The sequence below is a fragment of the Malania oleifera genome, chromosome 12 (genome assembly GCF_029873635.1).
Source record: "Malania oleifera isolate guangnan ecotype guangnan chromosome 12, ASM2987363v1, whole genome shotgun sequence".
Taxonomy (NCBI): Eukaryota; Viridiplantae; Streptophyta; class Magnoliopsida; order Santalales; family Ximeniaceae; genus Malania; species Malania oleifera.
The window spans coordinates 10456437-10528525 of NC_080428.1; the positions used below are offsets into that span (position 1 = coordinate 10456437).

Below are 72089 nucleotides of genomic sequence, written 5' to 3' on the forward strand. Positions count from 1 at the left end.
TTCCAAATAACTAAAAAAGGAATTAAGACAAAATTTGAAAACAAAGACATTTTTTTTAAAATTTGCTTATGTTCCAATACACAATTGCACATTCTGCGAACCAAATGTAACCTTAAGGTTTGTTTAGTTATGAAAAAAATAATATATTTTTTAATTTTAAAAAACTTACAAAAGTGAAGCATTCTCTTCCAATTTCAATATTTTATATGGGCAACTTGAAAAGTAATAAAAAAGGATTTTTTTTTCAAGTTTTCAATATATATATTTCTTTATTCCAATTAGTTTTAGTTTATTTTTATTTGAATACTATTCATTTTATTTGTTTAATTAATTTAATATAACATTAATTAATTTTAATTTTATTTTTTTTTGAAATCCCTACATCCTTTTATAATAATTATTTTTGGGGCGTTACAGCTTCTCTCTGGCATATATATATACACTGTTAAGTGGTGTGTGGGTAGGAAAAAATATACAGAGTGCAGAAGAATCGAGAGAGTTGAGCGTGAGACAGAGAGGTTTGAACTTGAGTTGAGTTAGGGTGTGTTCTCCTCATCCATTGTATTTTTCTTATTGATCATATAGAGAGACACCCTCTTTCCCGTGGACGTAGGCCAAGTTTGGCCGAACTACGTATTTCTTTTGTGTGTTTTTGTGTGATTGTGTTGTGTTTGTGTTCTCGGATCATCCTCTTTCCCCCTACAGAAAATTCATGGGAAAATGTTGTGGAATGATTTTTACATTTTTTTTTGAGATTTAAAAAGAAAATTATGGATGATATTATTGACTTTATTCTACGTTTTGATGACAATTTATTTATTTTCATTAAATTTTGTGTATAAAATGTTTTAATTTATGAAAGTGAATTATGATATGAACCATGGCTTAGCCACATGGTTTACCTCCTATCAATTCTCTGACAATTTTGTTGTGCCTTTGTGTTGTTGTGGTTATTCATCTCATATTTTTTCTTTTTAGAAAGAGCCGGTAACCACCCATATAGCGGTTCCATTCCAAATTTATTCATAAACCCTCACTTGTGGCGGAAGAATACTGTGGTTACAAGCAAAATCTCTCGGAGATTATAAATAAACACTAAAACCCTCCCAAAAACAAATTGCAAACAAAAATCAATAAAATAGAAAAACCAAAACTAAACTAGTCTAACCAAACAATCCAAATTAAACAGGTAAAAAACAAATAGTCAAAACAAACTACACAAGCCTAACCGAAAGAAGACGAAAAATAGAACATTAACATCTAATTTACTCATCTCATATACTTTGGGATGCTCGGTGAAATCAATGTCGTGATGAGGTGATGTTATGAACCTGTCTTTAGGAGGAGCTTGTGTTGATATTCTCTAAAAAAAATTAAAAAATGCAAATTTCAATATAGGCGATATAATAAATTAAAAATCATAAGATCTAATTTTATTATTATTATTACTATTATTAATTAATTTATTTTTAATATTGTCCATAAATAACTAAAATCAATAATCAAATTTGAAAGTCGACAAACTTCAAACAAATGCATTTGTTGTCTTTAAGTTTTTCACTATAACAAAAGTGAAAACAAAATGAAAAACAAAAGCATTGTGAAACAACGCTTAATATAAAATATATAATTATATGTGAAACCAAAGTTGAAGGTTGCTTGGGCTTGTAAATAATGTTAGAACAAGAGGATTAGTCATACAAGTGTCTGCTCGGGCGACGTGGTATTCCAAGACTACCTAATAATTTTTGGGCAAAAACGGGGAGTGAGACGAGGAGATTGCAGGCGCCGAGAGGGTGTGGTAGCCGGAGGGAAGGGAAGAGAGCCAGCGACACAGAGTTTGAAGTTCGGCAACGATACAGGATTCGTCGAAACGACGGCAAGGAGGCAACAAAATCGTCGGTACGCTTGTTCTGCTTCTTTCTCCTTCTCCTTCTCCTTCTTCTTCGTAGCTGTTTACTTTTTTGCAAGCTAAATTGCTAAAATAGTCTAGAAACCGGAGCCAGACATTCTTTCTCCACTTTTTGAAACTCAAAATTTGAAAATAATTTGGAAACTATTTTAGGGAACTATTTGTTTCTGGGGAACGAAAAACACCTCTTCGGGACGCTAATGAAGGGTAATTTCGGCTATATAACGAGGCTTGATAGCCGATGCGTCGTCCACAGAGGTTTAGGATGGGTTTGCCGTAAAAGCTTCTCTAAAGTGGGTGCTTACCAGTGTCTTGAAGTGAATGGATGAAATGAGATCGAGTTAGATTCGAGATTTGAGAAAAAATCGATATTGGTTTGAGGAAGTCAAGATTTTGGTGCTTGGTGATGTTGGGGTTTGTCTACTTTGAGTTTAAACCTGGTATTTTAGAAGATCTTTTCTGAGTTGGAAGTGTAGTTTTAAAGAACTTAGGGTTTACCCCTAACTTTTTTGTTTTTTGCATGGACATAGATTATTGACTGCAATAGATAAACAGATCCAGTATTTGACTCATTTATTTATCAGTTAATGTAGCTTTTAGCATGTTTGTCATAAATTGCAAAGTATTCCCTTTGATGCCGTTAAGGTAGTTTAATTACTTCCTGCATTTTTTCTTGAGGTGTTACTGAAATTTAATTCTTCCTTTCTGTGTCATGATTCTATGTTCTTGTTTCACCAAGTTTCCATTCATTAATTGGAAAATAGTACCAAACATTTGTCTGAACATCTGAGGTTCTGTTCAATTTTTTAGTTGTGTGTCTTGTGACACATGGAAAATTGAATTACCTGTAATTCAAGCCTGAGGTGGAATGTTGAATCTTCTTGTTATTGGTTGAGTTGAAGTTGGTTTTAACTTTGATTTGATGGTGATTTTTCCTAAGAGTTGCTGCACTTGATTTCATCTTTTTATTTTGTAAATCACTTTGTCGTCATACTATATTTTATTTATTTATTTATTTGTTAGTGAATAACATAAAATGAGGAGGGAAGTCTGTGAAATGTAGATAATTGGGCATCCCAATGGAGACAACATTTAGTGAAAAAGGCTTGCATGAAAGAAAAACATAAGCCAAATGTTGGTCAACTGCCCCATTAAAATATAGTAGTGGAAACATTTAAATTTTTTTTTGACAATAAAACAACTTCATGAAGTTACAAGAAGAGGATAAAATATCCTCCATAAAAGCAAAAATCAAAATTACAGCATTGATGCCTTCCAATACCTTTGGATGTAGATAGCTATGGTCCCCCCCAAAGCCCCAAAAGAATGTGAAAAAAAAAGAAGCAAAAAAAATAAAAAAAGTAACATTCTCCCAAAGCAAAGGCAAAGAGTTCTTATGATCTTTGAAGATCCTTGCATTCATTTCAGCCGAAGAACTCAAGAAATAGAAAACACAAGCAAATCCAGAAATTTATCCTTTTATTGCCCCCAAAGCCCCAAAATTCGACAAAATAATAAATCACACACATTCAGTTGAGCTACCCAACCCTCAGTAAAATAGGAGAACAAAGAGTTCCTGACAATTAAGAAAAAGATGAACATTACTCTTGTTTGCCTCGTGGCCTAACACACAAGACAAGAGCTTAATATGGTCTCCTTTTTGGCTACATTACCCATGTGAGTCCCTAGAAGTTTGTGTTTTAGTTGTTTGTCTTTTCTTTTCTCTCACTCGCTTTAAATTGGGTAATGGTAATAGAGTTTAGTTTTGGGAGAATATATGGGTAGGGGAGACTTTGTTGGAGTTGTTGGTGCTAAGTTTGTTTAGACTTTCTTCCATTCGTAATGCAACAATTTCAACTTTTGGTCTTTCTAAGGGGGCTCGTTTTGTTGGGAGTTCCATTTCTTTAGGAGTCTACATGATTTAGAGGTTGATGAACTTACCTCTTCATTGGGTGCGTGGGGTTCTTTTTATTTTGGGGAATCTTTTGGGCCTTTCTTCAGTCTTTTGTTAATCGTATTTTAAAATCTTCAAATGCCAGCTCATTCTCTTTGAACAAAACTATTTGGAAAGCAAAGGTTCCTTTCAAGGTCTGGGTTTTCATCTAGACTCTTGTTTTGAATAATATTGAAAAATTTTAAATTATATATTATATGAAAATATCAAAATGGCACTAACAAGATATGCCTGGCTACACTTCAATTATGCTTCATCCTTATCTTCCAATAAGTTGTGAAGATGCTCAATAGATGTTGTGGTTATCACCATAAAACATTGTAATCAACAATCACACTACCTAATTCAATAATATGGTAAAAGGCAATACAAGGTTCTATCAAGCTATATTTTAATGAAAATTATCCAAATAGAGGAATAGGAGTAAAGTTGATAGACGTTCCCATAATTTATTTTACATTAGATGGCCTAGTTCCATACTTAGGAACGTTGAGACAAATTCATGCTTTGACAATATTTAGTAGAAGACTAATTTGGAACCCATGTCTTGACCCAATGACAATGGTGGCTGCGTACATCATGCATTGCCGTAGAAGCCTTGTGCATTGGGCATTGTGTTAGCAATTGCTTTTAGACTGATTTGAAAACCATGAGTCATGGGGGAAAACATAGGGAGTAACTCAAAGAAAATCAAGCTTAGGTGTTTGCAGTTGACTTGGGAATATCTTAAATTTAAAAAGGGTTATGTTAATGAGTACTTGAGGGGGTGCTTGTTAAATTACCATTTTAAGAAATACTCTTCACTAATGCAGTGGGAATTACCACATTCAAGGTCAGGCATTGTATGAAATCGGAAGAAAATTTCTTAAATAGTAGCTTAATGAGTATATTGTTTGTGTTAGAAAATCCTTTTAAAAATATTTTGGTGGGGTGTCATGAGCAGAGTTTGGGGCAATTGTCTTGATCAACTTGTTAATGCTTTATGTTTGGAAGTATACTTACATTTCGTTCAGCGATTGACCTTGAATGTTGTGATTTCCACTTCATTGAATGAAAAATTTATGGTGACTTTCCCTGCATTGAATGAGAGCTATCACCTAAAATTCTAATATTAACAAGTGCCCATTACCCACTCATTAGCATGGTCTCTTTGTTAAAATATCTAAAACTAATAGTTAAATTGAATTCATTAGGTGATTACTTTCTTCCTGGACAAAGTAGTGTCAAAGGCTGTTTTCCCTTATAAGTTTTTCAACCTTTCATATGGACTTTCGCTCATAACAGTGTTAATACAAATGACTTGCTTCAGATTGGGAGGCCTTATAAACCTCTCAGTCCTGCTGTTTGTTGATCTGTGGCAAGGAGAGTGAGACTAATTGCCATTCATTTTTGCATTGTGAGGTGGTGAGAGTATTGTGGAATAGTTTGTTTTCCTGCATTGGTGAGTATTGGGTGGCTCCGAAGACTGTTTATGAATTCATATCAGTACAGTTCTGGGGCTTTGGAAGGAAGAGGAAAATTTGGATTTGGATTTGGGTTGTTTTTCTATATTGTGGACTCTTTGGCTTGAAAGGAATGCCAGGAATTTTAGAGACCAAAAGACCCCCACAAATTTGAGGGTAGAATTGATGTAAATTCCTTGTTTCTTTTGTCCATTTGCTTTTGTGAAGGAGGATTTCTTGTCCTCTTTTTTCTGCAACTATTTCATTCTTCTTGCTTTAATGAAGTTTTTGTTATCTAAAAAAATTATTAGATTTTTATTAGTGATTATTTTTTGGGCTTTGCATACTGGGTTTGAAATCCTGGAAGGAGCCTTTTCTTCCCTGATTGGGGAAATTGTCCAACCTAGTTAATGCTTGAAATTCTTGATGATTGCATTTTATAGGCTGTCCTGCAGTGGTCTCTTTTGATTGCAAATCAGTGCCAGTATTGACTCATAATTACTAGGAAATGCATTGAGAAATAAAAGATCTTCCTAAGCCGTCATATCAATGGGCTATTGGAGTGTAAAATTGTGGAAAGAGTGATGGATGTAGTGGTATATACTTATTTTTTTGGTGAGTGTGTGTTTGTTTGTTTGTTTTCCTAAAAAAGTTCTGAATTGGATGTGGAAGTTAAAGAGTTACAGAGGCAATCATGGACATGGTTTTATGGTGTATTCTTTATTCGTCTATGTTAGTCTATGATTTTTTTTGGGGAGAGTACCTGTTACTTTTTTCATATATATTCTCCTTACAAGTCCAAGGATAAGGAGAGAAATACATTGATAACATAATCATTACATCTGTTCACAGTAAGGACTTTACGCATCAATTTTAGATATTTGCTGGAAAGAGGTACACATGGCTGGTTTGTTGCCGGTTGATCCTTCTCATCATGCAATGCATGAAGGGGGGTTGCACAAGCTTTCTCAGGACAAACCAGAAGGAGCTGGCCGGTGGTATTTCTCTAGGAAAGAAATTGAAGAAAATTCTCCATCTAAACGAGATGGCATTGACTTGAAGAAAGAAACTTACTTGCGCAAATCGTATTGCACATTTCTTCAGGATTTGGGCATGAGGCTTAAAGTGTAAGTAGTGCTTGTTGCTGAGTACTATTTAAATTCTTTTGCTGCTGTTTTCTTTAGTTATCTCGTTACATGCAAAATTTGTGATTACGATGTTTTATTGTAGTGTTGATTTGACGAGAATGTTTAAATCTGTCTCTAGTGGCTTAGACTTTGGTGTCTAATTTATTTTGCATGATCCAAATGATTGTGCCTTCTGTATTTTTTTTTTCATTTAAAATTTTCCCCATTAGGTAGATTTGGAAGAAGTTATATTATATTTTTTAGAGCCGCCAATGACCACAAAAGCTGCAAATATTAGCACAGAAGTTGTCAATTTGTTTCTGTATTAGTTACTTCTAAACCATGAGTCAAAAAGTGTTTATGATGTTTTTTGATCATAAAAGAAGAATTATATTAAATAAAAATGTACAAAGAAGGAGAACAAGGAATCCTCCTAATAAAAGTGGGAAAAAATGAAAAAAGAAGAAGAAGAAGAAGAGAACTTTCAATACAGAACAACCAAAACCAATCACGCTGACTCAACACATTCCCTTGAAACAAGCTGCAACAACAACGAGTAAAAATGCCAAATATTGAATTTTATTCCAAATTAAAGCCAAGAAGTCTTCTTCCCCTAAAAAATGCTAGTGTTCCTTTCCATACTTCACAACAATGCATGCAACCCACAGTTCCACAAGGTTGACTTGTCTTTGCTCTTGCTTAATCCCATAAATGAAATGGCTACACATCCTCCACCATCTCTTGAATAAGCCCAATTTTTCCCAATATAACCAAAAAGTTTGTTCCATATCCTCCAAGAGAAAGAAACAATGCATATACAAATGAGAGGCAGATTCAGAACTATCAAAGCAAAGGGCATGCACATCCAGAGATCATGCCTTAGAAGGCCTCCTAATCTGCAACGCATTGTTAGTTCTAACTCTATTAAAAACAACCGACCAAATAAAATCCTTAATTTTAAAGGGAACCTTGGCCTTTCAATTACTATGATTGAGTGAAAAAGAAATGTTCTCCCAGTCCTGACCCAAAAATTTAGAGAAAGATTTGCAAGAAAAGTCTTTCGAGGAATCCAACACCCCACTTATTTACATTCTCCCTATTCGAAGGACAGAAACGCTCCGGCAAACTGTGTAGAGATGATAGCTCCTCCACCACCCTATCATTCAAAGACCCACTTAATGGAAATGCCACAAAAAATTCTCCCCACTAGAAAGCAAAAAAGAAGAAACAAACCTATTTATGCAATGGAGAAAGACAATACATATAAGGAAAAGACAAGAAGATCTGAATCTCCCACTCGTGGTTGTCTAGGAAATGAATGCAAAGCCCATTACCCACACCAAATTTGGTATTAGGAATAAAACATGGGTAAAGCTGTGATATACATCTCCAAGGACTCGAAAGAAGTTCTGAGACCCATGTTAGTATCCTACCTATCTTCTTGTAAGCCAAATTTACTTCTAATTACTTGTGCCTGTTAAGATTTGATTGAAAATGAATGACCTAACATGAAGATAGATCTCTCCCTCTATTTATAATACAAATTTAAATACATTCTAACACTAACACCCTTACTAATTCTCACTAATTAACATACTAACACACTCAAATAATAATACTAAAAGACATACATAACCTCGTAACACTCCCCTTCAAGCTGGAGCATAAGTGTCATAAGCTCCTAGCTTGTTAAAATGAATCTAACATGAGCACCCCCCAACGCTTGGTAAACAAATCAGCAAGCTGCATGTCCAACTTCACATAAGCTGTTGTAATGAGTTTCCACATAAGTTTCTCCTGAACAAAGTGGCAATCAACTTCAATGTGCTTTGACTAATCATGAAAGACTGCGTTGGAGGTAATATGAAGAGCAACTTGATTATCACATATCAACTTCATAAGCTGAGAATGTGGAAAACCCAATTCTTCCAACATGTTCTTCAATCAGACAAGTTCACAGGTAGTGTGAGCCATAGCTCTATATTTTGATACAACACTTGACCTTGCCACCACAGTTTGTTTTTCACTTTTCCAAGATATCAAATAACCACTAACCAAGATACAATACTCGGTGGTGGATCTCCGATCGAAAGGCGATCTAGCCCAATTTGCATCTGTATATTCATGGATATAAGTGTGATCTTGATCACGATATATAAGACCTCTCGCGGTTGCACCTTTGAGATATCTCAAGATGCGAATTACTCCGTCCCAATGACTTGTCCTCGGAGAATCTAGAGATTGACTCACAACACTTGTTGCAAAAGATATATTTGGCCTAGTAACTATGAGATAATTCAACTTTCCAACAAGTCTTTGGTATTGTCTAGGATTAGGTAGCAAATCACCCATATCCGGCATTAACTTGCTGTTAGGATCCATGGGTGTATCAACCGGTTTAGATCCCAATAAGTCAGTTTCATTTAACAGATCAAGAATATACTTCCTTTGTCACACAACGGTTCTGATACGAAATCTCGATACTTCTATGCCCAAGAAATATTTCAACGGTCCCAAATCTTTGGTTTGAAACTTAGTCTGTATAAAAATTTTGAGACTCTGACTACCTTTATCATCATCACTTGTAATAACAATATCATCCACATAGACAACAAGAAGGATCCTACCTGATGAAGTATGACGATAATACATGGAATGGCCCACAACACACCGTTGAAGACCAAATTCAAGTACTATAGCACTGAAACGACCAAACCATCCTCTAGGAGATTGTTTTAAACCATATAAAACCTTTTTGAGCCGACACACGAAGCTTGACTCCCCCTAAGCAACAAACCCAAGTGCTTGCTCCATATAAACTTCCTCCTCAAGGTCACTATGCAAGAAGACATATTTTAGCCCCTAGGGCATTGGCTTGGTGGATTTTAGCTGGCATATAAGAAGGAGAATTTGGGGTTCAAGCCACGATTGATGCATTGGTGGCATGAAAGTGTGATTATTCACAGTGGATACCGCCGCATGTGTCCCTTGGCTGGATTGGCCAAAATGTCCAACTAGCTGATTTGAACCTGTGACCGCATCCGATTAACCTGGCCGGTGAATTAGGGGGAAGGCCGCTGACCCGTGAGGTTGGTGCTGCATCGGGGGGTCCAAAGAGTGGCTTGTCGATGGCTGGTGTCCTCATGATAATAATAAAAAAAGAAGAAGAAGACATTTTTTTACATCTAACTGATGCAAAGGCTAGTGACAAGTAGTAGCCAAGGAGATCAACAGACGTACTGATGTAAGTTTGACAACCAGAGAAAAAGTATCAGAATAATCCAGACCATACACTTGAGTGTATCTATTAGCAACAAGATGAGCCTTTAAATGAGCCATAGAACCATCAGGGTTGACTTTCACAGTGTAAACCCAACGACAATCAACCACAGACTTGTTAGGAGGAAGAGGTACCAAGTCCCAAGCACCATTATCATGTAAAGCATTCGTCTCGTCAACCATAGTATCCCTCCATCTTAAATGGGCTAAGGCTTCCGAAATAAATTTAGGAAGGGTAGTAGATGGCAGAGCAGTGACAAAACAATAATAGGAGGGTGATAAGGAGTCATAAGAAACATAGTTGGAAATGGGGTATTGAGTACATGTGCATTTATCTTTCCAAACAGCAATAGGAGGATCAACATCATGGAAAGTATGATCATCAAACGAGGAAGCCAAATGCTTGGTATTAGAAGCTAGAGGGGACTCTCTTCCTTAGAGCCGCTGTCGTGAATACCCCTACAAATTTGGATGATCAAGGCGATGAGGAGTCGAACTACATGGAGACTCAGATGGTTGGTTGGGCAAAGACAGCAACGTAGAGTCTGGAAGATTAAGCGAATGAAAAGACTCATTGAGCTCAGAAGCGCTCAATGTTTGGGTGTAGTAAGATGTAGACTCAAAGAAGGTAACATTAGCTGAAATAAAGAAGCAATGCAGCATAGGACTATAACAACGATATCACTTTTGAGTATACGAGTAGCCCAGAGAGACACATTTTATAGCATGAGGATCCAACTTATCCACCCCAGGAGTTAGTTGATGAACAAAGGACTCACACCCAAATATATGAGGAAGAGAAAATGAAGTTGAATTAGGAAAGAGAATGGAGTAGGGAATTTTACCACTAAAAACAAAGGATGGCATTTTGTTGATTAGATAACAAGCACAAGTACAACATCACTCCAGAACAATTTTAAGTACATGCATTTGATAAAGTAAAGTGCAAGTGATTTTAAGAAGATGTCTCTTTTTCCACTCTACAACCACATTTTGTTGAGGAGTGTGTGCACGGGATGATTGATGAATAACACCAAACTGAGTCACACAAGTAGTGAATTGTGCACTGAAGAACTCTGTAGTATTATCACGCTGAAGTTTTCAAATTGGCAAACCAAATTGAGTCTTTATTTCATAACAAAAGGCACAAAATAGATGAAATAACTCAGTAAGATCTTTTATTAAATATAACCAAGTCATCCACAATGGTTACAAAGTATTGGAAACCCAACTTGGACATAACCCTACTAGGATCCCATACATATGAATGATCTAACATAAAAGGGCTTGCAGCCCATTTATTGACCCGGGAAGCGAAAGAAACACGATGGTGCTTTCTCAATTGACAAGACTCATAGTCAAGACTAAACACAAAACTCAAACTAGGAACAAGACATTTTAACTTTTCCAATGAAGGATGACCCAAGCGAAAATTTATTTGGAAAGGCGTGGCAGCAGTAGTACAGGTGGGTAGAAGGAGATGGCAGCTCAAAGTGATAGAGTCCACCAGCTTCATGCCCTCCGTCAATTGTCTTCCTCATCTTCAAATCCTGAATAACAATAGAATCAGGGAAGAATGTCACTGAACAATTCATGGATTTAATAATTTTGCTAACGGACATAAGATTGAAAGGAAATTTGGGAATATATAAAACCAAAGGAAGAGAAATAAAAGAAGTGGGATTTACAGTCCCAAGTCCATTGATTGCAGTAGTGGATCCACAGATGGTAAATTTGCTGGATATTGAAGAGTGGAGAAAAAGCTAGGTATAACCTGTGATATGATCAGTGGCAGTAGAGTCTATGACCCAAGGACGAGGACGGGAAAACAGACATTTTGTGCTTACCGGATTGGTCAAGAGATGCAATGGGAAGAGAAGCTTGTTGTGACGCTGGATAATGCTGAAACTTGGAATACTCTTCCTCTGACATAGAGATAGTACGTTGCCCCCCACTTGACCCCAAAGGTGAGGAGTCAGTGGTGGCCGCATTGGCTGGCCCAAAAGGTGTGAAGTGAGTGGTGACTGCATTGGCAACACGTAAAGGTCTGCTGTGAAGATCCGAACACTGCTCAGTACTATGATTATTCCGTCCACAATGAGTGCACTTGCGAGGAGTACCTCTGCCTTGTCCATCTTTACCACTACGACTACTTGAACCACTGTGGTAACTTTTGCGGTTGTTTGGTAGAGAACTAGAATCACTTTGTGTAGCAAAAGCTGTACCCTCATAGCCAGATGCAAGAACAAGACAATGCGTGCTAAAGGAAGCACGAAGGACACGAGAATAAACATTAGCAAATGATGGCAGCTCAGCACTACTGGGACCGAATTGCCTTAAACTTATGTCTCAAGCCTGCTAGAACACGAAGAATTGTCATCGCCTCCCTCTGCTTCTGCATCTCACGAATGTCGGAAGTTATAGGTCGCACGACGTTAAGCTCCTCCTGAATACGCTTCATCTCTCCAAAATAATCTACAGTGCTCCTATCTCCTTATTGTAACTGAAAGTACTCCTGGGATTAATTATACATACATGTAATGTTATTGGAGGAAAGAAGTTTGACATAATCCCAAATCTCCTTGCATGTATCTAGATGCATACACATCTGTGCAATCTGTGGGCTTTGTTGAATTCCATAAAAGGGAAACAATCAAGGCATCTTCCTGAACCCAGATGTCATTTCTCTTCTCATCAGAAAACTCACATTGGAGCAAGTGGTCACGTTTCCCTAATCCTGCTAAATAAATCTGAATAACTTTAGACCATTGAACATAGTTCTTTCCATTCAACTTTTGAATCTTTATTTGCGGTAGTGATGTAGGAAACAAATTTTTGGGATTCATAGATTCCATCCCAACACTCACAAATCAGCAATCACACCAAAAACGTGAAGAACAATCAGAAGATTCAAAACTAATTGGGACGATCACAAACTATGTGAAGCACTAACACAATGACGAACGAGGTGAAGAACTCACTGATGGATATAGTGCTGCCACAGCATTCACAAACAGCAACCACACCAAAAACAAGAAGAACAATCAATAATTGGAACAATCACAAACCATGTGAAGCACGGACACAACCACGGACAAGGTGAACAACTCACCGACGGATATAGCATTGCCACAGCCTCACAACTGAACATACGAATGCTGCCATAACTCCAAAAAACTCACAAGGAAGCCTTCACAAACCATGAACAAACATTAATGGAATACCGCAAGTGCATGGTCGAAGAAGGTTCAATTTTTGAGCCAAAAACTGGCCTAATAGCTTAATAATATAGTCTAAAGAAGGAATCGGAGCATGGCAGAAAAAAAGAAAGAAAAAAATGGCTAGAACTGCTCTCACACACTGGCACGTGGGTTTGGCCCTGTCGACATTTGGCCAACATAAGGGAGCGAGTGGAGGGTCCTCCGGTGATGGGGTTTTGTGGAGTGGTTCGTCGGGGGGGGGGGGGGAGGTGGTGGTGGTCAGGTGTGTCTGATTATCGGTATATGGTTGGTTTTTTGATTTAGTATGGGGATAAAGGAAGAACAGGCAGGGGAATAGTGTTTTTCGATGACGACCGAGGGAAATAGGGTTTAGATAGGATCATGCTCTGATACCATATTAAGATTTGACATAGGTCTCTCCCTATATTTGTAATACAAATTTAAATAAATTCTAATGGCAATAATACCCTTACTAACTCTCGCTAATTAACATACTAACACACTTAATAATAATAATAATACTACAGGACATATATAACCTCTAACAGTGCCAAAGTGAGTTCTCCTCAATGGAAACTTCAATAACCATTTACTCATCAAAGCAATGTTTTTTTGACACCAATTTACCTTGGTCCAGCTTCCCTCCTCCTTAAACCTAGACACCACTGTCGAAAAACCGAACCAAATCAAATTACGTACATATACATAATTGCATAATATGTACATATTGAAACTGAATTGTCCATAATTATAAAATTATGCATGTAGATTTCTGAATTATAAAAGTAATTATGTAATTATGTAATTTAATTACGAATGATAGGTACAACCAATACTATAATTGCATATCTACATAATTAAGAACATATCTAAACCAAACCTATTATGCAATTACAAACATCTACGCATATTAATTAATTTGAAAAATTGAACCAAATCAAACTATATGTGTAATTATTTACGTAATTATATAAAATATTCAAACCAAACAATCTATAGTTACATTCCACATATAGAGATTCAAATTATAATATTAGTTACTTATTTGTAGAATAGTTTTAAATGTGATACATTAAATATATTATTACTATAGCTAATAAAGTTGAAAATTTAACTGGGTTAATGGGTGAAGTGGGCACACCTATCTTTCCCATTTAATTTTTGGGCCTAAATGGGTCGCCCATTTATGATTTTATATAATTACATGGGTGTGTCCTAATTTTTTTATTTATGATGAGTATGGGTGGGTTAATAGGTTTGGGTTGTAATTGCCATCACTAGTGCATATGTTACCCAACTGGGATTAACAAAAAGCCTTCAATTTTGGAAGGACATGGATAGTGTTATACAAGGACACACTGGAATGGATAATAAAGTTTATGAGCAAGGTCTTAAATTTCAATTTTGACTAAAATTTCAAAGCTCCAAAAGTACGGAAATTTCGACGGAAATTTTTATTTTTCCATGCCAATTTTGATTTTTTGGTTTGAAGAAATGATCAAAATTAGTAGTGAAGTATGGAATTCTTTTATAAAACTTTAGAAATGGTTAATAGACATGATTACGTAAGTTTTAAGACTAATATATTACACATTAAATGCATCTATGTTGTTTACGAGGTGCAATTGTTTTAGTATAATGTGTGTTAACCATATTTGATTAATATAAATGAAATTCATAAATCAATTGTATATTATTTATCATACTAATAAAGATAATTTAGACATGAATAGTTAAATAAAATGTTGTTGTAAGATTGATTTTTTCATATAATTTCAAAAGCCCTTGTAATAATCTATTGTTTAAAAAAAGGTAAATTAAGAAGAGAAATTTCACTTTGTGCTTAAATCTCCTTTGGAATTCCAGGGAAATTTGATTCTATAGTTGAAATTTCGACAAGTTTTGCTAAAATTTCAAGATTTTGATAAATTTGGGATGATTTGTTGAGATTTTGATGGAAAGAATGTACGATGGAAATTGGCTGCCATTTCAATTTCAAGAGGGATCGAAAGTGGACTTTTCGCCAGAAATTTTAACTACTTTGCAGAAATTTAGGACCATGGTTATGAGAGGATACATGGAGGCCATGGAAATGGAGATGAAAATGAGTCCGGGGATATCATTTTAGATTTTGCCTTGTCATGCAATCTTGTTATAATGAAATGAATAATTGCTCTAAGAAACAAGAAGAACACTTAATGGCGTTCAAGAGTGGACACAATTTTTTTTTTGGATAGCAAAAGAAAATTTCATTTATAAGAGAAGAATTTACAAGAGAGAGATTGAGACATCTTCTGAAGAAAATTTGGAACAAACCAGAAAAAAAGAAGAAAAACTACAAATGGAGAAAACAAATCAGCACATTACTCCAATTTCTTTGAATATCCTGGAAAATATTCCCTCTGAAAAACCAAAACCAATGCACCACAGTGATGCTAAATACTGAATTTTATACTAGACCAGCTCCTGATTTAAGTTTTCCTCAGAGAAAATCCAAGCATTACGCTTCTTCCATATCCCCCATAAAACTGCAAATGTTCCACAGCTCCATAAGTCTGCCCATTACTTCCACCAAAACCTGCGAAAAAAATGGCTAATAAATCTTCCAGCAATGCAGCACAAACTCAACTCTCTCCCACAATACCAACATGCTTATTCCAAATTCTCCAAGAAAAAACACAGCGCAAAAGGAGATGAGAACCTGTCTCAGAGTTCTTAAAACAGAGCACACATACATTGGGAGAGAGAGCTTTTGAAGGTCTTCTGATTTGCAGCAAGTTATTAGCATTTATTTTATCAAGCACAACCAACTAGGTGAAAGCCTTAACTTTTGGGAGGAGCCTTGGCCTTCCATATAATAGGATAGAGAGGAAATGAAGAATTAGAATGGATCAAGAAACTCGAAAAAGGATATGCAAGAATACAGTCCTGACCAAGGTCTTAAATTTCGATTTTGACTCAAATTTCGAAGCTCAAAAAGTACGGAAATTTAGATGGAAATTTTGATTTTGATGTCAATTTCGATTTCGATTTCAAAAAATAATGGAAATCAGTAGAAAGCGTGGAATTTTTGTGAAACTTTAGAAATGGTTAACAAACATTATAATGTAAGTTTTAGGACTAATATATTACAAGTTAAATACATCTATGTTGTGTAGGAGGTGGAAAAGTTTTAATACAATGTGTATCAAACATATTTGTAAGACAATGTACAGTAAACATATTCAGCTAATACAAATGAAATTCATAAATTATTTAAATATTATTTATTATACAAATAATAATAATTTAGACATAAATGGTTAAATAAAATGCTTCTGTAAGTTTATTTTTTCATATAATTTCAAAAGCACTTGTAATAATATTTTGTTTCGATAAAAATAAATAAAATAAATTAGGAGAGAAATTTCACTTTGCTCCTAAATCTCGTATATTTGAATTTCGAGGAAATTGCATTGTATAATTAAAATTTTGACAAGTTTCGTTGAAATTTTGAGATTTCGATAAATTTCAGGATGATTCATTGAGATTTCGAAAAAAATTATGCAAGGCGGAAAACGACTGCCATTTCGATTTCGAGGGTGATGGAAATGGGAAATTTCGACAATTTCGTGGAAATTTAAGACCATGGTCTTGATTGATCCAAGGACCATGAACGAACATCCCCCCTCGACAAAAGGTTACATCTATTCAATAAAGATAACAAAGAAGACAACTCCACTATCTCCCTATCATTAAGAGTTCTCCTAAAATAGAGATTCCAAGAAACCAAAAGACTACTCAGATCCCAAAGGAAGATATGGCTCTATTTCGCTCAGCACTCAAATGAAGGAGACGAGGAAAAGAAGTGGAAAAAGCTACATTCCCTAGCCGAGGGTCTTTCCAGAAATGGATACCTAAGGACCTCCCCGCCTCAAGTTTAGTGTGCGGGTGAAGGAAGAGTAAATTTGAGAAAGGGTCCTCCATGGACTCCTTGAAGAACATCATAATTTTTTTTTGAAAGCAAAAGAAAATTTAATTAATAGGGTAAGAATTTACAAGAGGGAGAATGAGATATCTCCCAAAGAAAATCTGGAACAAACCAGAAAAAAACAACTAAAAACTACAAAAAGAGAAGAGAACCAACAAGCCAGCACGTTCCTCCAATCTCTTTGAATCTCCTGGAAACTATTTCCTTTTAAAAATCCAAATCCAATGCACCACATTTGATGCTAAATACTGGATTTTATCCTAGACCAGCTCCCAGATTAATTTTTTTCTCGAGAATATCTGTGCATTATGTTCCATTCATATCCCCCATAAAGCTGCAAGTAGCCACACCTCCATAAGGCCGCCCTACCCTTCCTTCTACCAAAACTTGTAAAAGAAATGGTTAGTGAGTCTTGCACCGGTGCAAGGCATGGCCAACTCTCTCCCACGATACCAAACTGCTTATTCCAAATCCTCCAAGCAAATCACAGTGCAAAAGGAGATAAGAAGCTGTCTTAGAGTTATTGTAGCTGACTAGCTGAGCACACCCATTTTCATCCAACCCAAACTTACTTCTTATTACTCTTTGCCAAAGGGAATATTCTTTTAAAGGGAAGCACCATAACCATTTACCTAAAAGAGTGGTGTTTTTAGACTCCAACTTACCAAGACCAACCTTCCCTTCTTCTTAAGACCTATAGACACTTCCCATCTAAAGAAGTGGTCCCTGTGACCCTCCCACACCAGACCATAATTATCTCAAGTTTACTAGCAAATCCTTGTTAGAATCTTAAACACAAACAGAAAATAATGCAGAATGCTAGAAAGACAAACCTGAATCAGGGTAATTCTTCCCCCAAAAGAAAAGAGAGCCCCCTTCTACCCATCTAACCACTTTGTCACCCTTTCCACAACTGGATCCCGAAACTCTAGAGCTCTAGTGTTACCCCTAAGAGGAACCTCTAAGTAAGTCAAAGGCCAATCCATAATGCCATAACCCACTTCAATGGCCTACTCCTTGACATGCTTCGCAGACACATTCAAAGATGCTAAACTACCCTTTCCCATATTAATTTTAAGGTCAGACACCCTATTGAAGATTTGGAAAGTATCCAAAATAGTATTAGCAAGCACTGCCCTTGACCTATTTGCCAAGGCTTTAGTGATAAACTTGTACACATTGTCTAAAATCCTCAGCCCTAATAGATCTAGATTTTTTAGGTAGTAAGGCTTTAAAGAGGAATTGATTCTTTTAGTAAAAGTCTCATTCTGAAAGAATTCAGTAAAAACTTTAAACAAATTGCTCTTAACAACCTCTGTATAATCTTGGAAAAAAGCAATCTTGAAGTCATTCGAACCTGGGGCCGTATCCCTTTCCATCCTAAAAAACACCCCCCTTATTTCCTCTTCATCAAATGGTCTATTTAACAAAATTTTTTGATCAACTGATCAAAGGTTATAGGATTCCAATCTAGCCTCCCTAGCAGTGTCTACCAAGGCTGTCCTTCGAATACAAATTTTGAAAGAAGTCAGTAATGATAGAAGCCATATGATGTTGGTCATTAATGACCTTCCCAAACCCCAACCTCCCCACCCCCAACCCCCCCAAAAAAGAAAAAAAAAAACACCCACCCACGCTTAACTATTCTTTCTCCTCTTACCATTGGCTAGCCTATGAAGAAAGAGGAGTTACAGTCACCGTTTTTACCCATTTAAATTTGGTCTTTTCCTCCAACTCCTAAGTTCTTGGAAGATTACCTCTTCCAGTTCATTCTTGAAGAAGGCTCTCCTTCTGTCCTTGCTTTCCAAGAGACTAATCTCTTTTTTCCCATCCAAGGCAACCAACTTACCCATAAGGCTATATTTTCTATTTCTAACATCCCCAAGCTCCTTTCAAACTTTTAGCTTCTCCATCAAGTGTTTCAATTTTCTCATGAATCTAAAACCTTCCTAGCCCCTTTCCATTTCTTCTTCCCAAGACACCCTAATCAAAGGTTTGAAAGTCGCATGGTCCAACCACATATTCTTGAACCTAAAAGGAGTAGGACCCCACACCACCTTAATAGATTCCAACAAAACGGGAAAATGGTTAGATGTGGCCCTAGGGAGAGTGCTTTAAGTAAGGTTTGGAAAGTCATCCCCCCACTCCCAAAATGTATCCAATCTGCTAGCTGTTGCCCTAGCCCCCCTTGCGGACCAAGTAAAAGGGGCATTCCCTAAGGGAGTTCTCTCAAATCACAATCCCTAATCAAAGATTCAAAGTTCTACAAACTAGCGGAATCTTTGCCCCACCCATCCTTTCTCTGGGAAATCTCACCACATTAAAATCACCTCTTACTATCCATTTGGGGAAGCAAAATCCATGAATGGAATAAAGCACTTCCTAGAAAGAGCTTCTAAGAGTTGGTCATGAAGTCCATATACTGAGGAAACCTGCCATTCCCCCCTGCCTCTCACTTCAAAACACAAAGGAAGGGGTAAAACCCGCAAATGAGTCCACTCCGGATACCTATCGAGAGTCCCACATGACAAGGATGCTTGACTTCAAAACATAGAGTTTTACCAGTAGACATTTGTACAAATAAATTGAAGAAAAAGAGCTACATAAAGCAATGCAATAGGATTATGTGGTGGAGTCTAAAGAGAGAAAATATTGAAAATTTTTGAAGATAAAATGATTAAAAATGGTGATTGGACAATAGGGATAAAGTACATGCAAACACTTTGTGGAATAGAACGGCCAACTCTATTAAAAAATAGAAAAAGAGATTTTGGGTGAATGCAAAGGAAGAGTCTTGGACAACAAGAAGTCCAGAAAGCAATAAAGACAAAAAAATTGGTATAAAACAGAAGAAAAGTTTATAAATATAGAAAGCTTTGAAACATATAAAGAGGCAAGAAAAGAGGCAAAAAAGGCCATTAGTGAAGCAAAGCATAGAACTTATGATAATTTATATGCTAAACTAGATACAAAAAGAAGGGGAAAGAGACTTATATAAACTAGCTAGAACTAGAGAAAGAAAGTGCAAAGATTTAGGGAATGTAAAATGTATAAAGGTTGAGAATGATAGTGCCTTGGTAGAAGAAGAATACATAAAAGAGACATGTTGAAGATACTTAAATACGTTGTTTAATGAAAACAAAATTGAAGGCTTAAACCTAGAAGTGACAAATAAGGAAAAGACTAAAGTTATGAGATTTATTTGCAAAATTAGAGTCACTAAAGTTAAGCCGACTTTAAGAAAAATAAAAAGTGGGAAATTTATAGGCCCATTTAACATCCCAATTGAAGTTTGGGAATGTTTAGGGGATAAAGGAAGTATATGGTTAACTAATCTATTCAACACTATTATAAAAACCAAGAAAATGCCGAAGGAATGAAGGAAAAGCACATCAATACCTATTTGCAAAACAAAGGTGATGTTCAAAATTGTAATAACTATCGTGGAATTAAACTTATGAGTCATACGATGAAATGATGGGAAAGGGTAATTGAACAAAGAATACGAACAGAAACGAGGGTCTAAGAGAAACAATTTGGTTTTATGCTTGGGAGATCGACAACAGAAGCTATTTGTCTACTAAGAAGACTAGTGGGAAAGTTTGAAGAAAAGAAGAGGGACTTGCATATTGTTTTTATTGACTTATAGAAAACATATGATAAGAGTACGTAGGGAAGTTCTATGCTGAGTTTTATGAAAAAAAGAGTATGCAGCAGATATAGTGATGTTATTGAGGATATGTATGATAGAGTAATGATTAGAATTAGGACTGCAAGAGGAGAATCTATTGAATTTCCAAGTGCAATATGTGTACGTCAAGGCTCTACTTTGAGCACCAATTTGTTTGCTTTAGTGATTGGTGAACTTGTTAGGAATATCCAAAATGAGATCACATGGTGTATCCTATTTATAGATGATATTGTTTTGATTGATGAAAGTAAAGAGCGGGGTAGAATCTAAGTTAGAACTATGGAGAATAATTTAGAGTCTAGAGGTTTTAAGATAAGTAGAAATAACACAGAATATATGAAATGTAATTTCAGCTCTGTAAGGAGGAATATTGAAGACAGGATTAAACTTGATAATCAAGAAATCAACAAAATGAATGCATTTTGATATCTTGGATCTATTATGCAAGTGGAGGGAGGAATTGAAGTGAGTGTAGTACAATTACAGTCTGCTGGATAAAATAGAGGAGTGCTTTGGGTGTGCTGTGCTATTGTAGAATACCATTAAAAAAATAAAAGGAAAGTTCTATAGGACCGCTGCAAAACCAGTCATGCTTTATGGATTAGAATGTTGGGCAACTTAGAAACAACATATTCAAAAAGTAAGTGGGCGAAATACACGTGCTAAGGTGGATGGGTGGTGTAAAATTAAAGGATAAATTAAGGAACAAACATATTTCCAATAAGTTAGGCATTGCACCAGTAGAAGATCAGATAAGGGAGGGGTGGATTAGATGGTTTGGGCATTTGAAATGTTGGCCAAGTAGTGCCCTACTCAGGAGGAGCGAGCTAATCATTGTTAATGGTACTAGAAGAGGAAGGTATAGACTTAAAATAACTTGGAATGAGGTAGCGAGGAAGGATTTAATAGCTCTTAAGTTAGTTGAAGAAAATGCCTCTTTTGTGTGAATTGGCAGGAAAAAATTCATATAGCTGACCCCACATAGTGGGACTTAAGGCTTCTAATTGTTGTTGTTGTCTTTGATAATGAGTGACCTCTCTGTTTATTTTTTGAAACATTCTAGACCTTCTTCCGTGCTAGGATGTTAATATTGCTTAATTTGAAAAGTTGACTACTTTGATGGAGTCAAAGAACTCTGTCACCCTCATGTTGTACAACCTGTCTTGAAATGGTAAGTTTTTTATGGGGGTCAGTTTGCAATGATATGCTTGCTTAGATAGCAGAACATGTGTGTGAAATGGCAGGAGGGACCACTGCTTTTTGAGGAAAGTGATGGTAAGTTTATATTAAATTACCACCAGTCTTGTTAGTTCTGGCTTTTTGGGTGTTGCGTTGAAGATAGCTCTTTTTAAAAAAAAAAAAAAAAAAATTCCCTAGGCTCCACGTGGAGGTGGTTTCAATTTAAGAATATGTATAATTTTTCGGCTTTGGCTGAAGGACTATAATTACTGATTTTGATGACCAATGTTTTAAATGCAGACCTCAGGTAACTATAGCTACAGCTATAATTTTTTGTCACCGGTTCTTCCTGCGCCAATCCCATGCAAAGAATGACAGGAGGGTGAGTAATTTTTTATATTCTTACAATAAATTGGCTTTCAATGCCTTTTGTCTTGTGGGGAATATTCCTTAATCTATACGACTCTAGTTGTGGCTGGGATTTCTATATAACATTGGTAGCATCACAATTACTTCATTATTTTTCCACTTACTGTGCTGGTAAATTGCAGAGCAGATAGGAATTGAAGAATTTGTAAATGTTTCTGGTAGTAATAGTTTCCTATAATGGAGTAAGAGATGGTTGGAAACTGATTATTACAGTATTATCTATCTTCTAGTTTTCCATTTTGGCTGCTTCTTGTGTGATGCTGAACCATCCAAGATCAAAAGAGAGACCAAATAGTTCATGATTTACTGTCCATGAAATTGTAAAGACTAGAAAAAAACTTAGAATAGATTATAAAATATATACTAAATAATAGATGACAGAAAACAGAGAATTAGACTTGACAAAAACTTAGAATTCTTATAAGAACGAACTCATCAATATTCAATCTTTAAGGAAAGAGAGAATAACACTTGACTTGAAAACTTTCCTATGCAAAGACCCAAGTGTTGCCTACTTTAGGCTACAACTCACACCTTTTGGTATAATGTAAGTCTTCTCTAGACAAGTATCATTATGGCTGTTTAGAGCACACCTCTTGTGCATGTTTGGATATGGTGCATCTAGGTGCTTAAACTTGCTTTTGAGGTAGCCTAAAGCTAGGAACTTGCACATGCGTGCCTTGGTTCTGTGTTGCAAGTTTAATCTACACACTGCATGCAGAAAAAGGCATACATGATGCATATTTTTCTCTATTGTTGTTGTTTCAAGCTTACAAAAAAAATTGGCAGTCTTTTTACATGCAGAATATTTTACTTGAATGATTTTGTGTGTTGATAAGTAATGTCCATTTGAATCCTGTAAAAGTACTTAAAAACACATTTCCAGAGTGGCTCTCCTAATTTCATATCTAAGGACATTTCTGAAAAATGAAAAGAAAGGAGGACCCAGTCACAAGTCTCCATTGCGAAATTCTGGGAGGGAGTAATCTATGCAGCTTTAGCTTGCTTTTGGAGTGATTTTTCTCTGATTTGAGCATGTGATCTCCAAGTTTAGGTGGTGTAATGCTCTTCTTGGGATCAGGCCTGCCCTCATTCCCTCCAAAACCCGGGCTTCATAAAATTAATTTAGCCGAAAAGTTAAAATGATTATATTTTTTTCCCCAGTAAATGGTTTTCAAGTCCTTGGCCAAAATTTTTCCAAATATACAAATCCCATACTCCCGTATAAAAATTTAAAATATGTTAAAACCATGGCTTAAGCCAAATCAAGAAAAGGAATTTATTTAATTATATTCTAAACAAAAAAGGGCAGTTCTATGGAAGTGTGGAATATTTGCAGTTTTATGAGGGTATGGTTGGTGCATAATACACAGATATTCACTGGGAAGAAATTAAATTGGGTGCTCATTTAGGATAAAATTCAGCATTTAGCCTCACTGGTGCATTGGTTTCAGATTTTTCAGAGGAATTAGTTTCCAGGAGTTACAAAGAGATTGGAGGAACCTGTTAGCTTGTTGATCTTCTCTTTTTTGTTATTTTTTTACTTGTAGTTCTTTTCTGGCTTGTTCTGGGCCTTTTTCGGGAGATGTTTTGTTCTCCCTCATGCATATCCTCTTCCTAATAAAGAAAATTTTCTTTTGCTATAAAAAAATTTATATTCTAAAACAAAATCATTTGAAAATGAGTGCATTATTTATTACTATGAAAGAACATATATGATTGTGCCTTATTGGAGTTCAGAGTCCTAGCCTTCTATTTTTTTTTTTTCAAACATCAAGGATAAGTTGTAGCAATTCATTTTTTTTTTCTTTTTTTATATAAACAATCTGCATACATTTTTAACAACTGGGAATTTTTTACTCCTTAGGTGTATAAATCCATAATGGTGTGGGCAAAAGGGTCCTTTTAAATCCTCCCAAAAACATGCCATGCCCCTTTTTCTGATTATGAACCAAATGTATGTGAGGAATCTATCCCAAACTTGAGAATTTCTTTGCTCTAAATAGAAAATTTGGAGTTGATATTGGTTTACTTGCTTGTAAAGTTGAGGTTTGGGTTAAGCTCATCTTGCTGTTAATTTTGGTCAACAGCGATCAAGAGGGCTATGGCATTTGAGAAAATTAAGCATCAAGTGCTGAAAACTGATTATGTATTAGTTAATTGAGTCCTGAATATAATTTGAACCCATGGTTTTAAATAATGGCTGTTGCATTGCATAAAGGCCGTTACGTAACGGAAAATTGGGCCGCTGAAACTCTTAAGCATCGATATCACGGGGGGAGAAAAATTCACGGCCGTAACGGTCCATAACGGCCCCGTTACACTCCATTATGCACTGCTACAGTCTGTTACAGACTGCCACAGCAACAGTTTGATTCGGCTTCTATCTTTCCAATCCACCCAACTTTCTCATGATTCCCTGCTTTCTCCTTCTCACACCAATTGTCGTTGGCAGATCTACCATTCCAAAGGTTGAAATCAAGAAATTTTACCTTTGATTTGTTGTTTGAAGCTGAAGAAGAAGAAGGAACCCTTCTTTTGCAGTCGTCCAGCACTCCCCCCCCTCCATTCCTCCAATTTCTTCGAGTTTGGAGGCTTAGATCTCCCCCCCTCTTGCAGTTGAAGGCTTAAATTTCCCCCCTCGAGCAGTCAAAGGCTCGAAGCTATCTCCTAGCCTGGGCCGCTAGCCCCACCTCCCTTTTGGTTGACACTCGACGGTTTACTATTCGGCTAGTCTTCGAGTCTTGGAGTTGGACTCTTTGAGATTCCTCCAGTGCACTCTCTCTTGAATCTTCAGTCAGATGTGCTTCCTTCTTTTTTGGTTTTTTTTTCTCTCGTTTGTTTTGTTGTTTACTTAAAGTCTTAAACTAGTATTTATTTATATATTATATTTTTTATATATAATATTAAATTTAATTTTAGTTATTTTGGTAGTTATATATGTATTATATTATATTATAGTAGGTTTAAAGATAGGATTTGGGACGTAGGCTGTTTAATAATTCAATTATGCTGAATAAATACTTAAAATCGCAAATTCCTAATGGCTAAGATTTGAGAAATAAATTTAATGGTCTTAAAATAAATATATTGTATATAAATAATTAACATTTTTTTTTCTTATTTTTTGACCCTTATTTTATTAATAGATGAAATATCTAAATATTTTAAAATTTTAATTATTTAAAGATTTTGAATAAATACTAGAGTATTTTTTAAATTTAAAATTTTTCCTGCCTATCTATTATGTAAAAAATAATTAAAATTACAAGGCTATAGAAGGTATATTTTGTATGTTAATTGTTATGTAAAACATAATTATAATTATAAGGTATTTAAAAACTTTATCGATTTTATTTAGTCATTAAGTTGTTTTATTTTATTTAAACAAGGTGATGAATGCTATGAATAATTGAGTACTATTTTATTAAAGCAAACTATATTTTTTTTACCCATTAAAGTAGTGCAAACTATAAAAAAAATATGTTTTTTTTTTTTGTAAATAGTGCACTAAAATTAATATAAAAATCATATTGCCTATTAAAAACCATATGTAGGTTGAATAAAAGCAGTCAAAATTCATTAAAAATCATGCATTAATGGATTTCATGCTTATTCTTCAATTTTGGCATGGCTGTGCATGTGTAAAAAAAATTCACGATTGTTACGCCTGTTTTCCATTACGTAACACTCGTGTCTCCTACATCCCGGGACACCCGCAACCACGATTTAAAACCATGTTTGAACCATCACCCGAATCTGAATGCCAAATTATTTCCGTTTGGTAACTAACCAGTCTAACCTCTGTTTAGGTGTTCCAGTTTTTTGGTCCATTTTAGCCCATTGAACCACTAGGAAATAATTGTTTGGTAAGTATTACGAAATTATTGCTGAAATCAAACATTTTCTTATTTTAGCATTACTAATGTCTAAGATTTTTTTTTTTTAGCATAAAAACTATAGCACATAAAATGTAATTTATTATTAGATATAATGAAAAGTTATTATTTCAAAATTACTAATTTAACTAGATGAAGTTAGTTATTGTGGAAAAGGATAAGGTTCATACCGAAGTGAAAAGAGAGTTCAAGTTCATTTTAAAACAAGAGTAAAAATATCATTTGACTTAAGTTTCATAATACTACAACAGCAACAACAACAACAACAGCAACAACCAGCCTTAAGTCCCATTAGGTGGGGTTGATTGTATGAATCTTTTTCTGCCAATTCATTCGATTGAGAGCATTTTCCTCATCTAGCTTAAGAGCTATTAATCCTTCCTCACTACCTTATTTCAGGTTATTTTAGGTCTACCCCTACCCCTTTTAATGCTAGAAACAATTAACTTATTCTTCCTCACAGGTGCACTACTAGGCCTGCATTTCAAATGTCCTGGTCATCTAAGCTGCCCCTCACTTATCTTGTCTTCGACCAATTCTATGCCTAGTTTATTGCGTATATGTTCATTCCTTAATTTATTTTTTAATATTGTACTACTCGTTCCCCTTAAAATTTGCATTTCGACAATTTTTACTTTTTGAACATATTGTTTCTTTGTTGCCCAACATTTTGATCCATAAATCATGGCTGATGCTATAGTCATTGTATAGAACTTTTTTTTGAAATTTAAGGGTATTCTACGATCACACAACACACCTGACACACTCCTTCATTTTACTCAACCTACTTTAACTTTGTGTATTACATCCTCTTCAGTTTCCCCTTTGGCTTGCATAATAGATCCAAGATATCGAAATCTACTTAGGCTATTAATTTCTTGGTTATCAACTTTAATATTTTGTCCAATACTCCCTCTTACATTGCTAAAATTACATTTTATATATTCTGTTATGTTCCTACTTATCCTAAAACCTTTAGACTCTAAAATGGTTCTCCAAAGACCTAACTTAGATTCCACACTATTCCTAACTAACATCAATCAAGACAATATCATCTGCAAACAACATACACTAATGGATGTTTTGGATATTTTTCGCGAGTTCATCAATCACTGAAGCAAAAAGATGATAACTCAAAGTAGAATCGTGATGTACATCTATTGTGATTGGAAACATTCCTAATGTTAGTTGTTACTCTATCATGCATATCCTTAATGACCTCAGTATATCTACTACAAACTCTCTTCTTTTCTACAACCCATCAAAGAAATTTCTTGGGTACTTTATTCTAGGCTTTCTCTAAGTCAATAAAAACCATATGCAAGTCTCTTTTCCTTTTCCTAAACTTTTCCAATAATCTTTTCAAAATATAAATAGCGTCTATTGTTAAACTCCTGGGAATAAAACCTAATTGATTCTCTGAAACTCTTGTTTTTGGTCTTAATTCTTTTTTCAATTACCTTTCCTATAGTTTCATAGTATGACTCATAATAATAATTTCGCGTTAGTTATTACAATTTTGAATATTGCCTTTGTTTTTGTATAAATGTTGAAAGTTAAGGTGTAATCCCAAGAGGGGGGTGAATTGGGTATTTTAAAATTTTATGCGCGGAAGCTTAATCAATTTTAAAACTTATTTTACATGTGCTCTAAATACTTTAATAACCACAAAGTATTTTCAGCAAACAACTATACCAATATCAATATTCTTAAATATGAGAGAGCTTAAACTTATATATCAAATTGTAATCAATCACACACTATGGACAATGCTTGCAGCAGATCAATATTAACAAGAGTATGCTTGTTCACCAAATAATTTATGCAATAACTTAAATGAATAATGAACAAACACAATATAATTCCCAGTAAATAAATCACGAGACTGATATTCGTAACTACAGCCGAGTTCGATCAATATGGATATTCAAATCATTCACAGCATTTATAAATCAACGTAGAGCATCCACAACATACACAACAGATATATTTCAAGATTAATATGCTTGGAAAATAAGAGATAAGGGAAAGAGTGACACCGGAATTTTTTTCAAGGTTTGGCAACCATGCCTATGTCCTTGCCTCAAGCAACTTGCTACAACGATTCACTAATCGCTCCGTTCAATAGGTGGAGACAGCACTCTCCTTCAGTAGGCGGAGACACCTTTCAAGCAAGAACAATCCTCTCGCTTGTCAACGATTCACAACCAGAGCCCCGTCAGTTTACAAGGAAATCAAGAACTGATTTTGTACAATGAAAAACTCTCTAATTAGAGCAGATTCGTACACAATAAAAACTGTAATACTCTCAGAAAGTATTTGCTAAGAAGCTCAAGGAGATTGACTTGGTTTTCTGGGTTTGAAAGCTTAAAACTTGAAAGTATAAACCAGAAAATCAGTTTCAGCAAAGGAACGATGCATATCAGAATTTTCAATGTAAAGTCAGTGTGTTTGCTTGCCCTGACACGATTAGGGTTAGCTGTAAATAGCTAGGTTTAAATTTTGACCGTTTGTGCTAGATTTGGTAACATTATCTTTGAAAATCGGAAAGATTTTAGGCCGTTCGCGAAACTTATCGCGCGCTTCGGTCGACTGAATTGGGAGTTTGGTCACCCGAACCTATTAAAATTATGAATTTCAAACTGGCAGTTGCCTTTCGGTCGATTGAACTCTTAGTTTGGTTGCCTGAACATGTTCGGTACACTGAACTTCGAACCAACACTGTCTGTAACTATATAATGGCAGTAGCCATTTAGTCGACTGAACCGATGGTTCAGTCGCCCAAACTCTTTGATGCCAAACCAGTTTGTTCAGCTTTTTGCCTTCGGTCGATTGAGAACTTGCCTCAAGCACCCGAACATATTGAAATTCAATATTCCTTTATCTTTTTGATTCCAAAACTGATTTTTATCCTTTTGAAATGATATTTAGACTTTGTAAAAATACTTTCCAAGTATTTGAAAAGGTATGTAAGTCCACGTAATTATCCTAAGAGATTCATAACAAGGACTAAGAAGTACTTACATAAAGCCTAGTTTACAATATACATTATAAACTAAGCAGGTCTTCATATCTTTAAGCTTATCTTCATCCAAGCCTTTCTTCAATAGCCATCTGTAATTTACTTGTGTTCTTCATGGCTTCTTCATTATTCATCCTTCGTTGTGCTTTTAAACTATAATACCTGTAAATACACTTGAAAGCACAATTAGATGCCTTGGTTTGTCATTATCAAAACGAGATTAAGCCTTGTTAGGCCAACATTTCCTCCCTTTTGATGATGACAAACAAAGGAGCAAAATGAGGTAGCCTTGATAAGGCTCCCTCTCACAATAAGCATAAACATAAAAATTAAACAATGCAAAAACATTTGCTTAAGCTGAATTGTGATTAAATTCTCTCATTTTCAAAAAAAAAAAAAAGTTTTCCCCCTTTTTACTTGAAATTCAAAAAGTTATTTTATGGAAAATTTCATCTTGCTATTGCTCTCCCCCATTTTACTATTGTTGAAAAATTTCATTTTGCTATGATTTTCCTCATCTTCAAAAAAAAAATTTCATTTTGCGATTATTCTTCCCCTTTGGACATGAGCAAAAAGAATTTCAACAAAAATTTTGCATTGTAGCACAACCATGCAAATAGACAGCAATAGCAAATGTATGGTTGCCTACAACCAGCATGTAGTTCACGAAAATATGACTATCAGCAGAAAGTCACAATCAGCATATAGCAGTTAACATGCATACATAGTCAGTATTTTCACATTGATCTCATAATGATTGCGAAAAAAAAAAAAAAAAACATATATCAACATTAGAAATCATTACATAATAAAGCTGTTTGCAAAATAGCAAAAAAATAAGTACAACCAGAATACTCAAAGTTTCAAATATCTCTCTCTCGAATAACTAGTAAATCTCTCATCTAATCCTCATCGATATCATCTCTACCGGAAGAGCTCTCATCCTTCTCATCCTCATCTTCGTCACTCGAGCTTGCTTCCATGGGTGCTTTCCTTTTTGACGAGGAAGCACTACCCTGTTGGTTTTTAATCCTTTGGAGTCTCTAGTGGAAGGTCTTGAAGTTAGTATGTAAATCCTTTGCATTACGTCGAATCGGAAGTCCATATGCCGACGAAGATCATGAAGAGTTCCTAAAATGGAGGCATTATCAAAAGTAGCAGCAATTGGACCACTTTGAGCATATGGTTCCTCATGGCGTGGATTATCCTGTCGTGCATATTCACGGTCCTCCTCGATGCGTACATTCACATTATCTCTCAGAGGGTGACAATATTTGGGGATCCAACCAAGTGCTCTATCCAACTCATAACCCATTTGTTTAACCATGGTTGATGAGAATCTATCAGATGATTTTCTTTTAACAAATAGAATGGAAAGACGAGTCAGCCCGAGGTATTCAAAAATAAGGTTTAGAGCCCCTCCATAAGGTAGAATGACTCTACAGGATTCCTCTTTGGCTATCATCCACTTAATGATGAGAGAAGGAAGATCTAGACGTCTCCTAGTATACAGGCACCACATCACAAAACAATCCAAATATGACATGTGATCCCTAGATCCAGTTCTAGGTAAGATGTTATAAGTGATGAGTAGGTGTATTATCTTGGCTTCAAGAGTGAGATTTTTGTATAAAGGGGGATGACTGTAATTATTGGTTGGCTTAGACAAGACAAGAGGCAAAAATGCTTGGGGAGTGAAGTCGTGTTCCATTATCCAGCTTGGTCCTACTCTAGGACACTCAAAATCACCACTGCGAAGGTGGAACCTCGCAGCAATGTTGGTGGGAGTGAGCGTGAAAGATTTGGACATGACTTGGGTGGTATATTGGTCACCCTCCCTTCCTAAATTTGCATAGAATAAGCGTACTAAATTCGTATATACCCCTTAGGGTTGATACATTACAAATCTATCCTAACCTAGGTTAGCAAACCTTCGAAGTATATTCAGAAATTGTTCTGGCATAAAAGGTATATCAAGAATCTTACCTAAAATAGGTTCCAAAGAACAGAGATGCTCATTGTAGATTTTCTTAGCTCCTGGAGTCGAGAGCCATCGATGTATAACCTCAGTGTCATCGTGACTTGAGGAGGAATTTTTGCGTGCAACTCTCTTTTCTCGTGGCATGATTTTTCGAGTTTGAGTGCAGAGAAATCTAAGAAAATGCTATTTGGAAGAGAAATTTGAGCTTAGATATGAGTTTAAGAGGAAAAATCGAAGTGTAGAGAGTAGAATAGGTAGAGACGCGCGTTCGGGTCAGAGAAGAATGGGGTTTGGGGAACTGAAGAGGCTAAAGTTAGGGTTTTTTTGCGAGATAAGTTTTTATATATGCACTGTTCGGTCGACTGAACGAGTAGTCTTGTCGCCCGAACATCCTGGAATTTTAAAAACCCCTAACACAATAGGCGTTCAGTTGAATGGATGACTCGTTCGGTTTACCGAAGCATTTGGTTGACTGGCTTCAGTATGTTCAATCGCTTGAAGCATTTAATCCTTTTAGCGGCCAAGTTAAAATGGGTTTGATTGACTGACCTTTACCCTTTGGTTGCCCCAATTGTCTGAAGAACTCAAAAACACTTTAGATAAGTTCAGTCGACTGGACATTTTGTTCGGTCGCCCGAATGTCCTAAGATTTGCCAAATTACCCCAAAATCCTTAAGTTAATGTATTCATTTTCCTTAAACTACTTCCCTAGCATGCAATAAGCCTAATTCACGTCTTATTAAGATGAAACAATCTTCTTGAAGGGGTTTTGTGAATATATCGGTCCATTGCTCATCTGTGCTCACAAATTCAAGATTGATATCCTCCTTTTGCGCATGATCACAACGACTGCTTGCAGCAACATATTCAGCCTCAGCGGTAGGCAGAGCCACAAAATTTTGTTTCTTAGAAAACCTAGACACTAGAGAGTGTCCTAAGAAGTGACTTGTATCACTTGTACTCTTGTTGTCAATTTTGCACCCGACATAATCCTCATCGGAGTAGCTAATTATTTCAAAGGATGTATCCTTTGGATACCATAAACCTAAGTCTGTAGTACCTATCAAATATCGTAAAATCCTTTTAACAACTATTTGATGTGATTCCTTAGGCGAGGCTTGAAATCTAGCACACATACAAACGCTGAACATTATATCTGGTCTACTAGCCGTTAAGTGAAGCAGACTTCAAATCATACCTCGATAGTACTTGATAACTACTGGTTTCCTTGCTCATCTTTATCAAGATTAGTGGAAGTGCTAATTGGTGTTCCCAATGCCTTGTCACCTTCTATATCAAATTTCTTGAGCAGGTCTTTTATGTAGTTAGATTGGTTTATGAATGTGCCATTCTTGGCTTGATTTGAAGACCAAGAAAAAATGTAAGTTCGCCCATCATACTCATCTCAAATTCATCTTGCATGCATGTAGCAAACTCTTTACATAGATCCTCATTTGTAGCACCAAATATGATATCATCAACATAAATTTGAATGATCATATCAGTGGCTTGGGTTTTGATAAAGAGAGTACTATCCGTCTTTCCTCTTGAGAATTTATTTTCTAGTAGAAAGCTCCTCAGTCTTTCATACAAAGCTCTAGGAGCTTGTTTTAATCCATATAAGGCTTTCGACAATCTGAATACATGGTTCTGAAAATTGAAATCTTCAAAACCTAGGGGTTGTTCTGCATATACTTCATTACTTCTTCATTTATGAAACCATTCAAAAATGCACACTTTACATCCATTTGATAGAGTTTGAAGTTTTTGTGGGATGCATAGGCAAGTAACATGCGAAAGACTTTCATTCTAACTACTGGAGCATAGGTTTCCTCAAAATCAATCCCTTCTTATTGATTGAAATCCCGTGCTACTAGTCTAGCCTTGTTACGGACAACAATGCCATTTTTATCCTTTTTGTTCCTTTAAACCCATTTAGTTCCAATGACTGAATGATCATCTGGTTTAGTAACTAACTTACAAACTTTATTTCTTTTGAATTGATTTAGCTTTTCTTGCATGGCTATCACCCACCCATGAATCATCTTTGATTGCATTGTTTATGTTCTTAGGTTCCTCTTGTGTCAGGAACACTAAATGATCACATAGGTTCTTAAGTGAAGAATGAGTTGACACCCCTTGTGATGGTTCACCAATAATTTGGTCCCTAGGGTGGTTCTTCACAAATTTCCATTCTTTTGGCAATTTGTTGACTTCAATTTGATTTTGAGAGTCATTATAAGATGGTTCTTTAATTTCAATGCTCTCTTCTTTGCTATCATGAATTGCTAAGTCTTTTTAACCTTTTCTTATCTCTAGCTCATCATCAAAAGTGGTTTTAGAAGAGAATGGGTTGGCTTCATCAAATGCAACATGAATGGATTCCACAACCGTCATCATTCTTTTGTTGTATACTCTAAAGGCTTTACTATTTAAAGCATACCCTAGAAAAATTCCTTCATCGGGTTTTGTATCAAATTTTCCTAGGTCTCCTTTGTCATTAAAAAAAAAACATTTACAACCAAAGACATAGAAGTATGAAATGTTTGGTTTCTTTCCTTTTCAAAGCTTGTAAGGAGTTTTATTCAGGTTTGCCCTAATGGAAGCCCTCTTCATGACGTAACAGGCGGTATTTACGGCTTTAGCCCAAAAGTATTTAGGCAGGTTATGCTCATTTAGCATAGTCCTAGCCATTTCTTGTAAGGATATGTTCTTTCTCTCAACAATTCCATTTTGTTGAGGTGTTCGAGGTGCTGAAAAGTTGTGTGAAATGCCATTTTCATCACAAAAGTTTTCAACATCTTTATTTCTAAACTCTCCACCTCTATCACTTCAGATGTGTAAAATGCCATAACCCTTTTCATTTTGGAGTTTCTTACACAAGTTGGTAAGCATTTTACACACTTCATCTTTGGAGGCTAAGTACAACACCCAGGTGAACCTGGAGTAGTCATCTACTATGACGAATGCGTATTGTTTTCTTCCTAGACTTTGTGTTTTAGTAGGGCCAAACAGATCTAGATGAATTAATTCCAATGGCCTTCTAGTGGATATTAACTGCTTCTTTTTGAAGCTTGTCTTGGCTTGCTTCCCGAGTTGGCAAGCATCGCAAATTGTCTTTTATGAATTTAGTTTTGGGTAAGCCCTTAACTAAATCCTTCCTAACTACCTTAGATAGGAGGTCCATGCTAGCATGTCCTAATCTCTTATGCCATTACCAACTAGATTCATTCAAGGTCGTAAAACGCTTTGCATCTTGAGACACTAAATTTTCAAAGTTGAGGCAATACACGTTTTCACAACGATTTGCAGTGAAAAGTATTTTGTGTTTTTCTGCATTCTCAACAATATACTTATCCTTTTTAAAGGTTATGTCAAATCCTTTATCACAAAGTTGACTAATGCTTACCAAGTTATGTTTTCAACCTTCAACTAATAAGACATTCTCAATGATAAAGGAAGGTTCCTTACCGACTTTGCCGATGCCGATAATCTTACCTTTGGCGTTGTCTCCAAAGGTGACGTGTCCACCTTGCTTTAGTGTTCATGATGTGAACTTGGACTTGTGTCTCCCTTCATATGCCTTGAGCCTCCGCTGTCGAAGTACCACTTTTCTTTTGAAAGGGTGGACCTAAAGCATACCTACAAAATGATTTAAATAATTGTCATAGGCACCCAAATCTTGTTTGCTCCTTTTAGGTTAGCTTTTGAAGTTTCTTTGACTTTCCACACCTTTTTTGGTTTTGAAATTCTTTCTTTTAAATGGGCAATCAAATTTGATATGACCCTTCTTTTTACATAAGAAACATGTGGTGTGTGTGTAAGCATTGTTTGAGGAAGTGCTGGCATAGTTTTTAGATTCTCTCACAAAATAACCCATGTAGAGAGTCTTCTTCCTCTTATTTTCTTTTCCATTAAAGCCAATGCCTTCTTTGTCTAAAGTAATCTTTTGAGAACTAACTAGTTTGTCAAAATTGTCTTTTCCTCTTGTGAAGTTATATATTATTTTAGAATAATCTTCTGCTTTTCTTTCTAGACTAGTGATCTTTAAATCTTTCTCATTTTCAAAAGTGGCTTGTGATTTCAAGTCCTCTAGTTCTTTTGACAGTTTTTCAGTATTATTCTCTAGTGCATCAATGTATGAGTCTTTTTCCTTTTCAATAGTGTGATTTGACTCTAATTTCTTCTTTAATGTTTCATTCTCACTTTTTAGTGTGGTGTTTCGTTTGGACACCCTAACAAAGCTTTTATGTAATTTAAATAACTCAATTTGCAGTTCAATGTATGAGGACATGTTATCACATGATTCATTGCAGGATTCATCACTAGATTCAATAAACGAGTTAGAGTAAGAGTTTACCTCTAAACACCATAAGGCAAAAGTTTGCCACCTCCTGATCGCTTGAGTCGCTTTCTGAGTTGCTTGAGCTGGAGTCTTCCCAAGTTGTGGCTTTCATTGCATTCTTCTTCTTCTTCTTAGAATCCTTTTAAGTTGTGGACAATCATGTTTAATATGACCTACTTTCTTGCAGTTATAGCAAGTTGGAGGTTCTGCTTTTGTTTCTTTCCTACTTGTTTCTCCTTTGTACATCCTAGATCCTCGGGATGTCCTAGTGAAAATCTTATTCTTTTTGAAGAACCTACCGAGTCTTTTGGTGATCAAGGCTATACCTTCTTTATCCATCTCTTCATCTTCCTCATCACTTGAGCCTTCTTTGGAAGCTTTAAGTGCGATGGATTTCTTAGCTTTGCTATTTTCGGTTGCTCTTTCATTTATGGCCATCTCGTATGTGAGAAGTGACCCAATAAGCACGTCTACGGTTATCACCTTTAAGTTTCTACCCTCAGCAATTGCTGTGGCCTTAGGTTTTCATATGGATGGGACTCCTCTGAGGATTTTCCTAACCATCTCATATGTGGGTAGTTCATTCCTAGTGCTTGTGAGTGAACTTAGTGTACATACTAGATATGGATTCATCTGGGTTCATTCTAAAAGCTTCATACTCACTAGTGAGCATGTCTATCCTACTATCCGTAACGTCTACAATTCCTTCGTAGGTTATTTTAAATTTCTCCCAAATTTCTTTGGCACTCTTACATCCCATGATCCTAATAAATTTGTTTGCATCTAATGCTCAATATAGGCCATTCATTGCACTTGAATTTATTTGCATAAGTTTCATGTCGGCCTCATTCATTTCACCTTCTTCCTTAGGGACTTCATTATTTTTAGTGAATTTAGTAGGCACGTAATTTCCTTGGACCACAACTCTCCAAGCCCTCCAATCCATGGTTTGTAGAAAAATTCTCACTCTTTGTTTCCAAAAGGTGTAGTTAACACCGCAAGGTATTGGAGGAGGATTGACCTTCTCCAAATGGGGACACACCTAGGTTTGCCATTTAGATCTTTGTGCAACTACCTATTAGGATTTATTGCAACCTATGCTCTGATGCCAATTGAAAGTTAAGATGTAATCCCAAGAGGGGGGTGAATTGGGTATTTTAAAATTTTATGCGCGGAAGCTTAATCAATTTTAAAACTTATTTTACGTGTGCTCTAAATACTTTAATAACCACAGAGTATTTTCAGCAAACAACTATACCAATATCTATATTCCTAAATATGAGAGAGCTTAAACTTATATATCAAAATGTAATCAATCACACACTATGGACAATGCTTGCAGCAGATCAATATTAACAAGAGTATGCTTGTTCACCAAATAATTTATTTAATAACTTAAATGAATAATGAACAAACACAATATAATTCCTAGTAAATAAATCATGAGACTAATATTCGTAACTACAGCCGAGTTCGATCAATATGGATATTCAAATCATTCACAGCATTTACAAATCAACGTAGAGCATCCACAGCATACACAACAGATATATTTCAAGATTAATATGCTTGGAAAATAAAAGAGATAGGGGAAAGAGTGACATTGGAATTTTTTACAAGGTTTGGCAACCGTGCCTACGTCCTTGCCTCAAGCAACTTGTTATGAGGATTCCCTAATCCCTCCATTCAATAGGTGGAGACGGCTCTCTCCTTCAGTTGGGGGAGACACCTCTCAAGCAAGAACAATCCTCTCGCTTGTCAACGATTCAAAACCTGAACCGTTAGTTTACAAGGAAATCAAGAACTGATTTTGTACAATGAAAAACTCTCTAACTAGAGCAGACTCGTACACAATAAAAACTATAATACTCTCAGAAAGTATTTGCTAAGAAGCTCAAGGAGATTGGCTTAGTTTTCTAGGTTTGAAAGTTTAAAACTTAAAAGTATAAACCAGAAAATCAATTTCAAAGAAGGAATGGCACACAGTAGAATTTTCAATGTAAAATCAATGTGTTTGCTTGCCCTAACATGATTAGGGTTAGCTATAAATAGCTAGGTTTAAATTTTGACCGTTTGTGCAAGATATGGTAACATTATCTTTGAAAATAGGAAAAATTTTAGGCTGTTCGCGAAACTTATGGCGCGCTTTAGTCGACTGAACTGGGAGTTCGGTCGCCCGAACCAATTAAAATTATGAATTTCAAACTAGCAGTAGCCTTTATGTCGACTGAACTCTAAGTTCGGTCGCCCGAACCAACACTGTTTGGAGCTATATAATGGCAGTTGCCATTCGATCGACTGAACCAATGGTTCGGTCGCCCAAACTCTCTAATGTCAGACTAGTTTGTTTAGTTTTTCCCTTCGGTCGATAGAGTACTTGCCGTAGGCGCCCGAACATATTGAAATTCAATATTCCTTTATCTTTTTGATTCCAAAACTGATTTTTATCCTTTTGAAATGATATTTGGACTTTGTAAAAATATTTTCCAAGTCTTTGAAAAGGTATCCAAGTCCACGTAATTATCCTAAGAGTTTCATAACAAAGACCATTTGACGTACTTACATAAAGCTTAATTTACAAAATACATTATAAACTAACTAGGCCTTCATATCTTTAAGCTTGATCTTTATCCATGCTTTTCTTCAATAGCCATCTGTAATTTACTGGTGTTCTTCATGGCTTCTTCATTATTCATTCGTCATTGTGCTTTTAAACTATAATACCTGTAAATACACTTAAAAGCACAATTAGATGCCTTGGTTTGTCATTATTAAAACGAGATTAAGCTTTGTTAGGCCAACAAATGTATTAACGTGCTTTTCCTCCATTCCTCTGATATTTTCTTGGTTTTTATAATAGTGTTGGATGGATTAGTTAACCATATACTTGTTTATCCCCTAGACATTTCCAAACTTCAGTTGATATGTTATTTGGTCCAAATGATTTCCCTCTTTTCATCTTTTTTTAAAGCCATCTTAACTTCAAGACTCTAATTTTGCAATTAAATCTCTTGTTTTTAGCCTTTTCCTCATTCGTCACTTCCAAGCTCAAGCTTTTAGTTGGTTTTCATTAAACAACTTATTAAGTACCTCTGCCACCTCTCTTTTTTGTCTTCTTCTTTGACTAAGACATTATCATTTTTATCCTTATGCATTTTATATTACCTAAATCTCTGCATTTAGCTCTAGCAAGTTTTTAAATGGCTTTTTCTCCTTTTTTATCATAAGCTTTATGCTTCACTAATTGCCTCTGCATTTTCTCTTGCCTTTTTTGTACTTCTTAAGTATTTCTATATTTCTACAACTTTGCCATGTTTTATACATTTTTTTTTTCTTTACTGTTTTTTGGACATCTTGATCCCACCACTAACTTTTTTTGCTGCCCAAGTATCTTCCTTTGAATTCACCTAAAACCTCTTTTGCTATCTTTATGATAGAGTTAGCCATTCTATGCCACATAGTGTTCACATCCACCTTATCCCCTTTTGCCTATCGCTCTGTTTAATTATTTTATCTTTGAATTTTACTATATTTTCTATAGTTTCACAATACTACCAAAAAAAAAAAAAAAAAGTACTGCAAGTGCCATTTCATACTATAAATTGTCAATTATTATATATTAAGTGCAATTTCTTAACACAAATAATCATAAGCTTTTGGTTTTGCGCATTCTAACGGGGCCCATTTGCTTCGTACTTACCATGACTTCCTTCTCTTCTTCATCCAATTACCGTCATAGGTTGATCAAAATTTGGAAAATAAGTATCTGTGAATGATCCATTAAAAAAATTATGAATTGCAAAAGAGGCAATTACTATATCCTTTTGAACTTCAATGTCTAAAGGGGTCATTTTCTTCAAGAAAGCAAATTTGGCCTTTTAACACACCAAGTGGATGCACCATAACATCTCTAAGTTGGACATCAGCATTGTTGAGTCGTTCCCTAGATGTTGCATGCCTTTGTCGAATGTCTCCTAATCAATACCTTACATTTCATTAAGGTGCTGTAAATCTGCACATGTAGGCAACATAAAAAAGATAATGTTTCTCTCCAATATTGAAAAAGTTCATGTAAATATGAAACCAATATCAAGTTTCTTACTATTTTTTTTTTTTTCTAAAGTAAATGTTGAAAATGTGTAGCATGAAGCGAATGGGCCCCATTAGAATGGTAAAAATATAATAGGCACAATTATGATGCATGTATAGTTTGTAGGGATGCACATGCAAGCCTTTTGTGTCTAAGAACATCCGGATCTTGATAAAATTCTATAGGCACTAATAAAAGTAAACATGGATACTTTGTAGGGATGCTGAAACTGATTCTTAATTTTGTATGACATTCATTGTGCCCTTGATCTGCATGAATGTTTCCATTTTTTTCTTCAACTTGGCTATCTGCCATCCATATTCTTTCCCTCAACTGAGTGCAAATATGAATAAATATTAATATCCTGCGAGACATGCATTTAGTCAATTCATTGTGTACTAGAGTAACAATAACAATGCTTTAAAAGATAATAACGTCTGCTTAGGCACAAGTAGTTATCTCTGTTACTTATTTTTCATTTGATATTAGTTTTTTGCGTGTACCAATAAATCCACATGATGTGCAAAATTCTTTTCCCATCTCTGCAGTGCTAGACCTATTATCCCAATTCGCAACATATAATGTAAAATAACTGCATTATTGCAAAGAGTAACATCTCAAATACATACTTTTTTTTGATAATAAAAGAAAGAGAATGTACAATCTGAGCGAGTTAGTAAATCCTCTAAAAGTAAAAAGAGAAAAAAAAATCAAATAACAAGAAGAAAACTAGAAAGGAAATAATAAAAAATAAAATAAAAATAAAAATAAGAATAAAAAGCTGAAATTATCCAAGAAAGCCCTTCTTTAATCCTTCCCATCATAGTTGACTGAACACTTCAAAGTTGCTAATTCCCTTTGGTCCTTCTTCGCTTATATTTGACCCCCGATCAAGCCTAACTTCATTTCCTCCATCATCGGCCAATGTGAGGCCCAAGCTATCCAACAAATTCTGAGTTTGAATGTCTTTATCAGTAGATAATTGGAGTAAGCAGAATTCCATGTTTTACCTTCTGTTCTTCTATAGAAACATCATCCTAAAAAATATTAATTCGACCTGACCTTCTAGAGGAGGTGGTGGCGCATAAGTTAAATCCCTGAGATAATTAGAAGCAATGTTTTAAAAGGCGAGGGCGTAAGGCAAGGCATTATAACCCTTAAGAGGCAAGGCGTAAGCCTTAATGCATTGGGGTGTAAGCCTTTTGAGAATTTGTTTTAAAGATAAAAATATGTAAATCAATTATATATATTTTAATTAAAGAAAAATTAAGAAAATCATAAATATAATGTAAAAAATAAAAAATTATATATTCTTTGCAAACTACTTGTTAGCCATTTAAAAATTGCTAGCTTGAATACATGACATAAATCATGACAAAAAATAGGTAGACTATAACAAAGTTCAAACTATTTTCATGATCTAAGATACAACTCAGTTATTTTGGAAAGGTTGAGGTTCAATAGTTTAAGAAATCAATCACACACCCAAAAATGTGTAAGCCTCAACCAAAAATGCGCAGAAGGCATGCCTTTTATAAAAATGTGTAAGCCTCAGCATGTAATGCGTTAGCCTTTCTGGAATTTGGTATTTTAGATTGAGCCTCAATGCATTTTAGGCATGCCTTGGCTTGAGGCGAGCCTTGATTGAGCCTTTTAAAACACTGATCAGAAGAAGAGTTGGAAGAAAATCCTTACTGCTCAGGAATTTGATCCAAAAGTAAGCCCTTGTCACATTCAAAATCACTACTACCCAGGCTATCATCATTCGATGCATCCCCCCATCTCTGACTATCTTTACTTGTATTAGCCGTCTCAATGATTGGCTCCTCCTCTTAAAAAACCTTTACATCTCTCTTAAGAATTCTTTTTTTTTTTTTTAATTGTCACCGGATGAATCCTGATTATCTTCAAAACACTTCCTCCTTTTGAAACCCAATTGTACACCCTTATGATGAGCGTACATCTTTCGACTCTTCAAATTATCCAAATTGAGCCCCTATCGTCTAAATTCCCTTCCGAAACACCAATAAAGTCTTGATTTTCAACTTCACAGGAAATCAATATTCTTAGAAGAAGATTTCTCAAACTCAATCTTGGAACCCTGCCTACAATCATTCTTCTCTGAAAAAAAAGAGATGCATCACTCTCTAGAAAATTAGTAGAGTTTCTAGCAACCCATTTGATAGCTCCTCATTTTTTTTTTTTCCAGAGCACCTGCTTCTTTCCTCTTGACCACCATACTTCTTGTTTGAAGTCGATCAAAGTGCTGAACCACCCGCATGTTTTTACAAAAAGAAGCCTTCTTTTTGACTAGAGACTTGACTAAGCATTTGGGCCTGCCTGTTTGATTGGCCCAACTGAGATTTGCCCTGCTGAATATTCCCCTCTCTAAATTGGCACGATATAGAATCAAAATTCTTCTCTTGGGCCTCCTTAATCAACAGGCCTATTAGAAAATTTAAAAAAGCTTTATATTAATTGTCAAAGACCTAAGCCCAGCTCACACAACCTTCACCATCCCTTCATCCATTAGCCACCTGCCCCCGGGAATATGACCAGGTGGTAAGGGCGAGCCTTAGAATATGCAGGTAACCCCAGTGGTCCGGGTTCGATTCCTGCCTCTTGCGCTGCATATCCACGATTTACCTCCTGCGTGTTGGCTGTGGGCACGGCTAGCATAGGCAACAAATTAGTGTGGGCAAAAAATGCCTAGGATACTGTTGTTAATCCAAAAAAAAAAAAAAACCAAGCCACCTTTGGTCTAACTTTCTCCCTTAGTGATGTCAATTGATTGTGTAGAGTGCTCGACAAGGTTTCCTCTTGCATCTTCCCCCCTCAACAAACAGGCACCACCTCCTCTATGACCTCTGCATCCATAGGGATCGATTGAAGTCCAACCTTGAGAATCAAACAAACTCCATCATTAGGAATCAAGCGAGCACCAACCTCAGGAATCAATCAAACTCCATTAGCTTCCTACTTTCTTGATACTATCTGACCCCAGGATTGTTTTTCACTACTCTTGTTACTACCAAGTCCATCAATGCTTGAAAGACAAGAACTCACCAAAGCGTCAAAGTCGTCCCCAAACCGAGAACACCGTCGCCTTTGGATCCTTTTGGGACAATGATAGAGTATCTTTTGCCTTTCCATCCATGCCCTAATTCTATGAATTTCCCTGGCCCTGTCGCATGAATCACCATCCAATAATCAACAAAACCCAGCTAAAAGCTATGAAAACCTGTGCATAAACTTCCAGCAAGGGAGGAGAGCCCCTGTTAGAACCATTTCATTGCTGCTGAAGAAAATTGAACCTATCGATTGCGTTGTCTATTCTTCTCTAGAATGAACAAAGCTCCAACCTTCCCTATTCAATCCAATCTCAGATTGAAATATTTCCCTTTGATCTGGACTTATCAAATTCCCATCATCAATTCCTAATAACAACGAAGGCTCAATTGAGAGAGTGAGGAGAGTGAGCGAGGGTCCTTTGCTCGAGGAAGAGAGCCACCCTTCTTACCATTATTGGGTGTGACTCATGTAGGGGCCTCTATGACTTCAAATGTGTGGCAAAGCAAGGTAAACAATGGTGGTTTTGTGGCAGGCAGTACAGCAGGATGATGAAGGCGCTGTGGCAGCAGCGAGGCTTTGATGGTTGGTGTGACAGTGCTGATCTTGGTGCTGTGGCAGCTCGTGCGCCAATGTGGCGAGAGGAAATTACAGTGGTGGTTCCTCATGGTGAGAGAGAGAGGTGCCAGAGAGACCTTGCTGCGGCGGTGAGGAGCTTGGTGGCAGGTGCCCTTAGTGCTGCGGCTCTTTGGTTGACTACGACTTCAAATACATAATGTTTCCATGTATTGTAAAATATGAAATATCCAATGTAGCACAATAATGAGTGGCATCATAAATTCATAACTATACTAGTATCCACAAAAATAAGAAATAACAATTTCGAATACATACTTGAACCATAACTACTAGAAATACCAATTAAACACCATTGCCATAAAGCCCTCATTTATGCCCAACTAGCATAATCCACCTTTTTCATGCTATCCATTTCATCACGAGTAAGTGTCATCCATGCATCCCACTTTGCCTCATTATGGCCAGCAAATTCTGAAATAAGAGATTCTAGACCTTCATCCTGGCTAGACTGGTGTTGTTACTCCTCTAGTGCTCAAGGCTATACTAGGCAACCATGTCACTTTGTTTTTTAAAAAGCTTCTCCATAACCATTTAATACCCAAAACCACTTCACAGTCATCTAGTGGAGCAAAAAGAAATCAATAGACGACTTACGATTCTACATAGTAAGTTTAACCTTTGGAGTCTGGACACTTGCTCTGACATGTCAAGGTCCTGTCTGTAACCTTCATGTCAAAACCCTGACATTGCTCCAAGATAGGCCAGCAATTTGGCAATTTTAGTATCCATGAAATTATCAGTGTTACCCAATGTCAATTAAGACAGTGACAAGTTGGTGTTTAGGATGCTATTAATTTTCATGGCTTGAGGATTAGCATACCTAGCTAAAGTGTGAATTGACGAAGTGATAGATTCATCATTATCACCAGATTTCATATCTTGCCTAATCTGAATTAGCACATTCATTCTCAACCTCTATTAGCTCCTCCACTGGTTCAATCATCAATAGTTGTCCCTATTTGCAATGATGTTCCTTGTGCCACTTATCATGATGCTAATATGGACACTTTGTTTTTCGCTCCTTAAGTTTCTCTCGAGTTGTAAGGGGATTACAAGGAGCAGGTGGTATGGTAGTGCTGTTAACAATATGCTTGCTAATGGTCATACTGGAGCGACGTTACTTTTGTTCTAACTTCTCTTCAACCATGCAAAGGAAAGTGCAACGGTCATAGTCCATGGTGACACTTTGACCTTATGCAGTATGTCAGGTAGTAGACCTTCAACAAAAGTTCTGAAGAGTTGGTTTTCATTCCAATCGTTAGTTCTGTTTGATAGCCTCCTAAATCATGTCCTGTATTCCAAGACAGTGCTAGTTTGGTGTATTTTGGCAAGCTCTCCATCAATATTCTCTTATCTAGTGGGTCCAAATAGGACAAGTAATTCAGATTCAAATTTTCGATGTTAGGTCATTCCATAGCAAGCTTCAAATCCCAGTAATACCATTGAATAGCATCACCATCCGATTTAATAGCAACAATATCAACTTTAGATATTTTTGGAGTGCGGTGAAAGCAAAAGTATTTTTCTGCCCTAGAAACCCAACTAGAGAGATTACCACTGTCCCATCGAGGAACTCTACCTCTATACGAGAAATACGATGATCACACTCTCCTCCTTTGCACGTGTCTGACTGCGTCCTATGATTAGCTGACATAGATGCATCATCTTTTTTTTTATGAGAAGATGTACCGAGTAGTTTAGAGAGGGATGCTTGGATCTCATAAAATTGAGGCTTAAATATATTGCTAGGCCTAGCCTTTAGCCTACCTTCCATTTGAGACTGCTGAATTTTCTGTGACGATTGTATATGAGTGTAGATAAAAATTTGAAGATCTTGCTTTTGTTGGTGGATTAATGACATTTACAAGAATGCTGGCTTTGATACCAAATGATAAAACGCTAGAGTTTTATTGTAGGGAAATTGGGGAAATTGAAAGGATGGAATAATAGGGTTGATCACTTTGAGGGATTCTGCCTCCAAATTAGCCAAAGGCTCTTAATTATATTATTGCTTGAATGAAAATAACACGCAATAATATAATGGACTCCCAATCTAAGTCTTTCATGGACTCCAATAACTACTCCTAAAATAACAAGGAAAATAAGGAAAAGTCAATATGACATTAAATAGAAATCTTAATTGATTTGGGAATCATAACATGGATATCCTATTGGATAGCTCCATTTGTGATCAATTTGATTATTGCATCAAATCTCTATCTAATTTGCCCTAAACTTTCAGTCTTTTTTTTTTTTTTGGTAATAATAAATCTAGAGTCCCTCTCTCTCTCTCTCTCTCAACTCTGTGTGGACATGTATGTGCTGGTATATGTATGCACGTGTTTATTATATAGCATGCTTGTTTGTGTCCCATAATGAATTTAGCATGTCACTGCATTTTATTTTTCGTGTTAATGGTATTCTTATTTTTATTCAATTAAAAAGAATAAAACTGCATACTATAGACCCATTGTGGTCTGCCTCTTCCCCGGATCCTGCATACGTGGGAGCTTTGTGCACCGGGCTATCCTTTTTTAATAGTACAAAGAATATACTATAATATGACCATAATGTAACACCTTGTGCACAAGGCTCACACAATGGGGAGGGCAAGATATATGCAGTCTGACATCCTTGCTTGGAGATGTTTTTTTGTTACGACCATCAAAATTGGCTGCATCACCCTTACTGTTGACTCAGGTAGTTAAAATATTAAATACAGTTTACATTAAATATTATTTAACTATGGACACATCAAGTGCTTTTTAGTATCGAATATTAATGTTGCTCACATTAAATTTTGTTGTACATATTTGAAGTTGCTTATAGTAAGTAAATTTTATTTAATATTGTTTATATTAAGTATTATTGATTATTGTTTAAATGTTGTTTACAGCCAAATGTTGAGAGTTTTTAATGTATTTAAATTATTAAATGCATTTTAAATAGGACTTCTTTGCAAATTATTTATTCACAGGAAATCTCTCTCTCTCTCTCTCTCTCTCTCTCTCTCTCTCTATGTGTGTGTGTGTGTGTGTGTGTGTTTGAGCACGCACACAATGCATTTAGAGAGGCTGCCACGTTGAACCATGTGGCACAATGCTATTACCATAAATGTATATTAAATATTTAAATATTGTTTATATTAAATGATGTTTATCTGACAAACTGTTGATGTCTATATTAAATGTTGTTTATATAATTCTGATTGTTGGGCTTGGGAAACAAAAACATGCCTATGTAATATTAAACTTTAAATAAGCAACAAAGTGAATAAAATCATTGCATACTCACAAGTTGCAACTAGTTATGCACATACTAGGTGGAAACTAGGTAACGTGTGTGTGTTGGCGCACACATACAGGGCATGCCTTTATAATAAAATAGTGATAACTTTTAGAGGGAGGCTGCCATGTTGAACTGTGGCACAACATTATTCACCATAAGTTTATATTTATTAAATGTTGTTTTTCTAGCTAACTATGTTGTTTATATTAAATGTTGTATATACAATTAACTGACTGGATACAAAAACATGCATATGTAATGTCAAACTTTAAATATGGAGCAAAGTGAATAATACCATTGGATATTTGCAGCCAGTTATGGATATACATTGGGGGGGGAGGGGGGTTGGGGTGGGGTGGGATGAACTAGGTGGTGAGTGTGTGCGCGTCTATAGACACCCTAAAACAAAGTATGCCCTGGAATTTTGAAGCGGCCAAGAGGAAATTTGGATTTAGGAAAATGATTGATTTGTTGCCTAATTTCACTTTATATTTTTGGCAGACTATTGCAACTGTGTGCATGTTTCTTGCGGGGAAGGTTGAAGAAACTCCTCGTCCTTTGAAAGATGTTATCCTTGTTTCTTATGAAATCATTCACAAAAAGGATCCTGCTGCTGTTCAGAGGATAAAGCAAAAGGTATTGTTTTTCTCATTGGTAGTTTCTGCCTTTGTGTCATGTAATTATATTAACCGAAGTTAACCTGCAGCTTAAAGCATAAAAACAGTGTGGCCATGGCACAGTGATAAACATGCAACGGTGCATGGGGTAGTCAGCTGTTTGTTGAGCCTCCTGGCAATATAATCACTTGAATAAAAATTCAACTTGCTTTTATTGTTGACTTACATTAAACTTTCTGCATGTTTTGCTTGTTTGGAAGAACAGTATTGATTGGTCCTGCAATATGTCATTATTACATTCTGTTTCTTCACCTTTTCTTGAACATGTATATTTTTTAATTACTTATCATATGCTTAGTTTATTGACACATTAACGTGCATTATGCAGGAGGTTTATGAACAACAAAAAGAGTTGATTCTACTTGGAGAAAGGGTTGTACTTGCTACCCTTGGTTTTGATCTTAATGTGCACCATCCTTATAAACCCCTTGTAGAAGCAATAAAGAAATTCAAGGTTGCTCAAAATGCTCTTGCTCAAGTTGCATGGAATTTTGTCAATGATGGGTAATTATCATTGCTTATTCTAATTATCTATAACACCCATTCATTCTTCCTTCTATCTTTGACTGGGAAAGAGGCATGCAGGCTGCGGACATCTCTTTGCTTGCAATTTAAACCCCACCATATTGCAGCTGGTGCCATATTCCTTGCTGCCAAGTTCCTCAAAGTAAAGCTCCCATCAGATGGTGAGAAGGTCTGGTGGCAGGAATTTGATGTTACCCCACGCCAATTGGAGGGTTGGTTTCTTTTCCTTATAGTAGTGGTATACAACACTCAAGAATGACAATGGGTAGAGCTATCTTCATTACATTTTTATGTTTATAAAGTTTTCATTATTAGTAACTGAAAAAGATAATGTGCTGGCCAGTTTGGGGTTTCATACTCTTGGGTAGAGGAAGAAAAAAGCAATGTCCAGAAGCACTGTTAATGAACCCTTGCAATTTTTCTATCCTGATGAATTTTTGTAGCTTAGTTTGTTTAATTTGTATATGCTCCTTTAATTATTTGTCATTATTTGTTGCAGAGGTTAGCAATCAAATGTTGGAACTCTATGAGCAAAACAGAGTACCCCCCTCCCAAGGTAGTGAAGCTGAAGGAAGCACTGCAGGTGGGCCTTCTCATAGGATACCATCAAAAGCTCCTCTCGCCAATGAGGAAAATGTAACAAATAGTAATTATCGTGTTGGAAGTACCACTACCACTGGGAAGTCTGGAAACTTGAAGTCTTTGTCATCTAATCCACTTCATGACCAGTTGTATGCTGATAATCATGGTGGCGCTCCAAGAGCTATCCAAAGTCAAAATAATGATGCATCAGATCACAATACCGATGGTGAATCTAAAGATAATCAGCATCCAGATCCAGAAGCATTGCTTGACCAGGAGAATATGGGAGGAGCTAAAATGATGTTGATTGATGCAGAGGCACTTGATGAGGGTCAGGAAAGTATTGTTGAAAGAAGTGAAACAAGAGAAGTAGGGGAATTGAAGGATAAGTACAATTGCAGAAATCTGGAGCACAGAGAAAGTGCACATGGCCAGTCACCCAAGGATGCTATTAAAATGATTGACAAAGACAGAGTAAAGGCAGCACTGAAGCAGAGGAAGTTGCGTGGTGACATTGCTCGGAAAACAGAGTTCATGGATGAGGATGATCTTATTGAGAAGGAACTAGAGGATGGTATTGAATTGGCAGTAGAGAGTGAGAAAGTGAAGCGGGAGAGGAAGCAAAGCTGGTCCAAGCCTTCAAGCAGAACAGAACACGAGAACTTGCTTCACCGAAAGCATCAAGAAGATAATGGAGATGGGCATCATCAAGGACAGAAGAGGCAGTCATCTCGCGGACCAGAGTTAGAGAATGTGGAAGAAGGGGAGGTGCCAGCATTCAATGATGCTGGCTGGGGTTCAGCGTCCCCCAAAACTAGTCGCAAGAGAAAGCCAGGAAGCCCAGCAGACAAATCAATGGAGGGAAGGCAGCGACATGATTATTCGACTACATCCCATCACCATAATCATCATGATTTTATGGATGACAGAAACAGATTGGGCCGGCTTGGTTACTCAGATAGGGATCACAAGAGGCATATACATGAAAATCACATCTGAATAAGCCTCTTTAGAATTGATGTTGGATCCATAGTGCGAGAAAACCTCAACATAGCTGTTGTTGCATTATTGTTCGCAGGGGTTTTTGCTGTAAGAGATCGTGCGTATGATCAGAGTCCCACTTGCGCTGCCGAAAGTAATTTTGGCAGCCGCTGTTTATTTTCAAGGTCCTTGATCCCGGGGGTGATGATGATTGTTACTAGTGGTCCTATATGTGCTTACCCCCATCGCCCTTGCTTTACGGAGTAATCTGTTAGAATAAAAGCAAAATGAACTTAGGAACACAAGGTCTCTCTCTATCTCTCTCTCTCTCTCTCCCCGTCCTGGTGATGGTTTAGGGTATCTAGTTTTCGGAAGCCTCTTATTTTTTTTTATCCTATTTTATATGATAATTATAATATGGTTTGATATCTTGTCTACTTTTATAAGCAATCGTGATTTAGAGTTGTCTGGCAGTTTGATGAGTGATTTCACATATTTTTAAGTGAAGTGAAGTTGTCTCATCATCATTGTTTTGTTTCGAATTGTCTCTTTTTCGGTTTAGGGTATCTAGTTTTTGGAAGCCTCTTATATTTTTGGTCTTATTTTATATGAATATTAATTCGAATTATAATATGGTTTGATATCTTCTCTACTTTTATAAGCAGTCGTGATTTAGAGTTGCCTGGCAGTTCCATGAGTGATTTTACAAGTTCTTAATTGAAGTGCAGTTGTCTCATCATCACCTTTTGTTTCAAATTGTCTCTTTTTGTTTTTCCAATTGAAAATAAAGTTAAAAAGCCACAAAGCATATTCCATTCTAATCAAGCTAAGAGATCAATCTACGCACAAATTTCATTCCTTCCCATAATTCTGTTCAGCTAGTTCGTCAGGGTTAAGCTTCATGTAATGGGTTGCCCAAGTTTTACATGAAAAATGCACTTCCTTGGTGTTTCAATCCCCATGCTACAAAAGTTCCTGATTCAGCATTTAGGCTTTCATGGAGAGCGGGGTAAATAAAGTGAATTGAGAATTTTCAGAATCACATGCTCATCATGCCTTGCATTGCTCAAGATATGAAATTACCACTGAAGTATATTAAAGATGGATTACAAAACACACAAGTTATTGCAATGCACAAAAACGATATATTTGGTTTGAAAAATGAAATGTAGTAAGCAATAAAATGAAAATTTAAATATAGAACATGATAAAATTATGTGATGACTTTGATACCATTTTCACTGATTTCATTCTTACAAATTCTATTCCAATCCTACACCATAAAATAATAGAAATATTATTTAAAATGTAAATAATAATACTCGAATTGAAGGTATTAATTAATCGAATTGAAGTTTCGGTTCACTAGAAAATGTAAATCGAAATCAAACTATTTAAAATAGTTAATCAAAATTTGGTTGACTGATTTTTAGATCAATATCTAATGGTTAACCAAACCGAACTACTACATATAATTTAAAATTTTAAAGTCACTACATGTAATTATTTTTTCATAATAATCAACATGTAAATCTAAAATATTCAAAATAAAAATTTAAGCAAGAATCTTAGATCAATACAACTTTTTCAATTTAAATTATTATAATTTTGCATAATATTATATATTATATATATATATATATATATATATATATATATATAGTATATTTAGTTTAGTTCAATTAATTGTGGTTATTGCATGAGATGAACTGACATTGAAATGATGACCAAAACAAAATTGAAATTCTGAACAAGATCGAATTGAAAAAATAGTTAACTGATTTTTTTGATTCAGTTTAGTTCAGCTTTGCAATTCGATTCAATTTTTTTGAATTTTTTTTTTTTTATCCAACCCTTGTGTGATCTTAGTATATGGGCATGAGAGCTTGGTCTGGCATAAGTCCAATAGGATATGAACTCGATATGCCAATTGGACCGGCGAGTCAAATCGGTGGTTGAACCAATAATATACAAATAATATATATATATATATACATACTAAGAGAAGCTTAGGTAACTTTTAATCACCATTTTTCTTCCTATTATTCTTTAAATATCTTCAATCCTACAAATTATTTATTTACAAAATTTACAAACATGGATATATATATATATATATATATATATATATATATATATATATATTAACTCTCCTATTATTTCTGTTAACACCACAATAACCAACTTAACTTCAACTCTTTCTAAAAAGAGACACTTATTAAACACATATGCATTGTGTCTGCAGGTCACAACTAATATGTATGTGGGTATATACATATATACCATTATAAATTATACTAGTAAAATTAGTAAATAATAAAATATTTATTAAGATTAAAAAAAAATTTTATTAATTTTTTTTATTATTAAAATATTTTTAAAATTATTATTTTTATTAATATTCAAAGTTAGAAATTATTTAATTTCATTTAAGGTTATATATAATGGGATATATATGAGAAATTGAGAGTCTTAATTACAATAAAGCAAGGTGGTTTGGTGGTCAGCATGCTACTAGTTGTCCCGAGGTTTCAAACTCCCTTCCCTCCTGATTTCCTCCTTCTTGTTCCTTTTTATTTTTTCCTTTTATGTTGTGTAAGGACTATAAGTTGCTGAGTCAATTCGGTTGGTTCATCAAATTCTAATTATGTTAATTTCAATTCTTTTCAAATTCAATTTTTTGTTATCACTTGGGCCAACCATGAACCTAGTTCTGATCTAACCCGATTAGACTAGCTAGTTCATTTTGATACCATAGCTATGAACATAAGCTTAGAATGAGAAAAAGAAAATTAAGAGAACTACTCTTGAGACATTGAACCCATTTAAGTTAGGGAGTGCATGGCTATTGCCAAAGGGTAGATAACCATTGAATTGATAACTAGAGAATAATCCAAAGGGCACTCCCAAACCCATAAAAGGCAATGTGTCACAGACATGGAGTTCTCAATAATCAAAGGGAGTCACCCTTACCAAAATCCTCCAAAAGTATTAAAGAGTCATGCCCATGTGACGACAAGATTGCACCAAGTCCAACCCAATTGTACAAATCCTTATTTGAGGAAACACTAAAATGTTTAACCTAGTGATAAAATCTTATGGCTCGATAGCACTTGAACCAACTAAGGTCATCATTATGGAACCCGGGCTCAAACTAGACAAGAAATAACTCACATTCAACCAGTACTGAAGATAACTCTCATCCCTTTAACACAACCAGGGTCTTTAGATAATAACCATCCGCCAGTGCCATCAACCTGACCAATCCAATATCCCTGGGATCTCAAGTCCCAATTTCATACTTCTTCTTTCACTAGATAATAGACCATTATTTCCTAGTTTTCAATGGTTTTGTCATTGCTCATCTAGTCCATATAGTATAGATCTAGCCTATTTGTCAAGTCTTGTAAAACTTAGGGAATACAATAAAATCACAATAACAAAACCAAACCTTAATTCCTACTAGGTGGGGGTTGACTATATAAATCTTTTTCCACCAATTTATGCGATCATGGAACATTTCTTTTGACAGATTCAGGGATATTAAATCCTTATTCACTATCTCCTCTCAAGTTATTTTAGGTCTACCCCTACCTCTTCTTTTGTCTTCTACAATAACTAACTCACTCTTCCTCACTGGTGCACTATGTGGCCTATGTTGTAAGTGTCCATACCATTTGAGTTGTCCCTCTCTTATCTTATCTTCTATAGGAGCTACACATAACTTACCGCGAATATGTTCATTCCTTAATTTATCTTTCAATGTTATACCACTCATCCTTCTAAGCATTCTCATCTTGACAACTTTTACTTTTTGGATATTATGTTTCTTTGTCGCCCAACATTCCACTTCATATAACATAACTGGTCTTATAGTTGTCCTATAAAAATTCCCTTTTAATTTTAAGATCACAGAGCATACTTGAAGCACTTCTCCATTTTACCCAACTTGCTTTAACTTTATGTATTTCAATTTCTCCTTCAGCTTGCATAATAGATCCAATGTATCGAAATCTACAAGTGCTATTTATTTCTTCATCATCAAGTTTAACTTTGTCTCCAATATTCCTCCTATCATTATTAAAATTACATTTTATATATTTTGTCTTATTTCTACTTATCCTAAAGCTTCTAGATTCCAAAACTTTTCTCCATAAATCTAATTTAGATTCTACTCCGTCCCTAATTTTATCAATTAATACAATATCATCTGCAAACAACATACACCATGGAACACCTTTTTGAATACTCTTAATCAGTTGGTCCATCACTAAAACAAAAAGATATGGACTCAAAGTAGATTTATTGGAATTAGTGTATTCCCAAGAGGAGGGGGGGGGGGGGGGAGGTGAATTGGGTATTTAAAAATTTTCAACCTAGGTCAGGTTCAAATCCACAATCAGTATAGCTCAACTGAGGGTATGTCTGAACAAATACCAATCACCCAACAAAATAAAACTGAGCAGATAAATAAAACAGATACGATAGGTTCAGTATTTCTCAATCATTCACAATAGTTAAAGCATGTGCACATTCATAATAAATTTAACTCTAAGCATGCATGTGTAGAAATATAAGTGCGAAAAATTAAGATCAGACACCAGGTATGATATCGGGGTTCGGCCAATGTTGCCTACGTCCTCGCCTTAAGCTCACAAGCAAGAGGATTCCGCTAATTGCTCGCTTAAGGGTGGAGCGATACCGATTACAACCTCTTCTCCGAGGAGCGAGGTATACCTCTGGCTCAAATTATAGGGTTGAGCCCAACCAATACATCTTATAGGGTGGTGCACTTAGTTCTCCTAAACGGGTCTGAACCAATCCGGTGCTTTCCTAACCGGGTCTGAGCAAATTCGGTGCTCTTCTAACCGGTTTGAGCAATTTGGGAATTTTCATAGGGCAAGTCTCCCTCTTCCGACCACACGTCGGGAATACAACATATATAAAATATTTTGTACAAATAGGATGCTTCTACTACAACTAGATGATGTATAATTTGAAGCACAAATGCACTCAAATGATATGAAATTAAAGCTCATGTGAGTATGTATTTTTCACTCAAAAATGTTTCTCAATAAAAACCGAGTGTGAAAAATAATTTTCTCACTAACAAAGAGTAAGAGACCTTCCAAACAAAGATATTAAAATAAAAATATGCTCAAGTTACTCTTTTCAATATTATAAGAATTTTCCCAAAACTAGTTTTTCAAATAAAGCTTAGGGGATGCAAGCACTTGTGCTTAAAAGATTTTTGCAAATGAAAACAAATGAGCTTTTGAATCTTGTAATGAATGTGCAAAAGATTCTCAAGCCTATAAAAACTTTCTCCCAAAAAAAATATTATTAAGAAGAATATATGGGAGAAAACTTTAAGCCAACTCTCAAGAATGATTTTGTAATGACCCGAAAATCTATTTATATATATTTAAAAACAAATTGCAAAACATAAAATTATGTCACTCTTGTATAATATGCTATAACATCTCAGGCCCCAAGTGAGCACTGAGGAAACCTGATTATATTACACACGTATGCAGTGGAAAAATGTAAAACTATCCATCCATATAAACAATACTAGAATTTTAGTAACTCATCCCAACCATACACACATATATACACATCACCCCAGTATCACCCACTAAAAAATACTATCTCCTGTATACACTTACCAAGCAAATAGGGTAATGTACCCACCTTCTCTATCTGTGAGCTGGATCCGCTCGCCTAACTGGATCACATGAAAATTATTAAATTACTGAGATGAGACAATGCTCAGTAAGAGGAAATATACTATTACTAGTGTGTGGTGACTGAGTTTCATAAATACTATACTCACAATATCTGAAACTGTAAAAGTTGGTAAAACAATATACAATATAACTTGCATCTATCATAGTTTAAGGTATAACTGTATTATCTGAGTTTTCTTCTTTTTCATACTTCTAGTATCATACTATATCTGCCGATATTTTGTAAATCTATATACATATACATAACTGAGATGTTTACCTTGGAAAACTGTACGTTATGATTTAACCCCTCATGACAGGGTTGTGCAGCCCGTAGGCGGGACTTAATTTTAGTTGGCCTACTAGGTAAGTCAACTGTAATTCTACCAATCCTCAGCCTGGCCAAACTGCAACCTATTCTAGGCATGAAACTGGTAACTACCTCATCAAACCGGCCACCTCCACCCAGTCTTCTGGGGAGTCTACAATCCCTCCAGACACGATTGATGGAAACCTTCAACACACTATCTAAGATGTGTGGTTACAGTCTGATCTTATAATAGCAACAGTATCGTGCTCTGATAACTAAATATTTATTGAACTGATTCACCAGGGTTTGATATTATATAATACTGATATACATAATTATCTTGCTATTTCATCATGATTCCAAAATAACCATAACACTAAAAGCTAATCTTGAATATACTGTAATATTTGTACTGTGTAACCTGTAATACCATAGTGTTATGGAGAATAACCATAACAACTAAAACTGATATGAAAAACAGTATTATGTGAGTTGTGTCAACTATAATAACATAGTGTTATGGTTTTAGTATTTTGGAAAATCATGGTAATCTACATATGCTGTAAAATATCTATTTATATAAACACTGAAATTTATACTCTTGTAAAATCAGATAAAACATATCTCTACATAATAAGATAAATCATACCAATCTAAAAACTGTATTGTTTATGTACTATTTTGATAAGGTCTCATAACCATATTTCTATTTAGATACTATAAAACATAATAATCTGGAAACTATATATATATATATATATATATATATATATATATATATATATATATATATTACATATACTGATCTAATACTATCTCATGCCACACAACTACATAAATAAATATTTCATATACTGATACTGTTTTTTCTGATATAAAAATAATTTCTGAACTGAATAATAATCTGAAAAACATATAATTTATTAATAAATATTCTAACATTCCTAGTAGAACATATTCCCTTCACCTAACTGGCTGGGAGGCTCGCCTCCAACTCTATTCTCATGCTCATGGCGTACTATCCCCAAAATCCTAAAATAATACATATATACAAATTCCTCAGTAAATCACTGAATTTCCCAAGAAAATTATCTCACTCATATTTCGTGAACCTGCCTATTCACAATTTCTTAAACTTTAATATACCTGGCTCCGGGAAAAATATATATACTGGGGTCCTCAACCCATGCCTACAGGGTCCCAAAAATACCCTAACCTTGAAAATATAACACCCTAATTTTAATTCACAAAATGCTAGTATATTTTCATACAATACCAAATCTAAGCTTAAATAAACCTGGTAATACTAAAAATACCCAAATAACCTTCTTACCCTGATTTTAGGATGGTTCCCAAGTTGGTCTAACCAATAATCTACTCCAACAGACTTGAAGAGAATCTTCGTAAGAGTAGCGTGGCTGCTTCTAATCATCAAACCAACGAAGAACAAAGCCAAAATCATAGAGAGAAGTGAGAGAAACCGAGTTAGAGATAAAAAGTAAATTGATAAAATGATTTTTTTTTTTTGCAAAAAATTGGTTTTGGGGCTATATATAGAGTGTTGTCCATGTGGCCTTGTCGATGAGCCACGTCACCTTGTCGATGAGTCTAAGAAGGGAGATCGTCGATGAACAACTAACCCTTATCGACGCATTTTAGGTTCCAAAGATAGCCCCTAGGTAAACTCTTGTTGATGAGACATGCATCCACGTCAACGAGCCAAAGAAGACTCCTTGTTGACGAACACTCTGCGTTCGTCGACGAGGCCTTGCTGCGTTCCCTTTAAAATTTCCTTTTTCCTCTCATTTCTCTATTATTTAATTTCCATATTTTTCCGGGTTACTACATTCTCCCCACCTTATAAAATTTTATCCTCGAAATTTTTCATCTGTATTGAACACCATCAATTGAGGAAAATAGACTACTTATTTTATTAATTACCCTTACTTATGGTAGAGGAATACTGTGATTACATAAGCTGTTCTGTGAGATTACAATTATACCCATAAAAGAAAAAAAATTTCTCCTAAAACCAAAACACTAACTACCCTATAACCTAAAATACAACTATACATTCATCACTCCGTACTAAATAAAATAAAACTATTGTTATCTGAACAATACTGATTCTTACTGTACCTCACTAAATAGGTGTGGGTATTTCTGTCTGATTTCCTCTTCAAGCTCCCACGAAGTTTCCTCTATGGCATGGTTCCTCCATAGGACTTTTACTAACTGAATTTTCTTGGTGCGCAATTCCTATTCCTTCCTATCTAAGATCTGCACTAGTGCTTCCTCATATGCCAATGAGCTCTATCTATGCATAACTGATCACATGGGATGGGTCTAGGACGTGTTTTCTCAGCATGGAAACAAGAAATACGTCGTGTATTCTAAATAGAGCTGGTGGTAAATCTAGCCTGTAGGCAATTGACCTCACTCTTTCAAGTATTTCAAATGGGCCAATGTACCTAGGGCTCAACTTACTCTTCTTCCTAAATCTCATAACTCCTCTCAGTGGAGCTATCTTAAAAAATACTCGATCTCCCACGTCAAACTCTAACTCCCGGTGGCGAGTATCTATGTAGCTTCTCTGTCGACTCTGAGCTGCACTAATTCTATCTCTAATAAGTCAGACTTTATTATACGCCTGCTGTACCAACTCTAGTCTCAATACTCACCTTTCTCCCACTTCATCGTAGTATAATGGAGAACGACACCTCCTACCATATAAAGCCTCGTACAGTGCCATTCCAATGTTGGATTGATAGCTGTTATTGTACGCAAACTTGACCAGCAGCAAACATTGGGTCCAACTACCCCCGAAATTAAGCACATATGTACGTAGCATATCCTCAAGTATTTGTATTGTCCTCTCTGTCTGCCCATCTATCTAAGGATGAAAAGCGGCGCTGAATGCTAACTGTGACCTCATAGTGTAACGACTCGAAGAATAATGATATTTAAATAATAAAGAGGGAGGAAAATGGAAACAATAACAAAAGGAGGTAGCCGACTTTGTCGACGACATTACATTTTGGAGGTGATAGTCCCAAGAAATTTTCCAAGCCTTATTGATGAACACAGGGGTTTTGTCGACGAAGGTTCTTCTGAATCTCGTCGACGAGAAGATACTAAAAAGGAGTTTTGGGAAGTCTGAAATTCTTCGACGAGGGTGCAAGTTCATCGACGAACTTTCTATAGGACTCATCAACGAGGTGACGTGGCTTATCGATGAATTTCACAGTATAAATAGTGCTTAAACTCAATTTTTACACAAAAATTTCAGCGAAGAATCTCTCTCTCCTCTCTCTACGGTTCCCTTCCCATTTTTCTGCGATTCCAGTCTCGTTCACCGAATCGACGATCTGAAGCCACCACGACGCTCTTGGGGAAGTTCTTTTCAAGTTTGCCATGGCGTATCATCGGTGGGACAGAGTTGGATTTCATCCCAAGTTCAAGGTAAGGTCTTTTAAGAAAAATTTGGTTTAGTAGCAGTTGTAGGAAATGTAGTAGACGTAGAAATAGTAATATTTTGTTATGAGATTTATGATTTTCAGGGTGTTGAGTGGAGAACCCTGCGGGTGTAGGACCCATTACAGTAGGGAGATTTTAGCGAAAATCAGGTAAGGGAATTATGCTATGCTAGGCAAATTTAGTATGATTTTCACTATAGAATATATATTTATACCAGATTATTATTCACAGTAGGAATTAGTACAATTTATTCATTATGTATAATATGTTTTAAATTACTGTGTGGTTTGAGAATATAAATATAGTACAGAAACAAGTTTTACAGTATTTTTTAGAGCTATGTTTTACATAATATACAGATAAAGGAAATATTTTATAGTAATTATAGAATACCATGATTATATAGTTGATATAGATACAGTTTACAATACTATGACATACAATTTTACAGTTTATTTCAGAAATACAGTTGATACAGATACAATTTATCATAACATCATGGTTTATACAATTATTAAAATCATGGTAAAACAGATAATTGTATATAGAGATGTATTATATAGTATCAGACCATGTTGGACCATTACAGATTATAGAGCACGATACCGTTGCTACGTATAGTATATAGAGTGCAACCACCTATTCAAATAATACGTGGTATAACAGTCGATCCTATAAAGCCCACGAGTGGACAGGCTCCCCATCAGATATGGGTTGAGGAGGGCTTATCAAATTAATGGAGTATAGTGGTTTATCCTGGTCAGCCACCTAGGGTAGATCCCGCCTACGGGCCGCACAACCCTATCATGAGGGGTTAAATCATGACACACAGTTATCCATAGGGAAAATTTCAGTTATTACTATGTTTATACAGATTTACAGAGACAGAATATATATATATATATATATATATATATATATTAGGAGTATTTTGAGTAGAAACCTAAAGTATAGATATGTTAAGCAACAGGGAAAAGGTGATGGTTTGTATTACTGGTGTTGTATTTACAGATTCAGTGATACATGATTATATAGTAATAGATTTTCATAGTATTGTAACTCATTTGCCACACACTAGCAATAGCATATTTTGTTTTGCTGAGCGTTGGCTCATCCCATTACTTTAACATTTTTCAGGTGATCCAGGTAGGTGAGCAGATCAGGTTGGCAGATAGAAGGACCTCAGTATTGCCTTGACCATATAGTGAGTATTTTTGGGAATATTTTTGTATAGCCCTAGCTGAGTTGAGGGTATTTTTGGGAAGCAGTCATATATGTATATTTTGGAAAACATTTTAGTACTTTGGTATTGTATATAATTATACATGGTTATGTTTATTTGATTTCTACTTCTCGCTGCTTAGGTTGATGGTTGGGTTCAATTCAGTTTGGTATCAGAGAATTATAAATGTTATAGTATAAAAAAAAAAACCCAAGTTAAATAGTAGGTCATTACAATTTGGTATCAGAGCCTAGGTTGCTAGGTTCTGTAGACTTTAGAGTGCAGCGGAAGCAATACCAGAGTATAGGAAAGGATTTGAGGTTTGTTATGTGGTCTGGGTACAAGATTACCTTGGTGGTTTCCGTGTTTTTCTTGGGGTGATGATTTCAGGAAAACTATAGTAAACTACTGTCAGGTCGTGTGTCTAGGTGATAGAACTGGATATCGAGTTAAGGTCAGGGAAGGTGGTTAATTTTGAATTGGTATAGGACAGGTCTGTGTAGAAGATAGGGTGCTTAAGTGTGTTTCTTGTTTCAGGATGGACCCGGGAAGCAGTGGTACGAATGCTAGGGAGGATAGGCCAGGACCTTCTAGCATGGGTGGAGATACCGACGTAGTACTGCGCAGCGTCACCCAGCAGGTGATGGCTGAGATGGCCAGGAGCTCTGGAGAGTGTGGCTATTCGATCGAGTAGTTTACGCGGATGAAGCCCCCATCCTTTGTTAGAGGAGATGACCCGATTGTAGCTGAGAATTGGGTCCAGGACATCGAAGAGACGTTGGCAGTGCTTCCTTGTTCGGATGATCAGAAGGTAGTATTTGTAACGTTTAAGCTGATAGGGGAGGCTAAGCGATGGTGGAGATCAGTGAGACTGATAGAGGAGTAGAGGCTGATTCCAGTGTTAGTGATATGAGACCGATTCAAGGAGCTGTTATTCAAGCGGTATTTCCCTGCTATCATTCGGAGCGTGAAGGCAACAGAGTTTAGACATCTAGTATAGGGGTAGATGACCGTATCTCAGTATGCGGCTCGGTTTATCGAGTTGTCATGGTTTGCTCCACATTTAGCCCCTGATGAAGAGAAAAAGGCAAGGAAGTTTGAAGAAGGACTGAGGCAGAACTTATTTGAGCAGCTGATTGGCTTCAGAGCTTAGACATTTAAGGAGGTTGTGGATAGAGCTGCAATCATTGAGAGTGGTATACATAGGGGTATAACGGCTCAGAGTCAAAAGAAGAGGTCTGCGCCTCAGGGCTTTCAAGCTGGCTCCAGTAGGGGTCCATGGAGAGGAGGTCTTGATAGGGGAGATCAGAGGTAGATGGCGGGACCTCTGGGGAATTAGGGTGCGCCAATCATCTCAGTATGTCAGACGTGTGGGAGATGTCATTCGGGGGAGTGCCTGGCAGGGAAAGGTGTATGTTACCAATGTAGGAGATCTGGTCACATGGCACGTGCATGCCCAAGACTTCCAGACCAAGTCCCAGCTCCCAGGCCCTATCAGGGAGGACATCAGGCAACTCAGAGAGGATATGAGATGCCTTATGGAGGACAATAGAGGAATGTGGCCTCGGAGAGGGTTTATGCGTTGATGTCGGGTGATGCTGAGGCTGCCATGGATGTGGTGACAGGTACTTTTACTGTTTTATCACATTCCGTTAGTGTTTTATTTGATTCAGGTCATACTCATTCCTTTGTCTCTGCATTGTACGTTAAATTATTTGGAAGTGAGACTCAGTTATTAGATAGAGAACTGTCAGTAGTTACACCGTTAGGGTCAGTGTTGAGGTGTAAAAGGGTACTCAGAGGCTATCCAATAGAAATACAGGGGAGAATGCTACTAGTAGACTTGATTGCATTTGAGATGTGTGGGTTTGATGTAATATTGGGTATGGGTTGGTTGGCAACTAATCATGCCAGTATTGATTGTTCTCAGAAGGAAGTAATTTTTAGACCCCTGGTGAGCGAGAATTCAGGTTTGTTGGTTCGCATGTGCATGCTCCATTGCAAATAGTATCAGCTGTACAAGTAAGCAGATTACTTCGGGACAGAAGTCAGGGGTTTGTGGCTTTTGTAAAGGAAGTGTCAGAGAATGAAGTGAAGCTTGATAGTACCCCGGTCATATAAGAATTTCTAGATGTTTTTCTAGAGGAGCTACCAGGGTTGCCTCCTGAACGCGAGGTGGATTTTCCCATAGATTTACCTCCAAGGACGGCACCGATTTCTAAGGTTCATTATCATATGGCTCCAACTAAGTTGGGAGAATTGAAGAATCAATTGCAAAACTTGCTGAATAGAGGATTTATACTACCCAGTGTATTGCCAAGGGGAGCTCTAGTGTTGTTTGTAAAGAAGAAAGACGGGTCTCTGAGGATGTGTATTGATTATAGAGAAATCAACAAGGTTACTATTAAGAATAAATATCCTCTACCCCGTATAGATGATCTGTTTGATCAGCTCCAAGGTACATGGGTATATTCCAAGATCGACCTCAGATCAGGTTATCATCAGGTGAGAGTTAAAGCAGAGGATGTTGCAAAGACAACCTTCAGGACTAGGTATGGGCACTATGAATTCCTCGTTATGCCGTTTGGTTTGACGAATGCCCTAGATGTGTTTATGGATTTGATGAATTGAGTCTTTCACCAGTATCTGGACCAGTTTTTGGTGGTTTTTATTGATGATATACTGGTCTACTCAAGGAGTTTTGAGGATCATGAGATGCATTTGAGACGGGTACTGCAGACTCTCAGGGAATAGAAACTCTATACCAAGTTTTGCAAGTGTGAATTCTGGCTTGAGAAGGTTGCATTTTTAGGCCACATGATCTTAGGAGATGGTATATGAGTGGATCCCAGCAAGATCGATGTGGTAGTGAATTGGGCCAGGCCGACGAACGTGCAGGAAGTCAGAAGTTTCTTGAGACTGGCAGGTTATTATCGTCGATTTGTGGAGGGATTTTTGGCTTTGTCAGGACCACTCATGCGGTTGACCAGGAAAAATGCCAGATTTGTGTGGGATGAAGAATGCGAGCAAAGTTTTCAGGAATTAAAGCAGTGGCTCGTCACTACACCAGTACTGACGATTCCATCAGGAGGTGATGGTTATGTGATTTACAGTGACGCGTCTTTGAAAGGGCTTGGTTGTGTACTGATGCAGTATGGTAGGGTGGTGGCGTATGCGTCCAGCTAGTTGAAAGAGTATGAAAAGAACTACCCTACTCACGATATGGAATTGGCTGCGGTTGTACATGCACTGAAGATCTAGAGACATTACTTATATGGTGAGAGATGTAAAATATTCTCTAACCATAAGAGCCTAAAGTATTTCTTTACACAGAAAGAGTTGAATATGCAGCAAAGGAGATGGTTAGAACTCATCAAGGATTACGACTGTACCATCAGTTACCACCCAAGTAAAGCAAATGTGGTGGCTGATGCTTTAAGCCATAAATTAGAAAATACAACACAACTAGCTGCAGTAGTTCAGCACCCGATTCAGATGGACCTGGAAATGCTCAGTGTGGAATTAGTAGAGGATGATCCTTAGGCGCTTATTGCCAATTTGGTTGTACAACCCAAATTATATGAAAAGATTAAAGCTGCTCAGGGGAATGACCCAGAATTAGTAGAGGTGATAGCCAGAATACAGGATGGTCAAGGGAAAGAATTTAGCATTTTTGACGATGGGGCTTTGAGATTTCACACCAGATTGTGTGTGCTTGCGGATGACAACATCAGGAAGATGATTTTAGAGGAGGCACACAGATCTCTATATAATGTTCATCTTGGCAATACAAAAATGTATAAGGATTTGCGGAAGTATTTTTGGTGGAGCAGCATGAAGAGGGAGATAGCGAAATCTGTGCAGCAATGCTTGACGTGCCAGCAGGTTAAGGCTGAGCACTAGAGGCCGGCTGATCAGTTGCAGCCACTTTTCATTCTTGAGTGGAAGTGGGACCATATATCAATGGATTTTGTTACTGGGGTACCGCAGGTGCTGCATGGTCAGAATGCCATTTGGGTAATTATTGATAGGTTTACAAAGGAAGCACACTTTCTAATCATTAAGGTTAGCTACCCTATGAATAGGTTAGTAGAGATTTACATACAGAAGATCGTTCGACCCCATGGAGTGCCAGTATCCATAGTCTCGGACCGTGATCCACATTTCACATCGTGGTTCTGGAGGAGTTTGTAGGAGGCACTAGGGACTCAGCTAGCATTCAGCACCGCTTTCCATCTTCAGACTGACGGTCAGACAGAGAGAACTATTTAGGTACTCAAGGATATGTTATGAGCATGTGTTTTGGATTTTGGGGGTAGCTGAACTCTGTATATGCCATTGGTGGAATTTTCTTACAATAACAGCTACGTGGCTAGCATTGGTATGGCTCCTTATGAGGCACTTTATAGTAGGAAGTGCCGTTCCCCTTTATACTGGAGTGAGCTGGGTGAGAGACGAGTTTTAGGGCCAGAGATAGTTCAGCAGGTGTACGATAAAGTTTGACTCATTCGAGATAGGATCAATGCAGCATAGAGTCGGCAAAAAAGTTATGCGAATACTCGCCATTGGGAACTGGAATTTGAAATGGGTAATCATATATTTCTGAAAATCGCACCATTGTAGGGGATCATGAGATTTGGGAAGAAGGGTAAGTTGAGCCCTAGATTCATTGGCCCATTTGAGATACTTGAGAAGATTGGGTCAGTTGCCTATCGGCTGACTTTACCGCCATCTCTATTCAGAATTCACGACGTGTTTCACGTTTCTATGTTAAGGAAATACGTCCCAGATTCTTCCCATATCATCAGCTATGCGGAATTGGAACTCAGTGGTGATCTAGCATATGAGGAAACTCTAGTACAGGTCTTAGATAGAAAGGAACATGAATTACGTAATAAGAAGATACCGCTGGTAAAAGTCTTGTGGAGGAATCATGCGATAGAAGAAGCTTCGTGGGAGCTTGAAAGCGAGATTAGACAGAAATACCCCCACTTGTTTAGTGGGTAATGGCAGTGATGTGCAATTTAAGTAGTGATAATTTTTTTTTTGTACAATGTAATTATAATGTAGAGTATAGGATAGATAGTATTTTGGTTTTGGAAGAATTTTCTTTTATACTTGTAATCTCCCAAAACTACCCATGTAACCACTATATTCCTCCGCCATAAGTGAGGGTAGGTAATAAAATAAGTAGACCGTTTTTCCCTTAAGGGATGACGAGCTATATGACTAGTAAATTTTGAGGACAAAATTTTATAAGGAGAGGAGAATGTAACGACCCAAAGAATAATGATTTTTAAATAATAAAGAGGGAGGAAAATGGAAACAGTAACATAAGAAGGCAGCCGACTTCGTCGACGACATTGCATTTTGGAGGTGATAATCCCAAGAAATTTTCCAAGCCTCATCGACGAACACAGGGGTTTCATCAACGATGGTTCTTCAGGATCTCGTCGACAAGGTCTCGTCTCGTCGACGAGAAGATACTGAGAAGGATTTTTGGGAAGTCTGAAATTCGTTGACGAGGGTGCAGGTTCATTGACGAACTTTCTACAAGACTCATCGACGAGGTGACATGGCTCGTCAATGAATTCTGCAGTATAAATAGTGCTTAAACTCAGTTTTTACACAGAAATTTCAGCGAAGACTCTCTCTCTTCTCTCTCTACGGTTCCCCTCCCATTTTTCATCGATTTCGGCCCCGTCGTTCACCAAATCAACGATATGAGGCCACCACAACACTCCTAGGGAAGTTCTCTTCAAGTTTGTCGGAGCGGATCGTTGGTGGGACGAAGTTGGATTTCATCTCAGGTTCAGGGTAAGGTCTTTTAAGAAAAAATTGGTTTAGTAGAAGTTGTAGGAAATGTAGTAGACGTAGAAATAGTAATATTTTGTTCTGGGATTTATGATTTTCAGGGTGTTGAGTGGGGAACCCTACGGGTGTAGGACCTGTTATAATAAGGAGATTTTAGCAGAAATCAGGTAAGGGAAATATGCTATGCTAGGCAAATTTAGTATGATTTTCAGTATAGAATATATATTTATACCAGATTATTATTCACAGTAGGAATTAATACAGTTTATCTATTATGTATAATATGTTTTAAATTACTGTGTGGTTTGAGAATATAAATATAATACAGAGACATGTTTTACAGTATTTTTTAGAGCTATGTTTTACAGAATATACAGATAGAGGAAATATTTTATAGTAATTATAGAATACCATGATTATATAGTTGATACAGATGCAATTTACAATACCATGACATATAGTTTTACAGTTCATTTCAGAAATACAGTTGATACAAATACAGTTTATCACATCGTCATGGTTTATACAGTTATTACAGAATCATGGTAAAACAGATAATTTTATATAGAGATGTATTATATAGTATCAGACCCTATTGGACCATTACAGATTAAAGAGTACGGTACCGTTGCTACATACAGTATATAGAGGCAAATCACCTATTTAGATAATATGTGGTATAACAATCGATCATATAGAGCCCACGAGTGGATAGGCTCCCCATCAGATATGGGTTAAGGAGGGCTGATCAGACTGATGGAGTATAGTAGTTTATTCTGGTCGGCCAGCCAGGGTAGATCCCACCTACGGGCTGCACAACCCTGTCATAAGGGGTTAAATCATGACACACAATTATCCACAGGGAAGTTTTCAGTTATTACTATGTTTATACAGATTTATAGAGACAGAATATATATATATATATATATATATATATATATATATATATATATTAGAAGTATTTTGAGTAAAAACCTTAAGTACATATATGTTAAGCAACAGGGAAAAGGTGATGGTTTATATTACTGGTGTTGTATTTACAGATTCAATGATACGTGGTTATATAGTAATAGATTTTCATAGTATTGTAACTCATTTGCCACACACTAGAAATAACATATTTTGTCTTACTGAGCGTTAGCTCATCCCATTACTTTAACATTTTTCAGGTGATCTAGGTAGGTGAGCAGATCAGGCTGGCAGATAGAAGGACCTCAGTATTGCCTTGACCATAGAGTGAGTATTTTTGGGAATATTTTTGTATAGCCCTAGCCCAGAAGGTATTTTTGGGAAGCAGTCATATATGTATATTTTGGGAAACATTTTAGTACTCTGGTATTGTATATAATTATACATGGTTATGTTTATTTGATTTCTATTTCTCGCTGCTTAGGTTGATGGTTGGGTTTAATTGAATTTGGTATCAGAGCATTATAAATGTTATTGTATAAAAAAAAAAAAAAACCCAAGTTAAATAGTAGGTCGTTACAATATGCCTCCTAAAAGCTCCTCTAAAACCGTGGAATAAATCGTTGGTCTCGGTCTGAGACTATAGATACTGGCACACCGTATGAGTGCACTATCTCCTAAATGAATAATTTTTCCAGTATGTCCATAGAATAGTTAAATTTGATAGGGATGAAGTGAGCGGTCTTCGTTAATCGATCTACAACCACCTAAATAGCATTTTGTCCCTATCGCGCTGGCGGTAGCCCTGTTACAAAATCCATAGAGACATGATCCCATTTCCACTCAGGGATATAGAGTGGCTGCAACTGCCCCGCGAGTCTCTAGTGCTCAGCCTTTATCTGCTGGCACGTCAAGCATTGCTTTACGAATTCAGTAATCTCCTTCTTCATGCCACTCCACTAGAAGGATTCCCATAGATCCTGATACATTTTAGTACTACCTGGATGCACGGTGTTTAGGGATTTGTAAGCCTCCTCCAAAATAACTCTCCTGATCTGAGCATCTGCAAGAATGCATAATCTGGTATGAAACCGCAAGGCTCCATCATCTAATATACTGAACTCTTTTTCCTGCCCATCTTGCACTTTCTCTATCAACTCTACTAGTTCTGGATCAGTTTTATGGGTAGCTTTAATCCTTTCTTGTAATGTAGGCTGTACACCAGGTTGGCAATAAATGCCTGGTGATCACCCTTTATCAACTCCATGCCTAACCTCTCCAAATCCATCTAGATAGGGAGTTGAACCTCCACTGCTGACACCGCTGCTCCTACTATTTTCCTACTTAGTGCATCAGCCACCACATTTGCTTTCCCTGGGTGGAGTTGATAGTATAATCATAGTCTTTGATAAGCTCCAACCATCTTCTCTGCCGCATATTCAAATATTTCTAGGTGAAGAAATACTTTAAGCTTTTATGATCAGTGAAAATCTCGCATTTCTCACCATAAAGAAAGTGCCTCCAAATCTTCAGAGCATACATCACTACTGCTAACTCTAGGTTATGCATAGGGTAATTCTTTTCATATTCTTTAAGTTATCTAGATGCGTAGGCAATGACTCTTCCATGCTGCATTAACACACATTCGAGTCCCTTCAAAGATGCATCACTGTATATCATAAATCCATCCTCCCCTGATGGAATAGACAGTATCGGTGCAGAAACCAACCGCCACTTTAACTCCTAGAAGATCTGCTCACAATCATCGGTCCAATCAAATTTCACGTTCTTTCTCGTGAGTCGTGTTAGTGGACCTGATAATCTGGAGAAGCCATGCATGAAATGCCTCTAGTACCTTACCAGACCTACGAAGCTTTTGACCTCTTGAACATTTCCTAGCATTACCCAACTCACCACTACCTCAATCTTACTCGGGTTAACTAATATACCGTCCTCGGAGATCACGTTCCCAAGGAAAGTAACCTGCCTCAACTAGAATTCACATTTCTTCAACTTTGCGTAAAGCTTCTTTTCTCTTAATACTTGCAATACTAGCCTCAAATGATGCTCGTGATCTTCAAGACTCCTTAAGTAGACCAGTATATCATCCATAAAAATCACAAAGAACTGGTCCAGGTATTGATGGAACACCCAATTCATAATATCCATAAATACTGCCGGTGCATTAGTCAACCCAAATGGCATTACTAGGAATTCATAGTGCCTGTATCTGGTTCAGAATGCTGTCTTTGATACGTCCTCTACCTTGACTTTCACCTGATGATAACCTGACCTAAGGTCAATTTTAGTGTAGACTTGGGTCCCCTAGAGTTCATAAAATAAGTCATCAATCTTGGAATAAGGATATTTATTCTTGACTGTTAATTTGTTTATCTCTCAATAATCTATACACATCCTCATGGTCCCATCTTTCTTTTTTAAGAACAAGACTCGTGCTCCCCAAGGCAGCACGCTAGGTTTGATAAACAGTTTATCCAATAATTCTTGCAACTGATCTTTCAATTCCTTCAATTTGATTGAAGTCATACGGTATGGTGCTTTAGACACCGGTGCCAACCTTGGTAGTAGATCCACTGTAAATTCAATCTCTCGGTCTGGTGGTAAGTTAGGTAACTTTTATGGGAAGAAATCTGGAAATTATCTAACCACTGGAATATCAGACTATTTCAGTTCTTCCTTTGGCGGCTCTTTTATGTAAGCTATATATCCTTGACATCCACCCTGAATCAGTCTCCTCACCTGAATAGTTGACACAAGTTATGGCGAGTCGCGCACACGTGAACCCAAAAATCTATATTCTTGTTCACTTGGGGGTCTGAAAATCACGTCTTTCTAATAGCAATCTATACTGGCGTGATTAGCTTTCAGCTAATCCATACCCAATATTACATCAAGTCCCTAGATATCTAGTATCACAAGATCAGCTTGTAGTACTTTCCTCTAAATAGCCACTAGAAAATTCCTAAGTACCCTCCTACACCTCATAATAGATCCGGTTGGCGTGGATACCAACAACTAAACATCTAACAATTGTGCTCCTATCCCAGCCACTTTAACATACCCCAACAGTAAAAAAGAATGGGTGGCATCCATGTTAAACAAAACAACAACTTTAAATGGAAAAACAGTAAGTATACCTGTGACAACGTCTCCAGCAATCTTAGCATCTCCTGGCATCAATGCATAGACTCTCGCTGGTGCAGTGTTCCTTTGCTAGCCTCCACGAGGCGCCTGCTGTAGTACACCCCAACCTGGTCTGGGAGCTGGTGCATAGATCGGTAGTCCCTGACATGATCAAGCCATAAGACCAGGTCTTCTACATCAGTAATAGACATTCTCACCCAACCGGCACTCGCCCAAATGTCTCCATCCACACCTATAGCAGGTAGGATAAATCTGCCCTCCTTGATATCCACTGTGTCCTGTCTTCTCCTCTGACCCCCACTAGTACCGCCTCCTCTCCATGGACCCTGACTAGCCCTAGTATGAAAATCTAGAGGCGTGGGTCTCTTCCTTTGATTCGATCCTCCTACATCTGCATGCGCACTCTCCTTTGCTACCGTGGCTTTATCAACCAGTTTAGAAAAATCCTGTATCTTTAATACTGCCACTTGCTTGTATATATCTCACCTCAAATTTTTGTCAAACATCCTAGCCTTCTTAGCTTCATCTAGAACAATATAAGGGCAAAAGCGTGATAGCTCAATGAATCTCACCGTATACTGTTAGACCGTCATTGATCCCTAGGTCAGGCTCAGAAATTCCTGTACTCGGTGTCTTTCTCTTTAACCCTACACTCTTTATATTTCCACACGTGTATTGTTATATTTATATTGTTGTGATTGTTGTACATGTTTTATAGTTGTTGTTGATATTGATTGGGAATCGGCTAAATAGTGGGCTAAATATTTTAAATATCCAATTCACCCCCCTCTTGGGATAACATCAATCCTCACAATTGGTGTCAGAGCCTGGTTGCAATAAGTTTAACCGTTTTTGTAAAAGGATCACATTGCTCATGTTGGTGTTTCCCCATTTTGTGAGGGACAAATCTCTGCAAGGCCTCCAAAGTTTTGTGGTGTAAATTTCACTGCTTAGAAACAAAGAATGAGTATTTTTATCAAAACAATGGATTGGATAGCTTTGAGAGTAATTGCTCAAGGGAATTTTGTGCCAATGAAAATTGTTAATGATATAGAAATTCCCAAATTAGAAAATGAGATGAATGAAAGAGACATTGATTTAATACAAATCAATTTTGGTGCCATGAATATTTTATATTGTTCTTTAGATACTGATGAATTTCATAAAATCATGGCATGTCAAAGTGCTAAGGAAATCTAGGAAGAACTTGATAAGAGATATGGAGAAACCAAGAAGGCTACCACTTGGGATGATCTGAGTTCAAGTGATCAAAAAGGAGAAAATAGTTGCTTTATAGCATTAACCGATGAAGAGGTATGTTCTTCTCCTTCCACATTATTTAATGATTCATGTAATGATTCTTGTGATGAATCTTGTGATAAATCTAGTGATGAATCTTGTGATGAAAGTATGTCATCTTATAAGGAACTTCAAAAGGAATTTATTAAGGCTCATAATATTCAAATAAAGATGTCAAAAAGGAACATAATTTTGAAAAATGAAATGAAAGTTTGGCAAAACAGTTAGAAGATTTTCAAGAATCTCGTGCTACTTTAGAAAAGGAAAAGATTGAAAAGGATTTGAAAATCACTTGCTTGGAGAGAAAAATGGAAGATTAATCTAGAATAATCTCCAAATTTACAAATGAAAAAGATAACTCAAATAAATCCTTAATAGTTAAAAGAAACAATTTTCAAAAAAGATTCAAGTTCATCTTATAAATCTCAGTCATTTTTATGCCTCATCAAGTGGAAATAGGTTTAATAAGTCAAATCTTTCACATGAAAACAAAATATGCTCATATTGTGAAAGAAAAGGGCACATTCGATACACTTGCCCATTTAGATGTGCTAGAGGCACAGATAGGAAGATGATATGGGTAATCAAAAGAATCAACCCCCTAGGACCCAAGGAAGAATGGGTTCCTAAAGGAATTACATAATTGTTTAGAACAATTCTTACTTAGATCTTAGGATTGAGAACTTAGAAGAGTCAACCATCCATAAATGAAAAATGGATAGTGATGACAAAATGAACCTACACAATGCATGGGAAGTGGTTTCTGCTTAAAATGTCAAATCTTAGTATATGCATTTACTGTACTAAGAACCTTAGAAAATCAAGCCAATATGAAAACTCATGTGATATATAAAATTTGATC

General features: G+C 36.3%; 1 protein-coding gene across 3 annotated transcripts; it reads left to right on the forward strand.

The window, feature by feature from the left end:
* Positions 1-1666: 1666 nt before the first annotated feature.
* LOC131144641 (cyclin-T1-3-like) lies at positions 1667-49954 on the forward strand. Of its 3 annotated transcripts, XM_058093403.1 has the most exons (7): positions 1667-1902; positions 6186-6435; positions 22076-22157; positions 47039-47173; positions 47543-47718; positions 47800-47951; positions 48239-49954. In XM_058093403.1, the coding sequence occupies exons 2-7, from the start codon at positions 6209-6211 to the stop codon at positions 49318-49320; spliced, it is 1854 nt and encodes a 617-aa protein (XP_057949386.1). In that variant the 5' UTR covers positions 1667-1902; positions 6186-6208; the 3' UTR covers positions 49321-49954. The 3 variants fall into 3 exon arrangements, with proteins under 3 accessions (XP_057949386.1, XP_057949387.1, XP_057949388.1); XM_058093404.1 differs by lacking the exon at positions 6186-6435; XM_058093405.1 differs by lacking the exons at positions 6186-6435; positions 22076-22157.
* The last annotated feature ends 22135 nt before the right edge of the window (positions 49955-72089 follow it).

Bases quoted from the DNA above. Each gene is read 5' to 3' on its own strand.
- LOC131144641 (XM_058093403.1), top strand. From the start codon at position 6,209: ATGGCTGGTTTGTTGCCGGTTGATCCTTCTCATCATGCAATGCATGAA. The intron at 6,436-22,075 runs GTAAGTAGTGCT...TTTTAAATGCAG, and splicing joins TTGGGCATGAGGCTTAAAGT to ACCTCAGGTAACTATAGCTA. The intron at 47,719-47,799 runs GTAATTATCATT...AGAGGCATGCAG, and splicing joins TGGAATTTTGTCAATGATGG to GCTGCGGACATCTCTTTGCT.